Here is a 72,089-nt window from a genome sequence, read left to right as displayed (position 1 = left end):
GTCGCCTAATTGGAACCCCAATGCGCATTGCAGATATCATCAAGGTAGGGGCCATTCTACTGAAAGCTGTTGGAAGCTTAAGGAAACTATCCAAGACCTGATTGACAGTAACAAGCTGTCGTTGCCTCCTGCCAGTAAGAAACCGAGTATTAACAATGCACCTCTAACTCACACATTGGCTATCTCCGATGAAGAAGGCGAAGTGACCCCTCATCTCTCATTAAGCCTGTCAAAACAACCAACGTCGAAGAGACCTTTTTCGATGTCGAAGATAATCTTCCAGAACCAGCAAATGAGGTAGAGATACGAATACTCACACTATATCTAAAGGAGACATCGCAACTGTTACATGAAACTCTCAAAATTCTGAATGAACTTCGCAAGGAATATGATGAAGAACCTAAGAGAGAATTCACACCAGTAAAAACGACTTATAAGGCAAAATACTTTCCCTTACAAGTCACCGAAAGACCCAAGAAGAGCAATAAAGTTTGTACTCCAATTGGGATCCCGTATGCACAAATGTTTAAAATGCTCTCCGAGAGTGGCAAGGTCAAACCTCTTGAACCGAGACCATTTGAATCATTAAAAAGAACAGATAGATATTACTGTCAATACCATCAGTCAGGAGGACACACCATACAAAACTGCTTCAAATTCAAGGATTTGGTGCAGAAAATGATTGATAGAAAGGAATTAGTCCAAGTTCAACAAGAAGAGGATATAAATATTAATGGAGTATAGGACAGTGATGAAGAAGATGTCTATCTAAAAGACATGGTAGGACCTTCACCTTCCATATCATACACTACGGACGACATTTGGGCTGAAGAAGATTCATCAATAGATGTCCTCACAAGATCCGGGAGAATACAACCTCCTGTTTCAACACAACCTATGCCTACTGTACAACAAGTTCCCATACCTATCATCGAAGACAATGACGTTAAACAATTCCAGAAGACAAAAGTTGAGATGAATGTATGGAAGATTTTAGCAACATCTCGAGAACATAGGTTGGCTGTGATGAATGCTTTGGATAAAATCGGGATAGATTCTGACACCACTCCTGAGGGACTAGCTAACTTCCTCACGAGTGACCTCCCTAGTCCAATTAATCTAATCACCTTCTCTGATAAAGATTTACCCCCGGAAGGTGACAAACACTACAAAGTGTTAAACCTTACGGTAGTCTGTAAAAGGATGAATGTTCCCATGACTCTTGTAGACAATGGATCGGCTATTAATGTCTGTCCACTTAGGACTGCGAGGATGCTCGGTATAAAGGATGAGGATTTAACTCCGTCCACACAAGGAATAAGAGCTTACGATAATACTCGACGTCAAGCTCTTGGCAAAATAACCCTAAATGTGACGGCAGGAGCAATAGAACATGCTACTACTTTTCAAGTGATAGACATCAAAGCCTCATTCAATCTGTTGTTAGGACGCCCTTGGCTCCACGATCTAAAGGCCGTCCCTTCATCTCTCCACCAACAAGTGAAAGCTATAGTTGGAGGAATTCCCATCACCATTGATGCTTCGCCAATGAGGATCAAATCAATAGAGAATCCAATCATCAACGTGGAGCACGACGAAGATGATGAAGACCTATGGGGCTTTAACGAATAAGTCTCCTTAATCCAAGAGGATGAAAGGACATCTCTTTGCCACGACCCCCATTCAAACATGATTATCAACACTATGCTAAAGAAACAAGGACACTTCCCTGGGATGACCTTAGGAAATAAGAAGGGGATAGAAAAATCGATAGAGTCACCTGGCCTCCCTAAACTAGATACTTTCGGACTTGGTTTCGAACCGACTCGGAAAGATCTCAAGCGATCCCAGGACAAATTGAAAGCACGTAGGGACGCTCGCATTCAAAAGAAAGCAATTCCAATGGATGAGTACCCTCTTACGCTTAATGGTCAGTTTATAAAAGAAGGAGAGGACTATCCATGCCATGAATTTCCCGAACCATTTGTTGTAAATGGCATACGACAACCAGGATTCAAGATTTTCTTGGATTGCTACTTCATTGACGAAATCCCAACTCCTATCCATAAGGAGAAAGCACCCCCATGCTTTGACTTTAACGTCATGGGATTACTGTTTGGGCGAGAAAAGAATGAGCCAGTTTATGAGGAAGATAACTCCTCACTCATTCAAACGGTCCTACAAAGCGAAAACTTCGACCCCTCAAAGCTAATTACTCCAGCTGAAGGATCACTGCAAGGGTGGCGCAAGACTATCCAGGTGATTACTCCGAGTGGGGGGAAGATATCGATCACGACAGGACAAGGGCCAATGTTTAAAGAATCGTCAGAGTCAGAGTCTGAGTTAGAGTCTTTCCCTTTAGAATCTTTTAATTCTTTAGCTATAACGCCTCCCCTTCCTATTTCTTCTCCTAGGATAGTTAGTGATCCAGTCCCTGAGGACATATCACTCTTTGATGTAATGATCTCAGAGTATAATAATATTGCTCATTCTCCTTACTTCTCGTGTTCTTCCCTAACCCAAGATGACGAACATTGCTTAGCTAACGATGAAAAAGATAAAGAATTTATTAAAGCAATGGAAACACTTGAAAAGAAAACACCAGTAATTGAAGAGACTGAAACAGTTGACATCTCAAATGATTCAACTCATAAAAGAGAAGTTAAAATCGGACTAACATTGAATAAACAAGAAAGAACCGATTTAATTAACTTGCTTAAAGAATTTATCGATGTATTTGCTTGGTCATATGAAGATATGCCAGGCATTAACAGAGAAATATCTCAACACACTATACCATCAATCCCAGGAATGAAACCTGTAAAACAAAAGTTACGTCGAATGAAACCCGACGTAGCACTTAAGATAAAAGAAGAAGTTCAAAAACAAATAACTGCAGGTTTCATCAAGGTATCCAAATACCTCGAATGGATCGCTAACGTCGTCCCAGTTCCAAAGAAAGACGGAAGGGTAAGGATGTGTGTCGACTATCGAGATCTAAATAAGGCAAGTCCAAAGGACGACTTCCCTTTGCCACACATCGATATTATGGTAAACAACACAGCAAATCACACGCTTCTCTCATTCATGGACGGATACGCAGGGTACAATCAGATTCTCATGGCAGAAGAAGACATGAAGAAGACAACTTTCATCACACCATGGGGCACTTACTGTTACACGGTAATGCCATTTGGGTTAAAAAACGCAGGTGCTACTTACCAACGTGCAGCAACTGCCTTGCTCCATGACATGATGCACAAAGAAGTTGAAGTATATGTCGACGACATGATTGTGAAATCAAAGGACCGTCCAGGCCATCAAGTAGCCTTAAGGAAATTTTTCGAAAGGCTAAGAAAATACAATATGAGGTTGAATCCATCAAAATGTGCTTTTGGAGTCACCTCAGGCAAGCTCTTGGGGTACGTCATAAGCTCTAGAGGAATAGAGATAGATCCAACCAAGATTAAAGCAATCATGTCAATGCCACCGCCCAAAACCGAGAAACAGATTCGAGGATTCATTGGCCGGTTGCAATACATAAGTAGGTTCATATCAAAATTAACAACGATATGTGAACCAATCTTCAAAAAGCTCAAGAAGAATGTACCAGTAATATGGGATGACGAGTGTCAAAAAGCCTTTGACCGGATCAAAGCCTATCTCGCAAATCCTCCCGTATTAGCGCCAGCACTTCCTGGAATACCTCTTAGGTTATATTTGACGGTTACCAAAGAGACAATGGGAGCCATGCTAGCACAAGAGGTAGAAAACAAAGAGAATTCAATCTATTACTTAAGTAAGAAGATGCTCGAATACGAAACACGCTGTACACCACTCGAGAAATTGTGCCTCGCTTTGGTGTGGGCCACGACTAAGTTGAGACATTACATGTTGGTGCATACCGTTTTCGTAGTATCTCGATTGGATCCACTCAAATACTTGTTCGAGAAATCAACACTCAATGGACGTATTTCAAGATGGATAGTCAACTTAGCCTAGTTCGATGTGCGGTTTATGCCACAAAAAGATATTAAAGGATTTGTGGTGTCAGACTTTCTGGCAGATTTTCCAATAGAAGACTCGACACTAATACAGGACAATGAATTTCCAGATGAAAATTTGATGTTCACCGAAGATGATATTTGGACCTTGTATTTTGATGGAGCCTCAAACAAAAAGGGATGTGGTGTCGGAGTGCTACTAGTGTCACCTAAAGAAGAACACGTCCCAATCTCAATAAAGCTTGATTTTGACGTTACCAACAATGCTGCTGAATATGAAGCATGTGTGGTAGGCCTTGAAACAACCCTGGCATTGGGAGTAAAGAAGTTAAGGATATTCGGAGATTCTTCTCTAATCATCAATCAAATATCTAAAAGGTGGAAACTCTTACCAAACTTATCTGGAAACTCTTACCGGTCAGTTAGAGAAGGTAGAATACACATATCTACCTAGAGAAGAAAATCAATTTGCTGATGCCTTGGCAAGATTAGCCTCAATGGTTAGGATTCCCACGGATATCGAGAAAATGCCTCTAACTATCGAAAAAAGGCACAAACCAGCATATATACAGGCTATAGAAGACGATGACCCAGTCCAAGACGAAGATGAAGAACAAGAAGAAGAACCATGGTACACAGACATTCTCAACTATGTCACCAATGGAGAATACCCTCCTCATGCTGACAAAAGAGCAAAACGAGCCTTGAGACTTTTGGCTTCTCAATATGTACTCATAGACAACGAGCTACATAAAAGGGTACCTAAAGGTCGAGCTCTCCTATGTGTAGGGAAAGTGGATGCACAAAGAATAATGAGAATGGTCCACGAAGGAATCTGTGGAACTCATATAAATGGCAAAATGTTAGTCCAGAAAATAATGCGAGAAGGGTATTATTGGACCACCATGAATAGGGACTGCCATCAATATGTGAAAAGATGCCCTAAGTGTCAAATTTACGCCAATTTACAGCACGTTCCTCCATCTTTTCTATACACCTACACATCACCATGGCCATTCTCTACATGGGGAATTGACATAATTGGCAAGATCGCTCCTCCAGGGACAGGAGGCCATGAGTTTATTCTAGTAGCAATTGATTACTTTACGAAGTGCATTGAAGCACAATCATATGCTAAACTCACCGCAAAGAAAAAACGTTTTAGATCCAAGGGGAAAGTTTAGACCTAATTGGTCTAGCCCCTACATTGTCAAAACAATCCTGTCAGGTGGTGCAGCAAAATTAACTGACATGGATGGCAATGAATTCTCAAACATGACCAATCTTGACCAACTTAAAAAATACTACCCATAATTACTTGAGTAGGACACTCAAGAGAGCTACGTTCGGCCTGATTCCTTAGGAAAGGATACGTAGGCAACCCATTACGGGTGCAGCCACTTTATTTTTCGACATCTCCGCGTTCCAGAATCAACAAAAAGTCAACAAAATTCAGAAAAGCAACTGGCGTCACAGAACAGAGTCTAGCGCCACCAAAAGCCATTAGCGCCAGACGGTGGAATTGGCGCCTGGCGCCAGACCTCAATAGCTAGCGCCAATCTGCAATTACTGACGCCAATTCAGTCTTAAAAATCTGGGCGAATTTCGGTGTTTTTCGTAAAATTTTCGACTTCCGTACTCGAAAGGTTTCCGAAAATTAATTTTTTTTTTCGGTTTTTCATTGCTTTAATAAAATAAATTTAAAGTAACAATTTAATTGAAAGCTGAAATTTCATTAATGAAATAAAATTGCATTGTTAATGGAATAAAAATAAGGCTAAAATAAATTAACTTTAAATAAAAATTAAGAATCTAATAAATCTAAAGCTAAGCAATGTTCTAGTCTTTCTTCTCCTTCTTTGCTCTTTTCCAATTCTTTTCCGCCTCCTCCTCTTCATCCATTACTTTAGCTAGTAGGCATCCTTTAGAGGACCTACATTCAATTTTAGAATAGATTGTTTCTCCTTCAGCTAGCACCCCATGCTTCTTTTCCACCCAAGCCTTCTTATTTGTAGCTCTCCTTTTCCCCTTGTCTTTAGTAGTATTCTTCTTCTTAGGCATTATAGGTGTCTTGAACTCAATTCTTGCACCTAAGCGTTCCTTGGCCGGTGTCACCCTGTCACCTAGACGATTCTTCACATCGGTTCTACCCTGATCAATTGAAGACTTCTTCAGCAACCACTTCTTTACATCATTAGGTAAAGAAGGGGGAACCTTTTGGGTAATCACTTCCCATAAAGGTCTAGCGCTCCAGTAAGTGTCAAATTTATCTACTTCTTGAGATATGGGATACTCATAGGGAGGACAAAGATCCCCGGAAGGAATATTTTGAAGCAAGCCATATTGTGTTTTTACTCTGAAGGGGTAATAATATGTCATGCGAGACAAGCTTCGAAGACGGCAGATTGGTTGCTTGTTAACACCAACCATCCTTTTTATTTTCCACCATGGGATGACCCACTTGATAGCGAAATCACGTGATTCAAAAACTTTCTTCCACCCATGGCGCCCGATTTTAGGGATGCGCTTCTTTCTTCTCACAAAGCAAGTGGGCGTATAACTTTCAATGTCGTCCGGAGGGCTAATTAATCCTAGCCTTTCCATTAGCCACATCTAAAAAAAAAATCCGATGCAAATAAATTAATATTACAATACAAAAATATATTTTTGATTTCTGTAATTAAAAATATTATTTTTCTACCTGTAATAAAATTGGAGAACCGCGAAGAGGTGCTTTTAGGTCCCTTTTCAACTCATCTAGACTAATCATAGTCTCTCCAACTATCAATGGCATTGGATTTCTCCCTGATCCAATTTGTTCTAGCACAGTGGTTATAATTGATTGACCCTCATTAATTTTACCACTACTAAGACAATATTGATTAAGCATGCAAAATAAAAACGCCCTTCTTCTATATATGTGAAAAGATTCACAAAGCGGTTTATCAAAATAATAGCGTGCGAATTCTTTTAAGTTCACTACGTTGCCATCTACTATTTTTGATAGATCCCTTTCCTTCAAGTTAAAGAAGCGCTCAAAATCCTTATAGTAATATGCATCTACCCTAGGGATTACTACCAGGTGTATTGCAGGGAAGCCTAAAATAGCACCAAATTCCTCTGGCAAAGGGCTAATTTCATCATACCCTATTCTAAAACAATGTGTATCAATGTTCCAATATTCTAAAGCGGTATGTATGAAGTCTATGTCTAGATCTACCCCTTTAATGCCATATATTCCCCCCAAGTGAAATAAATCCAATTCTTTTCTTTCTCTAGCATTGAGAGATCGACACCATTCATGAGAATATTGGGTGAAGGTTTTAGTGGCTAAAGACATGATTATTATTTTTTTTCTAAAGAGAAGAATAATTTTTTCGCTGGAATTATGTGAAGAATCGGCTGAGCAGTGGGCTATTTATGCACAAATTACGAGGATTTTCAATCTGAATGAAACACGGAGTCAGCGTCAATTGGCTTCACCCACCCAGAATTGGCATCACCCATCAGCTTTTGGCGCCACACGCTAGAAATAGCGCCTGACGCCACGCTCCACAGGCTGGCGCCAGCTGCCGCCAAGTTAGCAGGACAGCCGCGCGTGCTCAGTTTGCGTTTTGATATTAAATTGGAGTCGGTTAATGACTTTATGGCCCCGTTTTAATTTCTTCTAAATATCTGTCTATCCTTTTCTTAATTAATTAAATATAGAAATTATTTTTAGTTAATTTTTCCTTTTTTGGATTTTATATTAAAATTCAAAAATCAGCCTTTCTCTCCGTTTTATTTTTCCTTTTTATTTTTTATTTTGGGGGAGAGAGTCGGATAATACCCTTCATCAATAATGAAAATGACGGAATTTTTGCGCAAAATTGTTATCACATCTGCACACACTAACATAATAATAGATAGTAATAGATTTACAGTATAAAGTGTCTAAATAACAAGTCAAAGGCAAAGTTCTATAAAAAGTCAAAATAAAATGCATATACATAAATAAACTATGGCGCCGGAGGACGTAGGCCCATCATGCCATAAAACTGCGCCGTCCGAGGAGTCACCTCTCCAGCAGCTCCGGCCTCAGCACCAGCTCCAGTCAAGGTCAACCTGAGGCTGAGACCGCGGAGGCTGCTGCGATGACGAGCCAACCTCGTCCATCCCACCACCTCTGAAAGCCGAGGTAGCCTCTCCTACCGGTGCAGCAGGAGCACCCTCAGAAGAAGACCCTGAGCCCTCAGCAACGTCGGCTCGAGCAGCCTCGGAACGACCACCTCTACCTCCTGACGAAGTACGACGACGTCTTGAGCTAGACCTCGCCGGCTCTCTCCGCCCCTCAGGCCTCGTACGGGTGTGAGAAGCAATCGGCTGCCCTTGCAAAAAAAAAAAGAATTAAATCAGAAACAAGGTGAAAACTAAAGCATGGTGCAGAAATAATAAGTAAAGAAAAGTTACCTCTCGGACAGCGTCGTCTCGACGACAGGTAGCTGCGTTCCTCATCCGGACGAGTTGGCTTCGGAAGGCATCTATGCATTGTGCCATAGCCGAAACCACTTCGCGTGAGAACTGTAAAGGAAAGTTAAGTCAGTAAAAATGCATGATAACTAAATACAAGATTCTGAATTAGAACTAGACTTACCCTGGTCTGGTGATGAGGAATCGACCGCTCCACGAAGCGCTCGCCCTCAGGAGCCGGAGAAATCATCTCCTCGATCGGCCCGTACATCCCCTGGTAGTGGATGGACATACGGGGTGGCACAAACTCAGTGGGACCATCCTGCTAAGACAGAAAGAAATCAGTAAGGTATTACTTGGGGGCTACTTAGCGAAAAATAAAAAGCTAAGGATCTTACCCTCACATCCTCGGCCGGCACAGGGGCTGGAGCTAACAAAGGAAGTAGCTCCTCAGCATAACTCCGCCCAAGGATCACATGGGACCGCCAAAGAGAACCAGGTTCTTCAGCCATGCTCGACAACTCTCTCTCGTCGAACATGTGGCGTGGTGGAGGAGCAGGAACGAAAAAAGCATCGGAAGAGTGCTGTCTGGCGACTCTCTCTCCTAAGTACGCAACCGCTCCGTAGGTCCCCAGAAAGTAGCGGCGCTCAGCAGAGTACGGTGCAGCTAATCCAGGGACTGTCCAATCGCCCCATGGTCGGTATGCTACCTCAAGTCCCTAAAAAAATACCAATCGGGTAAGAACATGTCTAAAATGTCGCAGAAGAGCAAGATAAGCATCAAAATTCGTACTGAGATGATCCGACTCCGGACACATGCAGTAGACAGGTCCACATGGTGGCCGCCCCAAGAGGCGCTCACCGGATACCCCCTCGGCGATGGTCTCGCCGGCGCAATGGAAGGAAAGTACTCATAGAACCAGATCTACAAAAAAGCTAAAGCATGAGTAAATGCTGCCTAACATATAGGGCTAAACTTTATAGGGAATAATGTTTACCTCTATGACTTTCCAGAAAGCAGACAGAGCAACATTCGTCCTAAAGGACCGGTGGCGACACGAGTCCCTCAGTGCGCGAACGAAGTCAGTATAGGCCAAGCTGGCCCAGTCATAAGTCCCGATCCGCCGGAGATCGCGAACAGCAGGGAGATAGTAAAGCAACGCCCTACTACCCCTGTCAGGGGAGAATGTCCCTGACAACAACATCAGCACAAAGATGCGCACCCGCTGCTCTTGGGTAGTCGCATCGTCATCAAGAGCCGCTGCCAGCGTCGAGCGGCGAATCCCTCTAGCACTGAACTGGGTCATAAGTCCTCAACCTCTGGAGAAAAGACGTCGATACCGCCGTCAAATGGCAGCGGCACAGAAGAGAACTCCAGTCATGTGATGAGACTGAAGTCTGTAGGAGTGACTATCATCTCACCCCATGGAAAATGAAAGGTGTTGGTAGTGTCCCAAAAGAACTCCACCAGAGCGCGTACTACGTGGTGACCCCCGCTAGAGGCGACCATAGCCTCGGAGGTCTCGAACAGGGCAACCAATGCGCAAGACTCCCATAGGAGTCTCGTCTCTCGATCTCTGGCGATATGCATCCTATACAATTCGCCTAGACCATCACAGCCAGAGCCGTGATGCCGTGTCCTCCCAGGCTCGGTTCCCCGTCTCACCCTCTCAGAAATGTGGTGGACATGGGCAAAGAACAAGGTCTGCTCATCCCACTCTGGGAGCTGACCAAGCAAAGTGGACGGTGTAGTGTCGTCTTCCACGGGCTCATGCTCCCGTCTAGTGTTTCGGGACCGTGAACCTGAGCCACGTTGTCTAGCCATGCTACATTGTGCAAAATCATCATAAATTAAGGTTGTATAGTATCTAAATGTTTGCCTACCCGCATGATACTATGTTCGCAAAAACAGAGTACGTAGTACTAAAACAGAGCACAAATTCAAATTGAGCATGACAGCATTTTTTTCAAGCAATCAAACAATTTCTTGCAACACTATGGTGATTATTGTGACAAATTGAACAAGAATTGCTAGCAAAAACATCAAGAACAAGTCACATTGTTTTTCACGACCTAAGGAGGTCCAATAATGGCGGATTGCTTCACCAAATTGAGTCAAACAAGTCTCAAATTACTCCTAAGGCAATATACAAACATAAACAAGCAATTTCATGGCATAAAAGTTGATAAACAAAGCAAATTGAGCATCATAAGTTTTGAATTTTCATGAAATTCGTGAATGAACATGCCAAAAATTCATAAAAACCGGTGTGAGTTGGAGGAAAACTTACATAGATCGGGAATATGGATGAGAAGAGCTTTGATTTGCAACAAATTTGAGCAAATTCGGTTGAGAAACGAAAGAGCAACGATCAATTGAAGTTTCGAATTCTTTCGAGCAGCGTTCGCAACAAACTAGAGCACGAAATGAACTGAAAACGGGAATTTAAAGTGATTCCCGTGCTGGCGCTAGTCCCTAGGCATTGGCGTCACATTCTATGCTTGGCGCCAGACGCCAATTTCAGCGTATGGCGCTAATGCCGTAAGGCTGGTGCTGATCGATTTCCAGCGACGCCAAAGCAGCCAGCCACCTTCTGGGGTTGTGCTAGCCTTCTACAATATATTTTGGGTTCCTTGGTACGTTAGTTAGCCCCTCTAAGAAATTTGACATGATTAGGTAATCGGCTTGATTACATAAAGTGATCGACCTGATGAAAAGATCGTCTCACTAAGATTAAAGCGCCTAAGCATTGGCTCATTAGCAAAAAGCACCGACATATATGTTCATTAGCAAAAAGCACCGACATACAGGTTCAAGAGAAAAGAGCGCCGACATACAGGCATAGCACAAGCAAAGTTCAAGCGAACTTTTAAGGATCGACAAGCGTGGATCTTCGGTATTTTCCTTTGGGAAATTATCGCATCAAATGAGGATGACTTCAAGAGTAGATGTCTTTGACATCATTCCCTAGCTTGCGGAAAGTTGTCACAAACAACTGAAGGTAATTTCAGGGCGAAATTGTCTTTGATCATATTTCCTGAGGCATGGAAGATGATGATAATGCGGATGAGAATTATTTCAAGAGAAATAATTTTCGATGATGTTCCCTTGGACGTGGAATATTATCACAGCAGAGGAGGATAGTTTCAGGCAAAGCAATCTTCTAATTTGGAAGCAGTTACAAGGCGTAACGGTTTTCAAGCGGGATAGCATTCTCTAGTTTGCAGGGGGTCATAAAAACAACAACAACAGCAACAAATCGGTTACTTTCAGAGACGTGTGCTTGACGGTGCAAGATACGCGTTTCTTAACTCAGTTATCTGTTAAACTAATGTTAGTTTTGCAGGTATCGGCATTATAAGATTGATTTAGGATCGCAGAAGGTTCTGAATCATACTCCGTCCCTATCGATACTTTGACTTTCGTTTTCGACTTGGCCAGCCTACCAGATTTTTCAACTTTGCCGAGGAAAAAAGCCAAAGTATCGATAGGGACGGAGAATGATTCAGAACGTTCTGTGATCCTAAACCAATCTTATAACGCCGATACCTGCAAAACTAGCATTAGTTAAACAGATAGAAGAGTTAAGAAACGCGTATCTTGCACCGTCGAGCACACGTCTCTGAAAGTAACCGATTGCTGCTGTTGTTTTGACGACCTCCTGCAAGCTAGAGAATGTCGTCCCGCTTGAAAACCGCTACGCCTTGTAACTGCTTCCAATTAGAAGATTGCTTCGCCTGAAACTACCTTCTCCGCTGTGATAATATTCCACGTCCAAGGGAATATCATCGAAAATTATTTCTCTTGAAATAATTCTCATCCGCATTACGATCATCCTCCATGCCTCAGGAACTATGATCGAAGACAATTTCGCCCTGAAATTACCTTCAGTTGTTTATGACAACTTTCCGCAAGCTAGGGAATGATGTCGAAGACATCTTCTCTTGAAGTCATCCTCATTTGATGCGATAATTTTCCAAAGGAAAATACCGAAGATCCACGCCTGTTGATCCTTAAAAGTTCGCCTAAACTTTGCTTTTGCTATGCCTGTACGTCGGCGCTCTTTGCTCTTGAACCTGTATGTCGGTGCCTTTTGCTCTTGAACCTATATGTCGGTGCCTTTTGCTAATGAGCTAATATGTCGGTGCCTTTTGATAATGAGCCAATGCTTAGGCGCTTTAAGCTAAGTGAGATGATCTTTTCATCAGGTCGATCACTTTACATAATCAAGCCGATTACTTAATCATGTCAAATTACTTAGAGGAGCTAACTGGCGTACCAAGGAACCCAAAATATATCGCAGAAGGCTAGCACAACCTCAACAGGTGGCTGGCTACTTTGGCGTCGCTGAAAATCAATCAGCGCCAGCCCTACGGCATTAGCGCCATGCGCTGGTATTGGCGTCTGACGCCAAGCACAAAACGTGACGCCAATGTCTAGGGACTGGCGCCAGCACAGATTCTTCTTTAAATTCAGTTTTCCATTTTATTTCTTGCTCTGTTTGTCGCGAAACAGCCCGAGAGAAGTCCGAAAACTTCAATTGATTGTTGTTCACTCATTTCTCAACCGAATTCGCTCAAACTTGTTGCAAATCAAAGCTCTTCTCATCCATATTCCCGATCTATGTAAGTTTTCCTCCAACTCAAACCGGTTTTTATGAATTTTTGGCATGTTCATTCACGAATTTCATGAAAATTCGAAACTTATAATGCTAAATTTGCTTTGTTTATAGAGTTTTATGCCATGAAATTGCTTGTTTATGTTTGTATATTGCCTTGGGAGTAATTTGAGACTTGTTTGACTCAGTTTGGTGAAGAAATGAGCAATCCGCCATTGTTGGACCTCCTAAGGTCGTGAAAAACAATGTGACTCGTTCTTGATGTTTTTGCTAGAAATTCTTGTTCAATTTGTCACAATAATCACTATAGTGTTGCAAGAAATTGTTTGATTGCTTAAAAAAATGTTGTCATGCTCAATTTGAATTTGTGATCTGTTTTAGTACTACGTACTCTGTTTTTGCGAACATAGTATCATATGGCTAGGCAAACCTTTAGATACTATAGAACCTTAATTTATGATGATTTTGCACAATGTAGCATGGCTAGAAAACGAGGCTCAGGTTCACGGTCCCGAAACACTAGACGGGAGCATGAGCCCGTAGAGGACGACACTACACCGTCCACTTCGCTTGGTCGGTTCCCAGAGTGGGATGAGCAGACCTTGTTCTTTACCCCTATCCACCACATTTCCGAGAGGAGGAGACGGGGAACCGAGCCTTGGAGGACACGACATCACGGCTCTGGCTGCAATGGTCTAGGCGATTTGTATAGGATGCATATCGCCAGAGATCGAGAGACGAGACTCCTATGGGAGTCTTGCGGACTGGTTGCCTTGTTCGAGACCTCCGAGGCTATGGTTGCCTCCAGCGGGGGTCACCACGTAGTATGCGCTCTGGTGGAGTTCTTCTGGGACACCACCAACACTTTTCATTTTCCATGGGGCGAGATGATGGTCGAGGAACTGTTGGGGCCGATTGTTGTTCGGGCCCAAGCTGAGGTCGAGACGACTCAGTTAAGTGCTAGGGGGATTCGCCGCTCAACGCTGGCAGCGGCTCTTGATGACGATGCGACCACCCGAGAGCAGCGAGTGCACATCTTTGTGCTGATGTTGTTGTCAGGGACATTCTCCCCTGCGTACTTAGGAGAGAGAGTCGCCAGACAGCACTCTTCCGATGCTTTTGTCGTTCCTGCTCCTCCACCACGCCACATGTTCGACGAGAGAGAGTTGTCGAGCATGGCTGAAGAACCTGGTTCTCTTTGGCGGTCCCATGTGATCCTTGGGCGGAGTTATGCTGAGGAGCTACTTCCTTTGTTAGCTCCAGCCCCTGTGCCGGCCGAGGATGTGAGGGTAAGATCCTTAGCTTTTTATTTTTCGCTAAGTAGCCCCCAAGTAATACCTTACTGATTTCTTTCTGTCTTAGCAGGATGGTCCCACTGAGTTTGTGCCACCCCGTATGTCCATCCACTACCAGGGGATGTACGGGCCGATCGAGGAGATGATTTCTCCGGCTCCTGAGGGCAAGCGCTTCGTGGAGCGGTCGATTCCTCATCACCAGACCAGGGTAAGTCTAGTTCTAATTCAGAATCTTGTATTTAGTTATCATGCATTTTTACTGACTTAACTTTCCTTGACAGTTCTCACGCGAAGTGGTTTCGGCTATGGCACAATGCATAGATGCCTTCCGAAGCCAACTCGTCCGGATGAGGAACGCAGCTACCTGTCGTCGAGACGACGCTGTCCGAGAGGTAACTTTTCTTTACTTATTATTTCTGCACCATGCTTTAGTTTTCACCTTGTATCTGATTTCATTCTTTTTGCAGGGTCAGCCGATTTCTTCTCACACCCGTACGACGCCTGAGGGGCGGAGAGAGCCGGCCAGGTCTAGCTCGAGACGTCGTCGTACTTCGTCAGGAGGTAGAGGTGGTCGTTCCGAGGCTGCTCGAGCCGACGTTGCTGAGGGCTCATGGTCTTCTTCTGAGGGTGCTCCTGCTGCACCGGTAAGAGAGGCTACCTCGACTTTCAGAGGTGGTGGGATGGACGAGGTTGGCTCGTCATCGCAGCAGCCTCCGCGGTCTCAGCCTCAGGTTGTTCTTGACTGGAGCTGGTGCTGAGGCCGGAGCGGGTGGAGAGGTGACTCCTCGGACGGCGCAGTTTTATGGCATGATGGGCCTACGTCCTCCGGCGCCGTAGTTTATTTCTGTATATGCATTTTATTTTGACTTTTTATAGACTTTGCCTTTGACTTGTTATTTAGACACTTTGTACATTATGTTATTGTGAATTTATCTATTATTATGTTAGTGTATGTTAGTGTGTGCAAATGTGATAACAATTTTGCACAAAAATTCCGTCATTTTTATTATTGATGGAGGGTATTATCCGACTCTCTCCCCCAAAAAGAAAAAATAAAAAGGAGAAAATAAAACGGAGAAAAAGGCTGATTTTTGAAAATTAATTCAAAAAAAGAAATAAAAATAAAAATTAACTAAAAATAACTGTTATATTTAATTAATAAATAGAAAAATATTTAGAAAAATAAAAACGGGGCCATAAAGTCATTAACCGACTCCAATTTAATATCAAAACGCAAACTGAGCACGCGCGGCCGTTCTGCTAACTTGGCGCCAGCTGGCGCCAGCCTGTGGTGCGTGGCGCCAGGCGCTACACCTAGCGTGTGGCGCCAAAAACAGATGGGTGACGCCAATTTCGGGTGTGTGACGCCAATTGACGCTGACTCCGTATTTCATTCAGATTGAAATTCCTCGTAATTTGTGCATAAATAGCCCCCTACTCAGCCAATTCTTCACATAATTCCAGCGAAAAAAATTATTCTTCTCTTTGGAAAAAATAATAATCATGTCTTTAGCCACTAAAACCTTCACCTAATATTCTCATGAATGGTGTCGATCTCTTAATGCTAGAGAAAGAAAAGAATTGGATTTATTTCACTTGGGGGGAATATATGGCATTTAAGGGGTAGATCTAGACATAGACTTCATACATACCGCTTTAGAATATTGGAACATTGATACACATTGTTTTAGAATAGGGTATGATGAAATTAGCCCTTTGCTAGAGGAATTTGGTGCTATTTTAGGCTTCCCTGCAATAGACCTGGTAGTAATCCCTAGAGTAGATGCATATTACTATAAGGATTTTGAGCGCTTCTTTAACTTGAAGGAAAGGGATTTATCAAAAATAGTAGATGGCAATGTAGTGAACTTAAAAGAATTCGCACGCTATTATTTTGATAAACCGCTTTCTGAATCTTTTCACATATATAGAAGAAGGGAGTTTTTATTCTGCATGCTTAATCAATATTGTCTTAGTAGTGGTAAAATTAACGATGGTCAATCAATTATAACCACTGTGCTAGAACAAATTGAATCAGGGAGAAATCCAATGCCATTGATAGTTGGAGAGACTATGATTAGTCTAGATGAATTGAAAAGGGACCCAAAAGCACCTCTTCGCGGTTCTCCAATTTTATTACAGGTAGAAAAATAATATTTTTAAATACAGAAATCAAAAAAAATATTTTTGTATTGTAATATTAATTTATTTGCATTGAATTTTTTTTTTTTACAGATGTGGTTAATGGAGAGGATAGGATTAATTAGCCCTCCGGACGACATTGAAAATTATACGCCCACTTTCTTTGTGAGAAGAAAGAAGCGCATCCCTAAAATTGGGCGCCATGGGTGGAAGAAAGTCTTTGAATCACGTGATTTCGCTATCAAGTGGGTCATCCCATGGTGGAAAATAAAAAGGATGGTTGGTTTTAACAAGAAACCTTTCTGCCGTCTTCCAAGCTCGTCTCGCGTGACATATTATTACCCCTTCAGAGTAAAAAGACAATATGGCTTGATTCAAAATATTCCTTCCAGGGATCTTCGCCCTCCCTATGAGTATCCCGTATCTCAAGAAGTGGATAAATTTGACACTTACTAGAGCGCTAGACCTTTATGGGAAGTGATTACCCAAAAGGTTCCCCCTTCTTTACCTAATGATGTAAAGAAGTGGTTGCTGAAGAAGTCTTCAATTGATCAGGGTAGAACCGATGTGAAGAATCGTCTAGGTGACAGGGTGACACCGGCCAAGGAACGCTTAGGTGCAAGAATTGAGTTCAAGACACCTACAATGCCTAAGAAGAAGAATACTACTAAACACAAGGGGAAAAGGAAAGCTACAGACAAGAAGGCTTGGGTGGAAAAGAAGCATGGGGTGCTAGCTGAAGGAGAAACAATCTATTCTAAAATTGAATGTAGGTCCTCTAAAGGATGCCTACTAGCTAAAGTAATGGATGAAGAGGAGGAGGCGGAAAAGAATTGGAAAAGAGCAAAGAAGGAGAAGAAAGACTAGAACATTGCTTAGCTTTAGATTTATTAGATTCTTAATTTTTATTTAAAGTTAATTTATTTCAGCCTTATTTGAATTCCATTAACAATGCAATTTTGTTTTATTAATGAAATTTCAGCTTTCAATTAAATTTTACTTTAAATTTATTTTATTAAAGCAATGAAAAAACCGAAAAGAAATTAATTTTCCAGAAATTCTTCGAGTACGGAAGTCGAAAATTTTCCGAAAAACACCGAAATTCGCCCAGATTTTATGACTGAATTGGCGTCAGTAACTGCAGATTGGCGCCAGCTATTGAGGTCTGGCGCCAGGCGCCAATACCATCGTCTGGCGCTAATGGATTTTGGCTGGCGCCAGACTTTGTTCTGTGACGCCAGTTGCTTTTCCGACTTTTATTGACTTTTTGTTGATTCTGGAACGCGGAGATGTCGAAAAACAAAGTGGCCGCACCCGTAATGGGTTGCCTACGTATCCTTTCCTAAGGAATCAGGCCGAACGTAGCTCTCTTGAGTGTCCTACTCAAGTAACTATGGGTAGTATTTTTTAAGTTGGTCAAGATTGGTCATGTTTGAGAATTCATTGCCATCCATGTCAGTTAATTTTGCTGCACCACCTGACAGGATTGTTTTGACAATGTAGGGGCCAGACCAATTAGGTCTAAACTTTCCCCTTGGATCTAAAACATTTTTCCTTAGCGCTTTTAATACCAAATCTCCTACTTTGATATTTCTCGCCTTGACCTTCTTATTAAATTGTCTAGCCATACGAGTTTGATAGCACTGGGTGTGATGTAGAGCTTCTAGTCGTTTTTTGTCGAGTAGAATCAATTCTTCATATCGTGCCCTAGTCCATTCGACTTCATCGAATTTACTCTCTAGCACAATACGTAGAGATGGTATTTCTAGTTCGACAGGTTGTACGGCATCCATTCCATATACCAAAGAAAATGGTGTATTTCCTGTTGACGTACGGATTGACGTGCGATAACCCTACAATGCAAAGTGAAGCTTGTCAGGCCAATCCTTATAATTTTCTGTCATTTTCTCGATGATAGTCTTTAAATTCTTATTAGCTGCCTCGACTGCTCCGTTTGCTTGAGGTCTATAAGGAGACGAATGATGATGTTGGATACCATATTTATTTAGCAAATCTTCACATTCGGCTTGAAAGTGAGTTCCATTGTCACTTATCATTTCATGTGGAACTCCATATCGACAAATGATATTCCTCTCGATAAAAAGTGCTACATGTTTTGCGGTAAGTTTAGCATATGATTGCGCTTCAACCCAATTCGTAAAGTAATCAATTGCTACTAGAATAAATTCATGCCCTCCTGTCCCTGGGGAGTGATCTTACCGATTATGTTAATTCCCCATGTAGAGAATGGCCAAGGTGACGTGTAGGTGTAGAGCAAAGATGGAGGAACGTGTTGTAAATTAGCGTAAATTTGACACTTAGGGCATCTTTTCACATATTGATGGCAGTCCCTATTCATGGTAGTCCAATAATACCCTTCTCGCATTATTTTCTGGACTAACATTTTGCCATTTATATGAGTTCCACAGATTCCTTCGTGGACCATTCTCATTATTCTTTGTGCATCCACCTTCCCTACACATAGGAGAGCTCGATCTTTAGGTACCCTTTTATGTAGCTCGTTGTCTATGAGTACATATTGAGAAGCCAAAAGTCTCAAGGCTCGTTTTGCTCTTTTGTCAGCATGAGGAGGGTATTCTCCCTTGGTGACATAGTTGAGAATGTATGTGTACCATGGTTCTTCTTCTTGTTCTTCATCTTCATCTTGGACTGGGTCATCGTCTTCTATAGCCTGTATATATGCCGGTTTGTGCCTTTTTTCGATAGTTAGAGGCATTTGCTCGATATTCGTGGGAATCCTAACCATTGAGGCTAATCTTGCCAAGGAATCAACAAATTGGTTTTCTTCTCTAGGTAGATATGTGTATTCTACCTTCTCTAACTAATCGGTAAGAGTTTCCAGATAAGTTTGGTAAGGGGCTAGGCTTTCGCTCCTTACTTTCCACCTTTTAGATATTTGATTGATGATTAGAGAGGAATCTCCGAATATCCTTAACTTATTTACTCCCAATGGCAGGGCTGTTTCAAGGCCTACCACGCATGCTTCATATTCAGCAACATTGTTGGTAACGTCGAAATCAAGCTTTATTGAGATTGGGACGTGTTCTTCTTTAGGTGATACTAGTAGCACTCCGACACCACATCCGTTTTGGTTTGAGGCTCCGTCGAAATACAAGGTCCAAGTATCATCTTCGGTGACCATCAAATCTTCATCTGGAAATTCATTGTCCTGTATTGGTGTCGAGTCTTCTATTGGAAAATCTGCCAAAAAGTCTGACACCACAGATCCTTTAATAGCTTTTTGTGGCATAAACCGCACATCAAACTGGGCTAAGTTGACTATCCATATTGAAATACGTCCATTGAGCGTTGATTTCTCGAATAAGTATTTGAGTGGATCTAATCGAGATACCACAAAAACGGTATGCACTAACATGTAATGTCTCAACTTAGTTGTGGCCCATACCAAAGCGAGGCACAATTTCTCGAGTGGTGTATAGCATGTTTTGTATTCGAGCATCTTCTTACTTAAGTAATAGATTATATTCTCTTTGTTTTCTACCTCTTGTGCTAGCATGGCTCCCATTGTCTCCTTGGTAACCGTCAAATATAACCTAAGAGGTATTCCGGGAAGTGTTGGCGCTAATACGGGAGGATTTGCGAGATAGGCTTTGATTAGGTCAAAGGCTTCTTAACATTCGTCATCCCATATTACTGGTACATTCTTCTTGAGCTTTTTGAAGATTGGTTCACATATCGTTGTTAGTTTTGATATGAACCTGCTTATGTATTGCAACCGGCCAATGAATCCTCGAATCTGTTTCTCGGTCTTGGGCGGTGGAATCAACATGATTGCTTTAATCTTGGTTGGATCTATCTCTATTCCTCTAGAGCTTATGGCGTACCCCAAGAGCTTGCCTGAGGTGACTCCAAAAGCACATTTTGATGGATTTAACCTCATATTGTATTTTCTTAGCCTTTCGAAAAATTTCCTTAAGGCTACTTGATGGCCTGGACGGTCCTTTGATTTCACAATCATGTCGTCGACATATACTTCAACTTCTTTGTGCATCATGTCATGGAGCAAGGCAGTTGCTGCACGTTGGTAAGTAGCACCTGCGTTTTTCAACCCAAATGGAATTACCGTGTAACAGTAAGTGCCCCATGGTGTGATAAAAGTTGTCTTCTCCATGTCTTCTTCCGCCATGAGAATCTGATTTTACCCTGCGTATCCGTCCATGAATGAGAGAAGCGCGTGATTTGCTGTGTTGTCTACCAGAATATCGATGTGTGGCAAAGGGAAGTCGTCCTTTTGACTTGCCTTATTTAGATCTCGATAGTCGACACACATCCTTACCCTTCCGTCTTTCTTTGGAATTGGGACGACGTTGGCGACCCATTCGGGGTCCAAGACTCCCTTAATCAAGGTCAAGACATGTGTTTTGGTGTGTGTATTGAGTGTAAGTGACATGCTTGGACTCTTGTGTAAGACCATGGGACTTAGTGCCTAAACTCGAATATTAATTCAATTAAGCATTATTGCCAGCAAAACTAACCGAATTAAGCAGGAAACTGATTAATTAGACATTAGGTGATGACTCGACAAATAATCCGAACTGTCGGCCAAGCGACAGGACTGGCGTCACAATATAGTGGTTGGCGCCAGACTTTTTATTAAATTTCTAGCGCTACACATCATACAGTGGCGCTACAGCTCAAATTTTGGCACCAATATTGGAGCCTCGGTCTAGGACTGTTTTCGATATTATTAGTCAATTGGGGTATGCCTAAAGTCGTACTAGGTCAATTCCGATTAAAAGAAGAAAAAACTTTATTGACTCGAATTAATTAATTAATTAATTAATTAGGCAAAGTTCTTTAAGTCATTAATTATAATCTCAACACAAATCAACAAACGGTTAAGAAGAGCATATGATATATATGCACAACAAATAATGCACAATTAGGCAAGTAGGCACAATATGATGCAATGTGTTCGCAACCTAATCATGGCTCTAGTTCTCTAAAGTTCGGGATATGGTTTAGTCAAATAGGGTCCATGGTTAATCGTCCAGATGCACCGCGTAGAAGCCTAACCGTGAAGGGTTAACGCGTGTGGATAGAACACCGCGAGTTTTTAGAAAAAAACTCACCTCCATGGTTTGGTGAATTCAACCTCTCAGATGTACCCTTTGTTGCCAGGAGCATTCAATCAGGTAGATAGAGCATGAATTCCCAGAGGGTTATGTCCATATGTAGAACAGATATAGGTTTCAGAAAAATGAGAAAAAATTCAATCAGGAAGTAGGATCGAGCAAACAATACGAAAAACCGGTCGAAATTAGAACGCATATTTCTGGCTCGGTATTGGGGGAAATTGGCGCCAGCAAACAGAGACTGGCGCCAACTTTTAACTATAGCGCCTGACGCCAATACTAGCGTCTGGCGCTACGGCAAAAAGTGTGGCGCCAAGCTCTGGCCCCTGACGCTACTTCCCACATGCCTCAGCAGCTTTCTGTGCTCAATAAAATCATCCAGTTTCGCGCGGTGTTATTTCAGTCCTAGTTGTGAAAGACATTTCTCAAATTTCCTATGTGTAAAATCCTATGTTTTTGACTCATTACGGATGGTCTTTCCAATGAGAACCTTTTTATGCATATGACAATAATGTTAATCAAAATTACGCACATGAAATACTTAGAACTTTTCGAGTCTCATCCACTCATTCTAAATCATTTCCGAAACAAATTCAGGAATTAAAATAGAAATCCTCCCCAGTGGAGTCGCCAAAAACTGTAGGGAATAATTTCAAGCCTTTAAAAATCCCACTAGCTTGAACCCCACTGTGATCATACACTAAAGTACGGTGGCGTCCAAAAGGGAAGAAGATAGAGCAAAAGAGTCGCCAACAAGTTTTTAAGGAACTTGTAAACCGTTCATAGGATGAATGTTACACCCCTTAACGATCCAAGAGATCGTCAACTCCATAAGGTTATGAACCAAATAAGGGTTCATGGATGATGGTACAAATCCAACCTAAAAGAGATTGAACCTGCTCTAATAATAGGCCTCTACTTTATTCTGATCGTATTCATGTGCGCTTTCTGACTAACATGCAATCAATAGGATTAACCCTAAACCTGTTTAATCTATGTTGGTTGAATTTAATGCACAAATAAACTATTATTGGCGATCACTTGAATTTATAATCACAATTAACCCTAACAAGATTATTAATTATCTTATTAACCGTGGTTACAAATAAAAATTCCCTTTAAGCATGCAAAAAAGGTGATCAAGCAATAAAGAATATAAAATAATACGCATATCAAGCAACATAAATAAATAATCAACATCATGAATAATAATAATATCAATCATAATCAATAATCATGTTAAAGCATAACAAGATCCTAGGCATGATACTAACAAGATTAATAACAAACCCTAGCATGTCACTAAGAAATAAAAATCAAAGCTTTGGCCCTAACATGATACTAACAATCATAAATATTAGGAAGAATATAGGAAGCATCGTACTTTTAATCATACTTAATATTAAAGATACCCTAGACATGATACTAGGAATCAAAATAACGATCTAAGCATGATTTCTACATCATAATATCAATTAATCAATTAAAGTACTTACTTGGATGCCTCGTACCTCTTTCTAATAACAAAATACACGCGTTAGTAACTTCAAGGAAAATAATAATCAAAGCAATTAAATTAAATAATTGAAAGAGAGATTTGGGACCAAACCCTCAGAAATTAAAACCTTTCACGTCTAGGGCGAAGGCAACTTCGAATATGGCTAGGCGTTTCTGAATCTTGTGAATGCGAAATTTTGTATGAAAAAGCAAGGTTTAGAAAAGAATACTAAAGGATTAATGTTATTGAAAATTGATGAATGAATGATGTAGATGATGAATGAAGAGAATTAATGAATGGTAATTGATGAATAATATTGTGAATGAAGAGAGTTGATTATTGGTAATTGATGATGAAAACGGAGTTTTTGATACGATATTTATAGAGAAAATCATCCAAAAAAGATAATTTATCAAAACAGAGTTTGAAGACCACAAAACAACCTTGGCGCCAGCCTTGGCTCATTGGCGTCAGGACCAGTGGCTAGCGCAAGGCGCCAATAGCTAACGTCTGGCGCCAATCCTGATTCCAGGCGCCAAGGCCTGGGGTTGGACGCCAAATTAGATTTCAACGCGTTTTCGAAAATCCGATAAATTTCCCGTACTGGAAGATAAAATAATATAATTTCAGTCGAAAATGCTATTTGATCTTGATTAAAACTCTGAAGAATCCTAATTGAATTAAGAATGATAAGACCTTCTAGAATGTTCTAGAAGACCAAAACCATTCCTAATTACGTTAGGAATGATAAATCATATTAGGCCCTCCCCTAGATCATTGGGTCGTACTTAAAGCTCAAACCGGGCCCAGTTTAGTAAATTAGCCATAACTTCCTCAATATTCATCGGAATTGGGCTTATAATATATCGTTGGAAAGGTCTTTGCAAACCCCATCCAACTACACCACTACCGGACCCATATCATGGACCAACCAAACTGGATTGGCTGTTTTCTTAAAATAAAGTTTTCAAAAACAGAGAGAAGAGAAAAGAAAAGAAACTTTCCGCAACACCAGACCTTTCCACACTTTCGTTTCATTCGATTATAATTCTACGTGAAAGGTACTCATCACCGGGTTTGGTTTTGGGGAGGCACAAATGGGTGTCTACAGTGACGAATGCCGTCTTTGCTCGATCGTCGGGGTGCATGAAGATCTGATGATACCCCGAGAATGCGTCCATGAAACTAAGCAAGGCATGTCCACTTGTCGAGTCAACTAGCTGATCGATCCTCTGCAAGGGATAGAAATCCTTCGGACAAGCCTTATTTAGGTCCGTGAAGTAAACGCACATTCTCCAGGTGCCATTGGCCTTCTGAACCATCACCACATTTGCCAGCCATTCTGGATATTGGCAAGGCTCGATGAAGCCTACGTCCAGCAACTTTTTTACCTCGGCTGCGATGTCTTGGTTCTTATTAGCGGAGTAATTCCGCTTCTTTTGCTTAATTGGCCGACACGTTGGGTCAACATTAAGCTTATGGGAGATGAGGTCTGGACTTATCCCGGGCATATCAGCTGCCGAGAAAGCAAACACATCTCTGTTGTCTCGAAGGAGCTGAATAAGTTCACAACGGGTGTTCGGATTGAGGTTCATCCCGATTGTTACACATTTCTCAGAGTCTCCTTCGGTCAGCTCAACCGTTTCGGTCTGCTGGTCCATGTCCATTGCTGATGGGCTGGACTCCTCACAATCTGGCCTGCTTTCTATGTCAGCGGGTGTCCCAGACTTCTTCGGCTGGCTCCCTGAGTGTTTCGGCTCAGATGAAGAGCTAGCCTTTTCCTTTTTTGGCCCTTTTTCTCTAGGCACAGAACCTTGGGCCGAAGCACTTAGACCCTTCGGCTTTTTTGTGTTCGGCCCTCTTTCTTTTTCTTTCTCCTCCTCATCCTCATCGTCGTCATCTGGGCGACTAGTGGATGGCTTGAGGTAGTTGCACCTTCGGGCGTCCTTTTGGCTGCCCTGGATCCTTTCGGGGAAGCTGGCGTCTGAGATGTAAATCATCAGCTGATGATAGGTTGAGACGACCCCTTGGATCTCATGAATTATGGGTCTCCCCAAAATCACGTTGTACACTGAAGGAGCGTCAATGACCAAAAATTCAGTCATGACGTTCCTGGCTGCCTCATCGCAGCCAATGGTGACAGGAAGTGTCACCTTCCCGTCTGGATAAGTTGAAGCCCCGTTGAATCCGGATACCAGGTAGGGTACCGGCGTAAGGTGCTTGGGCTTCAACTTAATTTGATTGTAGGCCTTTCGGAACAGGATGTTTGCTCCACTGCCACCATCAACAAGAACCTTGCTGACGTCGTGGTTGGCCACCGTGGCGATGATCACCAGCGGGTCCTCATGAGGGAATGTTACCCCCCGGCAGTCGGCGGCTGTGAACGTCATGTTCAGCACCGGCAATTGGGGAGGCTGAATGTCAGCGTTGTTCACCTGGTGGGTCAGAGCCCTGAGGTGTCGCTTGTGCTCCCTCCGAGAACATATTCCTCCCGAGATAACATTGATTGGAGAGAATTTTCCCTCCGCATTTTTGTTGTTCTTCCGGGGGAAGTCAAGGTCCTGCCGAGAGTCCTTTGCTGACTTCTCGGCCTCCTTTTTCTCGTGGTGATCCGCGATGTATTTTTTCAAGTATCCCTTCCGGACCATGTCCTCGATCTGGTCCTTCAGCTGGATACATTCCTCGGTGTTATGTCCCGGTGATTCATGGAACTCGCACCACTGATTTTTTTTTTTTCGCTGATACCACTCTGGGAGTGGTCTCGGCTTTCTGAAACTCTGCTCCTCCTTCGTCACACTGTAAATTTTGGCGCGTGGAAGAGAGAGTGGAGTGTAGGACTCATATCTGCCTGCGAATGGGGCAGATTTTTCCTTCCTCGGCTCGTTGGCCGAAGATTTCTCCGAGGCTTTCGCCTTTCCTTTCGTCTTCTGGCCTTGGCCTTCGGACGGTTGTTTTTGTTTCCCACTCCCAGATTGGGGTTGGGCTTTTGTTTTATTCCACTCCTCGGCTCGGATGAATTTATCCGAGGCGTTCAGAGCTTCCTCCAAGGTCTGCGGGGTGTGCATGACCATGAAGTCTAGGAACTTCCCGGGCTGAAGGCCATTCTGCATTGCAAAAACAGCTAGCCCTTGGTCCAGCTGAGAGACGCTGGATGACTCGTTGCTGAAACGGGTCAGGTAGTGCCGGAGACTCTCGGTCTCCCCTTGCTGCAGGCTCATGAGCTCAGCAGTGGTTTTCTCTCGGCGGTTTGCCGTGGAGAATTTGCTCTTAAACTTGGTGGACAGGTCGTCCCACCCTGTTATAGAGCCCTCCTTTACTCCCTTGGAGATCCACGCTTGCACGACCCCCTTAGGAGTGGTGGGAAAGTATTTGCACCAGGTCGCTTCGGACCTTGGGCAGAGATGCATGTGCCCCTCGTAGGAGGCGATATGGTCCTTCAGATCCGAAGTCCCATAGTATGTGATGTGCGACGGTATTTTAACCGTGGGCACATGCTCTTCCAGAATCCATTGCTCGAATGGGGAACTGGTGGGTAGCATAACGACCTTGCCTTTGTTCTTGGCCGAAGGGACCGCGCTCCGCCCTCCTAGGGAGGTAGGAGTGGTTTTCGTCCCTGGCTGGGAAGTCTGGGCCTTGGCTACAGGGAACGAGAGGCGGCTGTGCACACTCGGCTCCCTGCCGCCGAGTCGGTCGAGTACGCTTCGGTGGACAGTCTCAGGTTGCTCTCGGCGAGCAGATTCTGGCCGAGAGGCTGAGCTGCTGCTCTTGTGCGTTTCTGGCCGAGAGGTCGAGGATCCTTTGAAAAATTGAGGGTTCTTTTTCCTCTCTCTTTTAGTTCTCCAAGTATCCTCTTCCCACTCTTCCAGCTCCCGGAAGGAGGGAGGCTTCCCCCCATCACGGTCTAGCTTCCTCCGCTGATGCCTGGTATGCGGAGGAGTTCGAGCACGAGGTGGAGGCATATTTTGTGCCCTCATTGCCTCCATGAGCACCGCCAGCGCTCTCGCCACTTCCTCCGAACTGGGCCCCGTCAAAGGGGTCCTCGGCTGAGTGTGAGAGTGAGAGTGGATGGTCAAATGTTGGCTTTGGGGCACTGAATGAGTCCTATGATCGGACTGACCTCTGTTAGACCGAGGTGGACTCGGTTTATGATGAGAGTTGTGAATTACGGGAAAAAGGGAATCCTCCCGGTATGATCCTCCCCCCGAACTGGCACCCTTGGAAGAGTTCCGGTCCGGTGAGGGTGATGGTGTAGGAGTTTTAGGCCTTTCGTCTGCTCCTTGACGAAGGCTTTGCTCTTGCGGTTCTTAGTCATTGCTACTAAGATGATTGCAAGATGATTTTGATTGGCTTAAAGATTTTTGAAAGTCATCCCCACAGACGGCGCCAAATTGTTTCGGATGAAAACAATGGGACCCTGCCGAAGGTCCGATGAAGTGGACGAAGACTGGTCCGGTCCAATGGATACTGGGCCGAAGGTTTCCTGAACAGCAAACACACGTAAACTGGCCTTGGTGCCGGATAATTAGGTCGTTGGACTAACTACCCTCAACCAAACAATATTTATAAACCTACACCTACACTAAACAAGTTTAGTGGTAAGTAGAGGGTCGAACCACGGAGACGACATAAACACTATCAACACCACCACCAATTAAGCTAGGTCAAAGAGATAGGATGGATAGAACAATAAACAAAAATGAGATTTATATTAAGTTAAACTAACACCAAGGGAGAGGGTCAAACATGACAATGATCTTCAATAAAGTTAGGCAATGGAAATGAGTTTACATGCAAACCAAATATCTCATATAAGGCAATACCAACAATACCATCTAACCACCTATCGGGGTCAAAGGCTTTCCCAACTTAACACATGCTCATACTATCGTCATAAGCTGTGAAAGTTAAGGTTTTTGCATAGAATCGATCACCTAATGGATATCCCTAAGTTACACTATCGTCATAACTTAGTTCAATCCACCCAATTACAACACATGATTGGCCATTCACATGGAGTAATTAGTAAAACATGGTTACAAGGTATATTTAATCACATATAACCAACATTTGTCTAGCCTAATACATTCAAGATTCACCACATGCTATCACCAATCCCTTAGTAAAGGGAATTACTCACTAATCATGAACAACTAACACAAAACCCAACAAGAAGAACAAAGAGAAGCAATTAAACTAAACAACTACTCTAATCAAGCAAGAAATTAAGAAAGAACAATAAATGAGATAGAGTTTAGAATGCTCATTGAAGTATTGAAAAGGAATCCAAAACAATGTCACTTTGCATCTTCATCTTCTTCAATCCACCATTGAAGCTCTTCACTTTCTCTCTCTAAAATACCCTAAATTACTCTTAATCTACATTGTAAAGTATAAAAACAAAGATTAAAACTAAATCTAAGCCTAATTTATGTGAAGATTGATGGAGAGATGTTAGGGTTTAACCCCTCAAAGAGGAGAGAGAAAACCCCAAAGAAACCCACCACCAAAACTTCTCAAAAAGAGGAGAGGAAGAAGCGTTTAAAAGACCCGTAGCTGCTCGTGCGCGCCCGCGATATTTGCCTGCGCGCCCGCGCACTGGGATTGGCCTGACAGCGACATTTATTTTCAAACGGCCATAACTTCTGTTCTAGGAGGCTTCTGTGGGCGTGAAACCTACCGTTGGAAAGCTCTTTAAGTCTAGTTTCCAATGCAACTTGAATCACCTCAATCCAATTTGTAGATCAAAAGTTATGGCTAAAAGAGTGAACAAAGGTTAGTTTCGGAGTTCAGGCCCTTGAGCGCCCGCGCCTATCTTAGGAGCGCCCGCGCCTATCTTAGGCGCGCCCGCGCCTAAGCCGCGCCCAAATCGCGCCTACATTCTGCCTCCTTCAATATTTTCAACCCCAATGTTAGGCACGCCCGCGCTTGGTTTGGCGCGCCCACGCCATTCTGAAAGCACGACCCGCGCTGTCCGTATGGCCTTGCTTGCTTGCTCCTTAACTTCCTTTGTAGCTCTTCAAATGAACTCCAATTCTCCAAGCTCTTCATTCTATTAAAATCAACTCCAAAAGCCTACAAAACACGAGGAAAAGCACAAAAACATAATAAAGGGAGAAACGGAGCAAAAGGGGTACAAACAAGGGACAAACGTAGAAAAATACCGCAATTAGAGGATCTAAATAGTGGCATAAATGCCACTTATCAAATTCCCCCACACTTGCCTCTTGCTTGTCCTCAAGCAAGAACAAAAGCAGAAACAAAAAGAAAGAAAAAGGATCTAATAACACTAAAAGGAGAGGGGTGAAAAAGAATATACACTAACTCACTTTCGTAGGAATCACGGTTGTTTTTAGCGTAAACAACAAGCCATTTAAACCTCAAAGTCGCCTTTGAGGACGAGTGTGCTCTCGTAAGGGTTTCCAAAGAGTTTAACCCATAACTCTACACATAAAGCAACACAAACAAGGCAATGCATAGACAAATAAAATAAACACAAAAACAAGACGTTCTTGGTGGACTTTTTGGAACGAAACAAGCACCAATGAATGCACAACTTTCTAAACAAATAAGGGTATGCACGTTCCAAGATGTTTAGGGTTGAAAGAAACATAGACTAAGCTAAGCATAGAGAACTAAGAGCCGTACAATTCACCTTTCATCCCAAACTAGCTAGCCGCGTTCTCTCCACTAGCTTCAAGTCAACCATTAGGTGGGCTTCTCATGGTTCCTCGAAGGAACCGGAAAAAGATAAAGAAATGAAAACGATGAGAAGGTTATCCCGACGTCTTGGCTATGCACTCTCTCTCTATAAGCTTGACAACTATCTTCCTCCATCGATAAAGACTAAACTCTATAGGGTCTAAAGGTCTTTTATTGGTTGTAAGGGTATGCTTGGGGTGTAAGGTGGGAAAAATTTTGAAAAAATTTAAAAATTTGGTGGTATTCCCCCACACTTATTCAATAAACACACACTAACAAGACTAAGAAACAGGACTCCCCCACACTTGAACGGAGCATTGTCCTCAATGCTCAAACACGAGGGATATGATTTTTTTATTTTTTTTTTTTTTTTTTTTTTTTTGGTCCTTACCTTATTTGAGTAAGGACGGATTTTCATAAGCATTTGCTCTTATTTCACTGAATAGAAACACAGTTTACTCACTTGCTTGACCAAAGAACTACAACTTTCTCATTTGCGTTCAAAATCAACACAAAACAATTCTCAAACCAACATGCTTCACATAAACAAAAGGTTTAGGGGAACAAAAGGTCATTCGGTTTGTAATGTGGCTCAAAATCAAGAAAGGGAAATAGGCTCAAAGGGTTAGCAAGAGGGGCAAATTTAAAAGAAAACCAATTTTGTAACAAAACAAAAAGAAGGATAAGAAAATGAAAAATGCCTATTTCCTCCCTTAAAGGGTTCGGTCACGATCTCGGGTAGATAGAAGTCAAACTCTGGATTGAAAAATGCATAACCAAGGATCCAAATATGCCACTCAACAAAGTTGATGAAGGCTAGAACAAATAAACCTCACACGGGATTTGTATAGCAATTACCGACCTAAGGGTTCATATCCACCATGGAGAGCGACACCGTCTTACCACAACCATGGATTAAGGCTACAAGTATCCCAAAGTTCTTAAAACCGCTACCTTAGCATTAAAATATGTTTAACTCAACCCAAAACACTCTCAAACCGTGCATACCATTACCAATTAGGAAGGAAAACATTCAAGGACACAAGTTCAAAGTAGTAAGACCAAAACAAGAACGGATCAAAATACATATGCAAACTTGCCTTGTTTTCAAAGGAAAAGACGCTATACAAACAAATATTCACAAAACGAGAACAACTTGAGAATGTATATACAAATTGCGCTAGAAGAGAGCATGATCAACGACAAAGCCATGCATACCAAAAGTCAAGTCAATAAGGCACTCATGGCCATCCAAATATAGAATAACCAAAGTCAAAAATAAACCTTGGTATGTATGGGGGGTAAATCAAGCAATCAAGAGACCAAGAAAGGGAAGAAGGAAACAACAAAACCACAAACATGTATCTTTCAAACCACATGCAAATAAGAAGGTAAAGCAATAAAAAAAAAAATGGAAAGAGTGAACCAAATGATAGGTGGGTGTGAAACCCGCAAATGAACTCATTTTCATCATTTCCATCTAATTACTCTTCTTTGGTGCTTCAACTTCCAATCACAAGCATTCCTTGGTTTGTTTCTTCTTATGGTTCCCGATCCAAGGTCATGAGAAAAAGTATAGACATCAAGTAACTATATACAAAGAGAAACAAGAGGAAAACAAAATTAAAAGAAATAAGGAAAAGTAAAAGCAATAAAAACACGGGTTACTTCCCGAGAAAGTCTTGTTTAAGGTCCAATATTGACCTTATTAGTAAATAACCGGACAAAGAACGCAAAAGCTTGTCATATGCATCGGAAAATATTTCATGAAAAAGAGCATAAGTGATGCTCATATGACAAGCAAGCACAAAGTTGAAAGAAACTCTATGCTTGAGGGGAGGGGGAAAAGAAAAATCAAAAGAATCAAAAGAAAAATCAAAAGAAAAATTAAAATAAGAAAAAGAAAAAGAGGGAACAAACTCATTTAGTTGCATTTTGGAAGGTGAAAGCTCATCATTGAAATCAAAAGTAAGGCCATGGTGGTATAGAGAGGCAAGGGGCTCCTCAATTGGTTTATTTTTGAGAAAATATGGTAGTGAGATGGGAAAAGAAGGAATATTGCTAAACTTCCTTGAAAAAGGGATGTAAGTTGAAGGGGTTTGAATTGGGATCGCACTCACCACCTCAATTACACCACCTAGCATTGAATCACAAGCTTTCTCTTCCAACTCATCTTCAATACCCTCAAAGATTTTCGATGTATTCTCAATCACCAATTGGGATATTTCACTCTCAACAAGAGCATGATCATCATTGCTAACATTCCCCAAGTCACCATGAATGAACATCGGTATCTCATCATCACCTAAACCAAAATTTTCTCTAAGCAACCTCAAATGAATGTTTAATTGCATCAATTTTGTATCGTCAATGGGTTGCGAAGAGTTTTGAGGCTCAAATTGGGTGGAGGGGTTGGTATTCACGAAGTCATGAAAAATCTCACCATCCATACTCCCTCCATCACTTTCAAAATCATCATCCTCAATCACATTCTCAAATTCCAAATGAGTTGTCTCACTCTCTTGATTACCCTTAGGCTCACTCAAATGGGAGGAGGGAGAAGAAGGAAAGGCATCCTCTTGGGATGAGGCTAGTTGGGAAATTTTACTTTCCATCATTTTAATCCAAGCTTCCCTTTCATTCCTCTCTTCATCTTGTTTTCTCATAAACTCCTTAAGCATCTCCATACACTCTTCTTCCTTCGATCTCCCCACTGAATTACCCTCACAAAAAGGCTCATTAGACACATAAGGGAACTCATTAGGAATCGTGTATGAAAAAGGAAAGGAAGATGAAGAATTATGCATTTGAGAATTTTGGGTGTGTGAAGCATCATTGGAATTCATGCACATAATTGATGAACATTGAAAAATATCATGAACATTATCAACATTGGGATGCATCTCATTACAATTAGCATACAAAAGGGAAGGGTTGCCATCATGCATCAAGGGATCATCATGGGGAACATAAGAATCATCATTAGAGTTTATGCAAGAGTTAGAAAAATCACGACAATTATCATAATTATCTTGCTCATTGCTATCCCGAGCAAACCACAAATAGAAATCCCAAGCCTCATCCGAAGATGTGGCTCGAAATTCACCATTAAATATGTTTTCAACCACCCCCCTAGTGTACTCATTCAAACCCCAATAAATTATCTCACAAGACTCCCTTAAAGTACAACCAAGGTAATTAGAGAAGTCTTCAAACCTATTAAAGTATACCCAAAAGGGCTCATATTCAAATTGAGGCAAAGAAGGACATGACATTTTATTTTGGACAAATTGATCCATGACTCAATGAGGCAAAACAAATAGCAACCAAATAAGAAAGCTCAAATATTTTTGGAATTTCCCCTTTTTGTTTCCTTTTTTTTTTTAAACAAAAAAATAAACAAAAAGAAAAGAAAATATTCGCAAAGACCTAGACTCAATAAGGTAATACAACAATAATGGAAGCCGTCCCCGGCAACGGCGCCATTTTGGTGCCGGATAATTAGGTCGTTGGACTAACTACCCTCAACCAAACAATATTTATAAACCTACACCTACACTAAACAAGTTTAGTGGTAAGTAGAGGGTCGAACCACGGAGACGACATAAACACTATCAACACCACCACCAATTAAGCTAGGTCAAAGAGATAGGATGGATAGAACAATAAACAAAAATGAGATTTATATTAAGTTAAACTAACACCAAGGGAGAGGGTCAAACATGACAATGATCTTCAATAAAGTTAGGCAATGGAAATGAGTTTACATGCAAACCAAATATCTCATATAAGGCAATACCAACAATACCATCTAACCACCTATCGGGGTCAAAGGCTTTCCCAACTTAACACATGCTCATACTATCGTCATAAGCTGTGAAAGTTAAGGTTTTTGCATAGAATCGATCACCTAATGGATATCCCTAAGTTACACTATCGTCATAACTTAGTTCAATCCACCCAATTACAACACATGATTGGCCATTCACATGGAGTAATTAGTAAAACATGGTTACAAGGTATATTTAATCACATATAACCAACATTTGTCTAGCCTAATACATTCAAGATTCACCACATGCTATCACCAATCCCTTAGTAAAGGGAATTACTCACTAATCATGAACAACTAACACAAAACCCAACAAGAAGAACAAAGAGAAGCAATTAAACTAAACAACTACTCTAATCAAGCAAGAAATTAAGAAAGAACAATAAATGAGATAGAGTTTAGAATGCTCATTGAAGTATTGAAAAGGAATCCAAAACAATGTCACTTTGCATCTTCATCTTCTTCAATCCACCATTGAAGCTCTTCACTTTCTCTCTCTAAAATACCCTAAATTACTCTTAATCTACATTGTAAAGTATAAAAACAAAGATTAAAACTAAATCTAAGCCTAATTTATGTGAAGATTGATGGAGAGATGTTAGGGTTTAACCCCTCAAAGAGGAGAGAGAAAACCCCAAAGAAACCCACCACCAAAACTTCTCAAAAAGAGGAGAGGAAGAAGCGTTTAAAAGACCCGTAGCTGCTCGTGCGCGCCCGCGATATTTGCCTGCGCGCCCGCGCACTGGGATTGGCCTGACAGCGACATTTATTTTCAAACGGCCATAACTTCTGTTCTAGGAGGCTTCTGTGGGCGTGCAACCTACCGTTGGAAAGCTCTTTAAGTCTAGTTTCCAATGCAACTTGAATCACCTCAATCCAATTTGTAGATCAAAAGTTATGGCTAAAAGAGTGAACAAAGGTTAGTTTCGGAGTTCAGGCCCTTGAGCGCCCGCGCCTATCTTAGGCGCGCCCGCGCCTAAGCCGCGCCTACATTCTGCCTCCTTCAATATTTTCAACCCCAATGTTAGGCACGCCCGCGCTTGGTTTGGCGCGCCCACGCCATTCTGAAAGCACGACCCGCGCTGTCCGTATGGCCTTGCTTGCTTGCTCCTTAACTTCCTTTGTAGCTCTTCAAATGAACTCCAATTCTCCAAGCTCTTCATTCTATTAAAATCAACTCCAAAAGCCTACAAAACACGAGGAAAAGCACAAAAACATAATAAAGGGAGAAACGGAGCAAAAGGGGTACAAACAAGGGACAAACGTAGAAAAATACCGCAATTAGAGGATCTAAATAGTGGCATAAATGCCACTTATCAGGCCTCGGGGGTGGATCCGAGGAAGACCCCTCCGATGCCGAAGTCAAACAGTGTATTTAGAGAGGAAGCTATGCCAGAGATTTAATGCTTGAGGCTTTTGTGTATATCATAAATGAATGAATTGAAGGCTTATATACCTTTGCATATGAGGAGAGGAGAGTAATTGGGCCCTTAAATAGTCATGGGCTGACCATGGCAATTCGGACCAAAGGACTCCTGGCTGACTTGGCTTGATTGGAGGCTCGGGCCTTGACTTTGGAATATTGGATCATTTAATGACCAGGCCCAATGAGACAATTGGACCAAAATAAATGACTAGGCCCAATTAGATAAATTGGACCCAAACATATATTGTTCCAGGTTTTGAACGCAAATCACTGAATAAACTACAAAGTATTTCTAGTGATTTATGAAAGTAAACAAATCATACTTAGCTGCTCACAAATCTTCTTATAAAAATTGAAAGAGAAGGTATTATGTCAATCTGGACTGACCAATGTTTCGTCAGTCTAGCGGGTTTCTGATATCCTCTATTAGTTGAATGATATCCTCTATTAGCTAAATGATATCCTCTACTGACTTAATGATATCCTCTATTGGTTAGATGATATCCTCTATTGGCTATATGAAATCATGGCTAGAAAATATCTTATAGCCATTAGAGGATATCATCCAGCCATTAGAGGATATGTAGTATTTGATGGAGGATTTGTAGTATTTAATAGAGGATATGTACAACTTATTGGAGGATATGTGTTATAACATTTCAGTTTGTAGAAGATATCATATACTTCCTCTGTTCTTTTTTACTTGACCTATTTCTTTTATCACGCTTGCCAATGCAAAACTTTAACGGTTAATAACTTTAATACTCCATAATTAAAAAATAAAAGTTATATATTATGATAGTACTTATTGATGAGACGAATTCAAAATGATCCAACATAAATATGTTTTTCCTTACATATTATTCACAAAACACGGTCAAAGAAGGGGTGGTGAATAATGTAAAAGTCAAAGCGGGTCAAGTAAAAAAGAACGGAGGAAGTAACCAATATAAGATATCATCAAGCATATACATGATATCATGGAACCAATAGAGAAAATCATTGAACAAACAAATGATACCATATGTAGGCGAGATGATATCATATGCATACACAGTAGATGATATCATCTAGGATGATATCATGGAACTAGTAGAGGGTACCATAGATTCAATAGAGGACGTATTTTCATAGATACAATAAATGATATCATAAAACCAATAGAGGATATCATTCAGCCTACAAATGATATTTTCATAGATATAATAAATGATATCATAAAACCAATAGAGGATATCATTCAGCCTACAAATGATATATATATATATATATATATACATATATATAAATATAAATATATATACATATATATATATATATATATATATATATATATATATATATATATATATATATATATATATATATATATATATATATATACATACGGGGTGGTTCCACTGAAAACAAGGCTTAAGCTGAAAACAACAAATCTCAACCATTCAATATTAGCACAAAAGATCAGACGGTTTAAAAGCCCTAAGATCTTTCCAACCTTACATATAAACAATCTATTCATTTTAAGGTCACTACATACTAAAAATAAGGTAACTTTATCTAAATTGACAACATTTCCATAAAGTCATTGTATATAAAAATAAAGTCACTATATATAAAAATAACGTAACTATATTAATTTTGACGATATGTACAAAAAAGTCATTATATACAAAAATAAGGTAATTATATCAAATGTGGCAACATTTATATAAAGGTCACTATGTACAAAAATAAGATAACTATATCAACTTTGAGTTTTTGACTCCATTTACATAAAGGTCACTATGTACAGAAATAAGGTAATTATATCGACTTTGAATTTTTTACTCCATTTACATAAAGGTCACTATATACAAAAAGGTCACTATATATAAAAATAAGGTAACTACATCAATGTTGACAATATTTACATAAAGATTGTTATATACACAGTAGCTCTGCATTCCCACAGGCCACAACAACCACCACCAGCCACCTTCATTCAATCATTCGCCTAGCCAGCCATGTAGGTTATCCACCTCGCACCCTTCAAATCCACAACCAACCTCCGTCATTTCACATGATCAGTTATCACAATAACCACCGCAACATTTGCAGTCACATCTCCATCGGATGCCCACATAGCAGCCACCAATTGCTCCACCAATTCGCCACCAAAGCCTGACTCCACGTCTCCAACATCAACAATTTTACATCCAATAATCAACAATTCAGCCACATGAAGATAAAATTCCACTATTTTTCAGAAATTTTAAACACACACTAGCACATGTAGATTCAACTAAAGAATTACTGATATGCATATAAATTATATGCAAAAATTACAAAATTAAACAATGACACCAGAGTTTCGAACAAAAATCACTCATAAAACCTAATTAATAAAATCAATCAGAATTAAACAAAGTACGGTTCAAAACTACAACTATGAAAATGAAACTGTAGCTGAAACTCAAAAATTCAAATCAAACCGATAATTTCCGAAAAAAAAAAGGCAAAATTATAAATCAAGCAAAAATCAGAAACAAAAAAGTTAAAAAAATCACACAAATCCTAAACGAAAAACTTAAGAATCACTCAAAAACGATAGTATGAAGAAATTATGGAATAAAAAAACTCAAAAAACAACTACTATGAAGATAATTACAAAAATAAAAAAACAAAAAAGTAAAAAAAAATTACACAAATCAAAAACGAAAAACTAAAAAAAAATCACTAATTGGAGGATAAAATTTCAGGTTCAATCTACTAAATTTCAGAAAGCATTAAGCTAAATTAAGTACCTCGGATCCAAAAAATAAAAAGTACCTCAGATCAAGCAAGCGATATTACTCAAGTAAAACAAAAATTTATCGAATAACTCATATGATAGTAGATGTAAAGCTGAGAAATTGACGAAAAATCAAAGTAATTGAAGGCAGATGTGGAAAAGTAGCATGAATTTTGCAGAAGAATTGGGAAATTAGGAGAGAGATCGAAATGAAGAGAGAGAAAATAGAGGAAAGAGAAAAGAACATGGAAATGAAGGAGGAGAGAGAAACTATAGACTTTTGGGTGAAAATTGAGTTGAAAAAATCTCATCTGTTAAGATTTGATGAGTAAGTGTAGATTATAATCTAACGGCCTCGATTGTCCGTTTTTCAGTTTTCAACCGTATGTTTGTTTTCACGTGATCCACAATTTATATATATATATATATGTATATATATGTATATATGTATATATACATATATGTATATGTATATATATATATGTATATGTATGTATGTATGTATATACATATATACATATACATATATACATACATACATACATACATACATACATATATATATACATACATATATATATATATATATATATATATATATATATATATACTAGTTTAAGTCCCGTGCAATGCACGGTTTTTACTTAGCATATTTATAAATTATAATGTTAATTTAACAATAATTAAAAATAATAAAAATCAATATTTTTAATTGAACAATACTTGATTTTCTTTTCCATTGAATTTTATATTATATTGATATCAAAAGTTATTTTAAAAAAAGAAGCAATATTTAATGATTATAGGGTTTTATATAAGATTAAAATGTTATGTTAATTATAACCCGTGAAATGTACTTATGTACCCCCTATATCCCTATTTTGTTGGCATGTTTTGATTGGCACAATGTTTTATAGCATACTTTGACGGTATAATGTTTTATACAAATTTAATTGAATTTTTTTTTGTGACAATTAATAATCAAGGTTTTTTAATTTTTATTTTATAGTTATTGAATTGTAGTGTTATTTTTATAAATAAATCAACAATTCTAAAAAAAAAATAGAAATAATAAATAAAAGGAAATGTAACAATCCCGGTTGGAGCAAAAAATCTTTCAAAGGAAAAAAAATATATGATGTAGAATGATATGAACTATGGAAAACTGGAGTTTTACATTATTCCAATATTCCTTATATTACCTTATATGTAGTATATGTTTGTTTGATATAGAAAAATACCTATTATAAAATATTATATGTCAAAATATTTTCATTGATTGAATGCATATAGAATATACTTTATATTTAGTTGTCAAATTGAAAGTTAAATATTATAGGATATTATAAAATAATGTTCATAAATATTGTTAAAAAAAGGAAAGTAAAAGTGGCGGGAATTTTTTTAATCAAAACATGACAAATGTCATATCAGATTCGCCTTTAGTATTATGTTATATATATATATATATATATATATATATATATATATATATATATATATAGCGGGTGAAATGTGAGCCATCAGATTGAGTGCGATCAGTGATTGAGATTGGTTCTTAGTTTCTATTATTCACCTTAGTTCTTACATGATCTTAATTTTTCTACTTACAAAGTTGCTCAGGTATTATATATATTTTTTTTAAAAAAAAAAATTTCTTGTAATTTGTTTGTTGTATTTTGGGATTTGATTGATTTGGATTTTATTGTTGGTTTTGGTTTATATTTTGATGGATGATATCATCGAACTTATAAATGATATCATAGAACCAATAAAAGATATCATCCAGCCTATAGATAATATCATGAATCCTATATAATAAAAGATATCATTGAACTAATAGAAGACATCATGGAACTAATATAGTATATAAACTAGACAATGGATGATATCATCCAACTTATAGATGATAGCATCTAGCTTATTATAGATGATGATATAATTATTTAATTTTATAAAAATAATTACAGGGTCAGCAATGGCGGAACCACCATTGAAGGTCCCGTACTAAGCTCATGGGTATGACATAACATACTCATTTCTCAACCAAAATACATGCATTTGTTATCAAAACACTCACAATTCAACATACGATCACATAGGACAATCAATTACAATAATTATACATCACACAAGAAAGCCCTAAATCGAAATTTTTTGGACAATTTTCAAAAAATCCGAGAATCTCAAGCAATTATCAAGCAATTCAAGCATAAATCATGGACAATTATAATCAACAATCTTTATTTTCTCTATTGTCTCCATCACCTACTTCAATTCAAGCATAAACCAAGGACAAATAAAAATGGAGGAATTTAGCAGAAAGTTGAGAAGAGAGAAAATAAGGGTGGGTTAAAGGTGAGGGAAGAGAGAGAAAGTGAAGCAGGATTGAGTGGGAGTATAGTTGGTGGTGGTGAGTGGAATGGATTGGCGAAATATTTGGTCAGGCTGCACTGACTCTATAATTTGTAAAACAGAAAACGTTAGATATGAATATCTAAAATTGAGCAAGCCGATTTCTATATTAATTCTTTCAGTGACATTCCCATTACCCTCTCCACACCCGATCTACACGTAAATTGACCGATATCAACTCTCGTGATGACCCACACCACAATTACAAAGATCAAACTCATTTAGCCATTACCCATTCCAACAAAAGAAAGAAGAAAAACAAAGAAAATACATACAAAATGAAGAAGAACAAAGTACTAGTAACAGGTGCATCAGGTTTCTTAGGCGGCAAACTCTGCCACGCCTTACTCAACGATGGCTACTCAGTCCGAGCTTTCGTCCGCCATTCCAGCAACCTCTCTTCCCTTCCCTCCACCTCTTCATCTGCCCACTTTGATCTTTCCTTCGGCGATACAACCGACATCGTCTCCCTCATTAACGCCGTCTCCGGTTGCGACATCGTCATCCACTCCGCCGCTCTCGTTGAGCCTTGGCTTCCTGATCCTTCTCGATTCTTCACTGTATTTTACACTCTCATTCAATTGTTTTCAATTTGAATTTTTTTAATTGATGATTGTGTTTTTGATTTTTGACTTCTAATTGATTATTATTTTGTTTTTTGTAGGTTAATGTTGGTGGATTGAAGAATGTGATTCAAGCTTGTAAAGAAAGTGAATCGGTTCAGAAGATTATCTATACTTCGTCGTTTTTTGCTCTTGGACCTACTGATGGTGGTGTCATTGCTGATGAGAATCAGGTGAATCATATACAAAGTATTTTAATAACTTGATTGAATATATAATGTTGACAATTTTGTAATTAATTCTAAAAATTAGGAAGATAGCGTTTTTAAATTGGAATTTAGTTGATGAATTTATATATATAGTCGCAAATTAATCTGATATGTCCCTATATTTTAATTATTGCAATGTAGGTTGAATTTAAATTTTGGAATTGTGTTACTATGGACTATATATCAAATATATGTATGTTACTTGAATGGAATCAATTTGTTACAAATATAGTGTTTTTGAGAAAATTCAATTTATGAGTAAATTCTGCGAAAATTTTGATGTTTTGTTGTATATGTGAATTTTGCTTAAAAGCTATGTAATCTTGGGTTTTAAGCAAAAGAGAAATTGTTTATTTAATTTGTAGGTACACCATGAGAAGTTCTTTTGTACAGAATATGAGAGGTCGAAGGTAGCGGCTGATAAGATAGCATTACAAGCTGCATCAGAGGGGGTTCCAATTGTTGCAGTCTATCCAGGAGTTATCTATGGTTCTGGCAAGCTTACGGCTGGAAATGTTGTAGCTAAATTGGTGAGTGAGAAAAGTTAAAGATGTTGAAATGATGAAATGTTTACATGTGATTTATATTTTGACTATCACTTCATCACTAGATTTTTGTGTATGCTAATGCATCATTGATCGTCTTGGATTTAGGTTTTGCAACTGCTAGTTATTGCTCTTATATTCTAGTGACTGCAGTAATGTGTGACCATTTGTATAGTTTCAATGCTTCACTGTTTTACCAACTCTTGTTGGAGTTATCCTCAGTTTGTGAGCTGATAAATTTGCCTAAACAATGGGGGTGATACATGAATATTGGCTATTTGGCTAGGAATTTGGATAAGTTTTACTTTCTGAGTGTGTGTGTATGATTGTGTGCAGGTAGAGGAAGAGGGGGGGGGGGGGGCGTTGAATATTCTCTAGTATATATTTTGTGCATATCTTTTGTGTAATTATGTTAATCATAGATTCTCATATATCCTAGGTTGTAACCCCTGTATATATTGTTTAATGAGAATATCGGAGATTTACACAAACTTACATGAAAGATATGCACAGAATATATATTAGAGAATATGATCATATTCTCTATCATATATCATCTAATTACTTCTAAAAGTTCTAATGGTTGAGCAAGTAAAAACTGTTGATCATGGTTTCGGGGTGTGGTGCCAAATGTATCAGCGTATCATATGAAAGTTAGCAGTTGTACTTTGAGTTTTTTTTTTTTTTTGTTTTTTTTAAAAAATCTTCTATTTCATTCGTGCATGAACATCAACAAACCTTATATGTTTCAACTTATTTCGAACAAATTTCTTGCCAGTTCTTAAATTCTGACAGGCATAAAATGTGATTGCACATTGATTTTTATGCCAACCTGCTATGCGTAATTGGATACAATCGTATATATTGTATGTTCTGTAATGTCTGCCTTGTAGGCCGCTGAATTTAGGGGTGTTCACGAACCAAGGTTACTTGTGAACTACTCAATGCTTAGCTTGGAAAAAAATGGCTCAAGCAAGGCTGGAGATCTTCACTAGTCAATCCTAAGCTATCCTATTGTATACAATAGCTATATTGGTATTAATCAATATACCAATCTTAATATTAGTGCTTTAAGATTTTTTAATTTTTTTTAATAACGCTTCAATGTTATATACTTATTTTTGGTTCAGATTGCTTGGAAGCAATTTAGCAGTTGTAGATCCTAAGCCTGTGTCTATCAATATCACTGTGTTTTATGACAACCTACTGAACGTAAATGATACAGAAACAAAAACTTTCATAGTTGGGAAATAATGACAGTTGTAGTAGTTACATAAATGTTGATCATTTAGCTTGTGTTATGGACATTCGGAATTTCATCTCTGATAATATTTCTCACTTATGGATAGTAAAGAGGACAGTAATTCCTTATACTTCGATATCGATAACCAAATTTGTGAGAATGACAACGGTCCATCTTTTTAGAGTGTTGAATTATTGGAATTCATGTTATCTGAACTCTAGATCTAAGAGTGGCAATACTTATAACGCTCATTCCATGGATTATACTGAAGATAATTGAAATTATCACATTAATATTCACATTGACAACTATCTTCATTCTCCAATCCGTAACGACAGTTGGGTCCTAAGTAGTTGTGACAATTACTGTGTAATTGAATACAATCATATAAGTAGCTCTGAAAACGTGTCCTTTTGGGAGTTTGATGAGGAACCATGGCTGTAATGATGCTCATTGTTACACACTTACACCATATGTTGGTCTGTTAGTGAGATTTTACTATTACAAGATTGTTGATGGAATTGGCTTTCTATTTTGGATATCCCAAGTCTTTATTTTATAGTAGCATCTAGCAACTGACTTATCATTTGTACCGGGAAAATGTCGTGATTGAATTATTTTTAAAATTGGTGTCTTGAAAGTTTGGCCACACACAATATGGAAGATTGGAATTGATTGAAATCATTTATCTTATTTACAATATGAAATGTAATTCAAGTACTGCATGAGCTGCTGCCTGTTAGGTATCTTATGTCAAACAATTGAGAATGCTTTTTTTTTTTGCTGGGGTTGGTGCTTGCTCTAACCTTCATCTTCGCTGGTACATATTGTATTATGGTTTCTCCCTTCATCAACTTACGGAACTTTTTCTTCTTTTTTATTTATTTATTTTTGTATTTTCTCCGGTCAGCTAATTGAACGCTTTAATTGGCGGCTACCTGGATATATTGGGCCTGGACATGACAAATATTCTTTTTGTCATGTTGATGATGTGGTAGAGGGACACATAGCAGCTATGGAAAAAGGTCGTCCTGGTGAACGATATTTACTAACCGGAGAGAACGCATCATTCAAGTATGTATTTGATGCTGCAGCTATCCTTACCAACACGAGTAAGCCCCGTTTGAGTCTTCCCATGTGGATGATAGAGGCTTATGGATGGATCTCGGTACTTATATCACGGATTACTGGAAATTTGCCATTGCTCAGTCCCCCGGTATTTTACCTATCCCAGACTCTCAGTAGTTGGTTAACTTCTCTCCATCTGTTTGGTAAATTTAAATGCATAACCTATGATGATCAGGTCACTTCTAAGTTTATCTAGAAGAGTGTCAGTTTTAGATAAAGACATATACAGTGCATGCTCATAAAATGAATATTATTTATGGGTCTGACTTAATTTGGTGCTGCTTATCTTCGTGAAGTCACTGTATTGTAGTTTATGAGATAGCAGTTATACAAATGCTCTGCTATCTCGGTCTAGTTTCATTCTTTATTTCCCTGCCTTATATTCCCCTTTTTTAAAAAAAAAAAATTATTTTGCCTGAAAATTCTACACCTTTTGACGTTTGAGAGGTTAAAATTTGGAGCAGACAGTAGTTGTGCTGCGGCATCAATGGGCGTATTCATGTGGGAAAGCAAAGAAAGAGCTTGGTTACAACCCAAGAAGCTTGAAGGAAGGCCTAGAAGAGATGCTCCCGTGGTTGAAGGATTCAGGCTATATAAAATACTGATCTGTAACATTCATCCAAACTCTCTTGTAATTGGCTAATTGCCATGCTTTTGTACTAATCCACTAGTGCTTAATGCATTAAACCCTTTTGAGTGTGTTGTTGCCTGACTCTTTTCTGTAAATATAACTTGAGCCCGGTGCTTTTTTTATTTTTTTATTTTATTATTATTACTAATTTTTTTACATAAGAAGAAAGAAAACATTAGTAAACCATTCTCTTTCTCTAAAAATTCTATAGTAGCTAGTCATCCATAAAAATGACTACCAAGTACTCCGTATTTGTTGTGAAATAAAGGGAGACGTGAAAGGAGAGAGAATTAATGCGTGTGTGTTTATTCCGTATATATATAAAGATACAATGCTAGGGTTTGGCTTGAGAATAATAACCCTAGATCTAGAATTCCGGAGAGTACAAGAGTATATGGACATACACAAATATTTCATAACACTCCTCCTTGGATGTCTATTATTGAAAAGTGTGCCTCGTCAAAACCTTAATAGGAAAAACCCTATAGGATGAAAACCTAATTAAGAAAAAAGAGTACAACATTCTTCGTAATACGCTCGGGATGATGCCTCATTAAAAACCAATGCCTCATTCACCACCGTCTCGCAATCATTCTCAAACTCCACCAAGTCGTGTCCCCTTTCAGCAGCAAGCTTCATCCCTACGAGAATTGCTCTTGTTTCTGCCAGCTTTGGCTCCAATTTTTCCCCTAACTTAACAAAAGCACACCATAAGGTCCACCCTTCAGCATCACGCGCAACCACACCCACACCCACACCAATGCCAAGCTCACTAAGCAGACCTACATCAATATTAATCTTCACCCGACCTGCAGCAAGAGGATTCCAGTAGCCACGGCTCCTAGGGACAGTTCCCTCCACATGCTTCTCCCCGCTTTCCCCGTCTCCTTCATAAGTTGCTGCACATGACTAATAACTCCCATAGTGTAGCCGTCGCTCGAAGTGCGCCTATGTTAAAGCATGTGTAAATATGCTTGGCACCCATAGGAAGTGGGAATTGACATTACGATTAGGGACAAAGCAAAGCAGGGAGTCGCCATCAAGTTTTTTAAGGAGCTTGTAAACCGTTCACGGATCATTTAAGGCAACCATGAATAAAGGGACAACGAAAGGCAACAACGATTGGCCCGTGAAGGTTACACCCCATTCATAATCCATGAGATTACTAACTCCATATGGTTCGGAACCACGAAAGGAGGATCGGGGATGATGGTACAAAGTGAGTCATGGAGTCACATTCGCCCGTATTGGCCTCTACTCGATTCTTATAGGGAAAAGTATTCCGACAATCTCAAAGGCATGCAAACAAAGATTTAATTTGCTCCAAACTATTACTTCCTCCGTTCTTTTTACTTGACCCGCTTTGACTTTTATACTATTCACCACTCCTCCTTTGACCGTCTTTTGTGAATAATTTGTAAGGAAAAACATGTTCATGTTGAATTGGAAAATTTTGAATTCGTCTCAAGAAGTACTATCATAATATATAACTTTTATAATTTTTATTTATGGAGAATTAAAGTTATTAATCGTTGAAGTTTTGCATTGGAATGCATGATAAAAGAAATAGGTCAAGTAACACTAGTAGAAAAAAAGCATTAGGCACCCCCCATATGGCACCGGTTCAGGCTAAACCGGTGCCCAAAACCGGTCCAGAAATGGGCGGGATTTTAGAAGAAGAGAAAAGGCACCGGTTTGGCCTGAACCGGTGCCAAAAACTAAAAGGGCACCGGTTTGAACCGGTGCCAATTGAACCGCTCCTCAATTAATAAAAAAACCGGTTCAGCATTATTATAATTAAAAAAAAAAAAAAACCCCTCCCATATATAACCCCCCCCAAACCCTACACTCATCTCGCCGCTTCTCCCTCCTCTTCTCTCCTTCTCTTTCTCTCTCCTCTTCTCCTCCTCTTTCGCTCATCATTCACCACTCATCTCCTCCTCTTTCGCTCATCATTCACCAGATTTTCTCATCTCCTCCTTCCCTTTCTCATCTCCTCCTCCTTGTACCACGTCTCCTTTTCCTTCTTCTTCAAGCCCACCACGAAGACCACCACGAACACCACCACGGAGACCACCACGAGCACATGCAACACCACGAACCGGTTTGATTTTGATTTATTTTTTTCGATTTTGATTTTAATACATTTTGTTTTCGATTTTGATTGTAATACATTTTGTTTTCGATTTTAATTTTTTGTTTTTCGATTTCTGGGTTTTCTTTTTTCCGCTTTCAATTTTGATTTTTTTTTTCGATTTTTGTTTATTCGATTTTAATATGTTTTGTTTTCGATTTTGATATTTTATTTTTCGATTTCTGTAATTTTTTTTTCTTATGTTTGATTTTGAATTTTTTTTCGATTTTTGTTTTTATTTATTCGATTTTAATATATTTTGTTTTCGATTTTGTAATTTTTGTTTTTCGATTTCTAGGTTTTTTAATTTTTATTTTTTATCTGGGTTTTTTTTTTATTTCTGGGCATTTTTTGATTTAATTTTTTTTCGATTTAATTTTTTTGCGATTTCAATTTTTTTTTCTGGGTTTGAATCTTAATTTTTTTTTCTAGGTTTGAATCTTAATTTTTTTCTGGGTTTGAATTTCAATTTTTTTCTGGGTTTGAATCTTAATTTTCGTAATTTTAGTTTACAGTGAGTTTATTAATGTCGGTGTTTTAATTGATGCAGGTGAAGAATCAAGGTGTTGCTTTTGGAATTTTGATTTCAATGTTGTAGTTTTTTTATTCTTTGATGTGTAATTTTTTTTTCTTTAATGTTATAATTTTTTTTTTCTGGATTTTGATGTTGTAATTTATTTTATTTTTTTGTATTGTAAAATAACAATTTAATCATCAATATATTTCGTATTATTCAAGCTTGATATATGTTTCTGATTATATTTCTTATTTAATGATCAATTTTGATCAATATTCATTTCATTTAAGTGGATAAAATATTATGTGTGTATGTAGATAAAGCAAACTAAAAAAAATTTAAAAAAAATACATGAATTGGCACCGGTTAACCGGTGCCAATTGACTTTAATTCCCAAAAAAAAAAAAAAAAAAAAAAAACAGAAGTTATGGCACCAGTTAACCGGTGCCTATTTGACCCTATGGCACCGGTTTTGAACCGGTGCTAAAAATTGGGTTTTTGGCACCCCCCAAATTGGCACCAGTTCAAACCGGTTACTTAGGCCGGGTTTGAACCGGTGCCAAATTTGTTTTTTCACGTAGTGTAAAAAAGAGCAGAGGAAGTATTAAGCTAAATTGGTTGAATATTAATGCAACATATAATTCTTAAATATCGTGATCACTTCAATTAACAACAAGATTAAAGAGAAACCTAAACCGGTCGTCCAAATTATCTTATTAGTCGTAATTTTCAATTACATATTCCCTTTAACATGCAATATGGCGATCATATAAAAATAATAGAGTAAACATTAATATTGAAAGCAATTTAACCATAATAACGTTAGTCAAATCAAATAATAATAATAACCCTAATCATGATACTAGCAATAATAAAATAAAATAAGTAATTAAATTAATTAATTACTCACATTCCGCGCGTTCCTTTAAATCGCTACATCATGAATAAATTGTTAGTAACTTCAATAAAAAATAAATCAAATGAAAATTAAATTAAATAAATGTAGAGTTGATTTGGTCCAAACTCTCAGCCAATTATACCTTTCACACCTTGGTTTAAGGACGGAACCTCGGATTCAGTATGGACTCCTTGGAGTACTTAAGGAAATAATGGTGTAATTAAAAAAAAGGTTTAAGGCTTAGAATATGAGAAAAAGAGATAAGAGAATGATTTTTGGTGTAAAAGAGAGAAAGAGAGAAGGATTTGGTGCCCCGCACTGCAGAAAGAAGGGTCCTATTTATATATAAAATGAGCAGAGGGAACACACGCAACCCTAAAAAGATAAAAACCCTTTCAAATAACACCGCGACATGCCAAAATGCGCCGTGACATGGCAAAATCATGTCGCAACACGTCAAGGATTCCTGTGACGCGGGGAAAATTGGTGTGACGCGGGACAGATTTAACCTACAGAGGATAAAAGCTCGTGAATAATTACGCGGAGAAAACACGGAAAATTCCCATGTCACGGTATGTGTACCGTGACACGGTATAGATTGCCGCAACGCGGCAAAGTCCACCGTGGAATGGTACAGTATACCGTGTCACAGTGAAATAAGCACGCGTGAAAATGCGGAAATGACGCGGGAAAAGCACCGTGTCACGGTATATGTACCGTGACACGGTACAGATTGTCGTAACGCGTACTATATGCCATGCCACGTTAGATATTGCCGCGTCGCGACAATTTTGCTGCTGCGCGGAAATTCCAGATTTTTACGCGTTTTTAAAATTATCCTAACTTTTGATCCGTAACACGGAATAAGGTATATAATATATCATTGGAAATCGTATCAAGTCTATTTTCCATCCCAATTAGAATTAGGTCAAAATAATTTGTTGATTTTAAGATATGGCGGTTTTAGTAGAAGGGTGTCGGTTTTGGGCCGAGTTTAGTGTTTTGCTCATATCTTCTTCGTTTTAAATCGGAATTGGGCTTATGATATATGGTTGGAAATATTATTTAGAGGTCTATCCAACAAAATAATAATTGGATCAAAATTATTAGTCCACAAAATCAGTTTATCTCGGCTTTGTGATGTGGTCACGAAAAGAGGAAAACAAGCTATGGTTTAGGGAAATGAGCTAGGAAATGGATTGTTTATGAAATGTATTGGATAGAAACATGGATTTATGCACTCCAAAGATTAAATACTCAACCTGACCAATAATGACGGTGAAGGTTGTTCATCATCGGGTTTGGTTTTGGGGAGATATTTTTAGGTGGCTACGGAAGCCCCCACTTTGACTGAGTTTGTAGAAATGCCAGTTTCGAAAACTATAGTAAAAGTATTCGATAGGAACGGAGAATAATTTAAGATGTTCTGCGATCCTTAATCACTCTGTATAAGCCGATACCTCCAGAAAAATGTTAGTTCCACAAATAAAAAAGTAAAAAGATATAATGCGTATCTGATACCAATGTATCGTTGACAAATGAGTTTGGTAGCTTGCTATGCTTGAAGGAACCCACTGGATGACGTTTTGTTGAAACACTTTCCATGCCTGAGGATAGTCGACTAATGAGTTTGGTAACTTTCTATGCTTGAAGAAATCTACCGGATGGTACTTTCCATGCTTGAGGAAAGTTGACATATGAATTGATGGTTTTCAATGCTTGAAGATACCCCCGATAATAATTTCGATGCTTGAGGAAAGTCGACAGATGATTTTGGCAGTTTTCTATGCTTGAGATAATTTCCATGCTTGAGGAAAGTCGACAGATGATGTAATTGCTAACTTCTTCGCATTGAGAGATGACAACGACCGACAATTTTCCATATTTGAGGAAAAACTTGTCTAACAAGATTGCAAGTCTCTCTGTATCGAGAACCTTGCGCCATGAAATGATGTTGGTTCGATTGTCCCCGAACGTGGGCTGTAGTTGGTTCGATTATGCCCGAACGTGGGCTGTAAATTGTTCGCTTGTCCCCGAACGTGGGCTGTAAATGGTTTGTTTTTCCTCGAATGTGGGTTATTGATGGTATGCTTGTCCTCGGACGTGGGCTATAATTGAGACCTGCAAAATAAAATTTTCCAAGGGACTCGTATAGATTGTGATTGACTTGACCAAGTTTGACTAGTCACGACATGACATGTGTATAACTTATGATTGTGTGTGTGTGTGTGTGTGTGTGCAGACACAAGCAACCAAAAATGCAAAAGCAAAAATTTTCCGTCATATGGTTTGAAATGCTTGTGTTGAAAATAATGTATGCATGATGCATGTCCTTAGGCTAAGAGGCTAAGGACAATTACATCAGGTGACACGATAGATGAATGAACTTAGGTCATGGTGCTAAGCATCATATGTGGTGTAAAAAATTGATTATGAACGTCACTTAGGTATGGAGGCTAAGCACGCATATAGATGAAGTGATTATTGCATAATGAACGTTGCTTAGGTCAAGGAGCTAAGTACGATATGCTTTGTATGATTACAAATCATTGATATATAAATGTTGTTCAGCACATTATGCGATTCGTGAAACAATGAATATTGTTCAGGTCAGGAAGCTAAGCAAGTATATAACGTTTCTTCTAATGATGTTGTCTTGAATGAGGATAAAGCATGCGCGGTAGGGAAACAAGATTTCACGATAAAGGGTTCCTAAGGGAAAGATGATATGGCTATGTATGTGGGCAAGAAGTATGTGAAAGTCATATTAAGGTGAGGAGGCAAAGGCTATGGTGAGAGAAATAGATGTGAGAAGAGTCGAGATGGTGACCCTTTAGGCTAGGTAGGCTAAATTATGTGGGTTCAAGCCCCCCAAGTCTAGCTCCTGATGGATAGGGTCATAAGGATAAGCATTGGATATTCTTTGACTTGGTCATGCATATGAATGTGGTCGCACCTCAATGTGAGGTTGCCTACGTGTCCGTTAGTTATCAGGCCGAACGTAGCTCTAACCGAACTTTGCACAATTGTACATACACCTCAAAGAGATCTTTCAAGGGTTGTAATGTGGTTAAGCTGATGGTTTAAGGAAGAAAGAGGTAAAAGGATCAAGACTCAAGCGAAGCCCCCAAGATGTGCAATTATGTGTTGGACTTTACAAGTTTTATTTTTCATATATTTTTTTATTTGAATTTTTTTTTGAATCAATGTAGGCAATCTCAGATCATGCGGTCCATCACTCCCTCAACATTCATGTTTCTCAGGCACGGTAGCAAGCACTCGATGAGAGACGCAATTTGAGACGTGTTCATATCGAAGACATTGGAACACTTGCCTTTAGACTTTTTTTTTACTTTTTTTTTACTTATTCTTTTCTTTTTTATTTGAACTTGCTTTCTGAATGTTACACAATTTGCACACCTTCCCATCCCAGGGTTTGGTGAATGTGGGTTGAATAAATGAGGCCAACTGTTAAACGAGGCTCAAAGTGGTTGATGAAAAAATGGATATGTGATTGAAAATGGTTTAAGGGGAATGACAAGAATGCAAAGGTGCCTCAAGTCGTCGGTGTACCTTGTGTTTAGTTCGGTAATTGATTTTTTTTCATAAGAAAGACATGAACGAGATATAAAGGAACAATGCTCATTTTATTGATGGGAATGGTGAATTAACAAACACAATAGAGTCTACAAAAAAAAACCCATGCTAGACATGAATGGGAGAAAGGGAAACGAAAAAATAAGAAAAGAATGAAATCTTGCACAAAGGGCTCGCCGTGTGCCTTGTCTTCATTACTTCTTGCCACTTGGAGGGACAGGAAGTTTGTTGGCATCTACAAAGTCTTTAATGGCATCCTTCAGATTCTAACATTGCTCGGCAGTGTGGCCTCTTCCTTGATGGTACTTGCAATGAGCATTGGGATTCCATTTGGCGCTCCTTTCTTCAGGTTTTGGCTCTAGAAATGGCCCAATAAGTGTGATCAAGCCTTAAACGTAAAGGTGATCAAAGGCCGCATCATAAGTTATTCCTAAAGGAGTGTAAGTTCTTTTTTCCTGGCGCAATGAAGCATCAAGAGCTAACACTTCATTGAGATCAACTTGGCTTATATTGTTGGTAGTATTTTTGTGCTTAGAAGATGTAGAAGAAGGATGGTCGTTTTTCTTGTTTTTCCAAGTGTTATTATTGTTACTACCAGCAGTCTTTATTAGCTCATCCTCGATATTGATGCCGATGTCATATACAGCTTCGAAAGTGTTCAGTGGAAGAAATTTGAGATGTTCCCTATACTTGTGAGTCGGATTTTGAATAAAGAGGCGAACCATCTCTCTTTCTTTGGGAGGATTTACCAAGAGTGAAGCCGTTTCCCTCCACCTGTTCAGATAAGCGGTGAAGCCTTCATTCTCTTTCTGTTTGAGAATAGAGAGTTCACGTTCAGAAGTTTTAGTTTGAATGTTACACTTGTAACGATTCATGAAACCGTCGGTGACATCTTGCCAAGTCACAGTACGCTTGGCATCTAGGGAATAAAACCATTAAGAGCCATGGTTGCAGAGAATGCCTTCAAATGGAATATTGGATCGTCAATAGGCTTGAACTTTGGAATATCAACAGTGAAGAACTTTTCAGGGAGCCTGTCTTTCACATCCAAAGGAGTGGGAGGATGTTCCACATAAGTGAAATCCTCTTAAATCTTACTCATTTGTTCCTTCAATTTGTCAAGGGTAGAAACAGTGACCTTGTTTTGTTCCATGGTAGTGACCCTAGTGGTAAGGGTTTGCATCATGGAAGACAGTGCCTCGATGGATTTGTTGATGTTCTCAATATCTTCCATAGTGGACATTAAAAGGTGATAAGTAATGTGGAGATGGCGAAGTTCTCTTTAAACACCTCTTGGATGTAAGAGATTGTTGTGGTAATGACTCAATCCTTATTAACCTACCCCTGCTCCTTGACCAAGTACTGTGAAATAAAACAATTTGTTTAATTGTTTGAATCATTGCTCAACATAGGAAAGGAAGGGAAAAAATAGACATTTGAAAACAGGTGAGAAAAACTCCACTCATTTTTTTATATTATGACAAAAAAAAAAGGTGCATGAACGTAGTATACGATCATAAACGACATGGTGCACGACTCGAGTCAGAACATAAAGAAAGTGTGTGGAATATACTTGACTCGTGAGTGATTAAGTGATGTTATAAGACTCGTGGTATAATCGTATGGCTAGACATGTGAACAGTAACCAAAATGACTGACACGCGGACCAAATTAGCACGGAAGACCAAAATAGGGGTTGATTGAAGTTAAACTTGGGCACCGTGTCGGGGCGCAACTGTCGTGACACGGCAAAGTTGCACCATGGCGCGGTACAGGCCGCCGTGTCACGGTACTAATTGCCGTGAAGCGACGTTTTTTGCCGTGTCATGGTAATTAGTTCCAGGTGTTTATGTGATTTTACCAGTTTTTTTTTTTTTGTTTTTTTATGTCAATTTTGAGATTGTGCTAATTACTAAGTGAGTATGGTCCATTGGCAATTGTTAGTCATAAAATAATCCACTATAGACAAAGAAAGATCGTTAAGGTTAAGATCAAAACGACCAAATATGCACAAATAGGACACGTAGGCACAATGATGCAAAGAATAGTTCGCAACCTAAGGTCCAGTTCTATGTTCCACTATGGTCAGGTTTTATTTGGTGTCAAAAGGGTACCATGGTTAAGAGTTTGGACACGTTAGCAAGGCAGCCTCCCTTGAGGGTGTATGCCAACGGGCGGCTCCGCGAGTTCGTGATGAAATCGAGCTCGACTCCATGGTTTGGATGGATTTAAAATCTCGGATGAATCCTTATTGTCATGAGCGTTTTTGGGTTGATAGAGCTTAAATCCCCCGGGGCTAAGACGTATGTAGAACACACACGTTTTTTCGGAAAAATCGAAGGAACTGATTGTGAGAAGAGAAATAAAGCCACTGGAAGGATTTCAGGACTGCCGCGACACGGTATAATACACCGTGTCACGGTGCTGGACACCGCGTCACGGTGCCCTGCGCCATGACACGGAAGCTCTGTCGTGGCGCGGCAGTTAGGAAATCTGATTGGTGCCCCTATTTTCTTCGTTCACGACCAGGTTATCTAATTTTTACTACGAGACAGACGTGAAATACGACGTTAAAACGTGTATGCATATGTAAAAATGCCAATTTAATCACAAGAATATTTTCAAGAATCTTTCAAGTCTCATCCACTCATCTTAATCAAATACCGATCACTCAAATCGATAAATAACCAAGAATCCTCCCCAATTGACACTACTTCAAAAGTGACATTAGGTGACACTAAATGGTAACACTTTCAAAGTTATAAAATTGTTTGATATATAAGTAACACCCATGTAACATTTTCATATTAGGTAACATTGGTTGTAACACTTTGATATAAGGTAACACTCGGTTGTAACACTTTAATTTTATGTAGCATTTAGGTGTAACACTTTGATTTTAGGTAGCATTTGGTTGGTAACACTTTAACATTAGCACTAGTAAAATAGTAAAAATAATAATAATATAATAATAATAAAGTAAAAAGGGCACTGTGGGAACCCTATATGTTGAATCAACAACGCCGTAGTTTGTACCCACTTCTCTCGCTCACCTCCATTGAAGCGTACTCCAAATTCTCCATTAATGACACATCTGAGCTTTCTCTTCTCCATTAAAGGAGCTTCTTAGGTAATACGTAGTATATTATTTCTATTTATTTTGTTTATTCTTCAATTATCAATTTCACAATTTAGGGTTTATTGTTAATTTAATTATCAAATAATAATTTTGGGGGTTTTCTAAATTAAATTATCGAATTATATAGTGTATAATTACTGAACTTACAAAGATTATACCAAACAATTTTGTCAATTTCTATGAGTGAGAAGAATTTCATGTGATTTATTGGTATTTACTTCTATTGACTGAACAAATGGAAGATTCATCTGCAACTACAAACAAGTGGAATTAGACTTATTTTGACAATTTTAAGGTTCAATGTTATTAGGCATTGTTAATATCTTCAATTCTTTTCCTTTGATATGAGTTGATTTATTAATTTTAGGATGGTTTTTTTTCTTGCTGACATGGGGTTGTTTGGGCATTTTTTTTATTGTTAGATAGCAAATTAAATTACTGGAATTTGGTATTGATTGAATGCGGGTATCCAAGGTGGAAAGTGGGGTGGTAATTGTAGTTTGCGGGTTTTGAAATTTGAATTGGTAATGTATGGTTGGGGCACCCGGGTGTACGCATGGTGCACCCGAAAAAAACATAAGGTATATTTAAAAGAACCTGGGCAAAAAAAGAACATTATATATATTTATAAAGAACATGAGCATAATATGTTCTTTAAGTTTGATGATTATGTTTTTTGAGTTTGAACTATATATTCTTTATATTATACAATATATTCTTTAATGCATGTACATTAAAAAAAAAAAAACCAACCAATCACTCGAGTAACCAGAAAAAAGAACATGTTCTTTAATGTATTATCATGTTCTTTTTGTAAAGACTTTATGTTCTTTGGCTAGAGGTAATCAAAGTTAGAACGGCCCGACCCGATTTTGCACGTGTTTTGGGCAGAATTTTTTTCGCCCCCAAAATCGGGTCGGGCCCTGCCCTTAAATTTAATTTTTTGGGCGGGTTTGGGAATGCATTTTAGTTGATTTTTTTACTCGACCCGAAAAGCCCGCACGGCCGGACAATTTTGGGCACAAAAACTTCAGCCCAAAATTTGGCCCGACCCGAGAAGTGAGCTGATTTTTTAATCTTGGCCCGGCCCACCCAATGATCGCCTACATCTTTGTCAAACACGAACATGTTCTTTTTTGTCAAATATAATGTTTTTTTTCAAACACGTTCAACACCTAAATAACCATGAAAAATAATATGTTCTTTTTGTAAAGACTTTATATTATTTGTAATGTCATTTTCTTGTCAAACACAAACATGTTCTTTTGTCAAACATAGGTATGTTCTTTTTCTAACACTAGCATGTTCTTTTTTTTGCCCATGTTCTTTTTTTTGCCCATGTTCTTTAAAATATGTCTAATGTTTTTTCCGGATGCACCATGCGCATGGTGCACCCGGGTGTATAATACTATTTTTATTGAATTGGATGAGTTTGGATATAGTCAATGAAATGTAGAGCCATGCAAAATCCATTTGTATTTTGCTACTCTTTTACTTGAATCCTTCTTTTCACCAATATAACCATGTGTGTAATTTATTATAGTGGTCTAGTGTCCTTGTTTGTCTGTTTTTTATACATACATTGCATGATGAATTTTTTAGCTGATGTGGGTGATGATTTAGTGATCTTAATCGACAATTTACAACATACTGTACTTGCATGAAAATTGCTAAATTTATAGCTTTACCCTTCAATTCTAGTCTTGGGAAATATATGGAAGGTCTAGTAAATAATTTTGGGTCTTGTATCATACTGAAATATATATATATATATATATATATATATATATATATATATATATATATATATATATATATATATATATATATATATATATATATATATATTGGGCACCACCTACGTTAATTTTAGTTTTATTCTGAGTATGATCCCTATTCAACTTTTCACAAAAATTTTCAACTCACAAGCATTGTTATTTTACACTAATGTGTTAATCTTTCTTAATAGATGAACTTATGTGGTTCAGATGTTCAAAAATTGTTATTTAATTCTTAGTTTCTTACAAGAGATGCTGCTACTGCAGTTTGATGACGAGGTTACTTTAATTAATTCAGGTGTATATTCCATTTGGCTATATATTAGAGCTGGCTTTTTCCTCAAAATGTCTACAATTTACGTGATGCTATGTAAGAGGGCAGATAGTTTGTGCGATTGAATAATCAAATATGAACTGAATCCCCTTTTTTATTGACTAAAAAAGAACTAAAACTCCTGCCACAATAGGTACTTCTATTTTCTTTCTTAGCCTGTTCTTTCCTGTGCATTGGTACCTCTATTATGTTAGATAAGCAAGATAAACATGATCATGTTCATGATGATCTCTTTCTTTCATGTGGGTGGGTGTGTGTGTTTTTTTTCTATCATGTTCAAGTTAATGCCTGCACATAGTATTAAAATAGCTTGCAATTTTTTTATGCAATATGCATCTGATAATTTACTAGAGCACATGTTGGAGTCACTTAGCTACACTTTGATTTTTCTTTTTGTAAATTATTCTCTTTGGAGCAATTCTGTAACCCCCATGGGAGTATTTTACAGGCCCTAGTCTCTATGTAGGGTCAAGAGCTAATTGATGTGCTGAGGTACTTGGAGGATCCATACAGCTCATGCATATTGGTTTCCATTTCTTCTGTTCTTGACAAAGATACTAAGGTAGAGTACAGTAATTAAATTTTCGCTGAACATATGTATATATATTCTAGAAGAATTAGTTTGGTTCATTTTGTTGGAGACGTGCAGTGCAACAAATTTGCAACTTTTCTTTCAAAACTATGATAAAGAATCTGGTGTGAGATTTCTGTTCAATAAAATAAACTACACCATGGCACCGTGCTTCCCTGGTCCATTAGCATTCTTCCAGATTAGCTAGGATTAAATGGATCAAGAAGGATTGGATCGACTTAGATAAAAGTTCTTTTTTTTTTTCCGGGATCAAAAAGTTTGGAGCTGTTGTTCGTTGTTACTGCTGCTACTGTCACTATCACTGTTACTGCTGTCTGTTCCTGTTACTGTTGCCACTTTTGTCGGTTGGTTTTAATCTGCTGCATTTACTGCTAGCTGCTGTCACTGCTTCTGTTGTTAGTACTGCGTGCGCTGCTGTCTGTTTGCTACAACGCTAACTATATTTTAGAATTTGGTTGTCTAGAGACCGAAGTTGACTTTACTTTTGTTTTGATTATTAGATTATTTAGCTCGAAGAAAAAATTCGTGTTCATAGATGTTTATTGTAAAGATTATGAAATTATTTTAATTCAGATTGTTTTCCAATTGTATATGTTAAGTTTACATTTGTAGTTGTTGTACATGTTAATATTATTTTTATATTTAAAAAAATTAAAAAGTTGTATATCAAATAATCATATAGTATTTTTAATAATAATAATAATAATAATAATAATAAAATGATAATGATAATAATCTAATATATATAAATAAAGTAGGTATTTTTGGAGAGCATTGGATGTGCCACATAAGAAAAGGTATATTTTCGACCAATTAAAAATTAGATTTCTATTTTATTTTAGAATTAAAAAAATCACTCGCCACCTGAACAAAAGTGACGAATGAAATTTTAAATTTTTGCAAATGTATATGAAAATTCGTGCATCGCACGCCACATAAGCAAAAGTAATATTTCGACCAATGAAAAATTAGATTTATATAATAATTTAGAATTTAAATTTTCAGTCGCCATTTAAGAAAAAATTAACAAATAGAAATTAAAAAATATGTTTTGATTTAATGATTTTATCTAACTATCTGATGAATGAGATAATAATTATTTAATTTATAAATTCAAGTTCTATATACGTAAAATTTGAATAAGAATAAAACTTATAATGCAAGAAAAAAATTAAGAGATCACCAAAAAAATATTTATATACAAAATGTATATAAAAATTCGTGCATCGCACGTCACATAAGCAAAAGTAATATTTCGACCAATGAAAAATTAGATTTATATATTAATTTTGAATTTTATTTTTCAGACGCCATATAAGAAAAAATTAACAAATGAAATTTGAGAATTGAAAACAAAAAATAGTAATTTAAGATTTAAATTATGAAAAAAAACAAAAATTATATTTTATATTATCTTTTACATTAGGATTTATATTATTTTAACAAATAATTAGAAATTAAAAAATATATTTTGATTTAATGATTTTATCTAACTATCCGATGAATGAGATAATATTTATTTCAATTTATAAATTCAAGTTTTATATACGTAAAATTTGAATAAGAATAATTTAAAACTTAACAAAATATTTTACCTTAAAAAAATACTCCATATACAAAATGAAATATTTAAAAACCGTACATCGCACGGGCTTACTAGCATAGATTACAAAATTGAGGATTAATCCCTTTTTTCTTTAAAAAAACAGACCTTTGAAGATCTAGGGCTTAAATGGGCCTAAAAGAAGAAGAAAAAAGGTAAGACAACTAATGTCAAACTCTTAACAAATGCGTTGAAGCTGGGCATTTTATTCGATTTTTAGCTCTTAGACAAAAAAATATACAAAATGATATATTTAAAAACCGTGCATCGTACGGGCTTACATCTAGTAATAATAATAATAACAATAATAATGATAATGGTAATGATAATAATAATAATAATAATAATGATAATAATGATGATGATGATGATGATAAAATGATAATAAAAACAATAGTGAGTGACTAGTGTCTGTGTCTTATTAAGAGCGAAGTCTTATTAAGAGGCTTAGCTTTACCGACATGAAATGAATCTCTTTCCGCTCTCTCAGTTGGTTAGCTGGTGTCATTGTCCTTCTGCTTCCTATCACCGAGACTTTCTGCACGAGCCCAAAGGGCACTACTTTGTATTGAATTGGCTAAGCCGTAGGCTAGTAAGAGCAAGGAGCTAGAGTTAGCAAACTGGCATACTTCAATCAGTCTAAGCCAGCAAAGTCTAGCAACCTATTCGATTCCTTCACTAACTTTAATTGGGATAATGCCTGTAAGCTTCTTCTTTGATAGCTAGATATGACTCCGGTAGTTTCTCTACTGAAATCCCTAAGTCAGGTTGTTCATGTGGGGTTAATTACCCTTTTGAGTTAGAGCTGCCAGGCAGAAGCTCTTTATACCAAAATCTGCGTGCTCACAGTAGCATAAAGTGTCTCGTCCTCTACTGTAGAGGTAGGAGCATTCTATATGTAGGATTGGGAATCAATTTCCAGCTAATTTAGGTAACTTCCCAGCGATGCATGACTCCGGTAGTCAGATTCATGCTGGTGATTTACTCATTGGTATTAAAAAGCGTCTTCTATATGATGATTATCAATTTTCGGGTGTTTGTATCTCCCATAAATTTTTTAATTTTAGAATTAAAGATCCTGATGCTTTCAACTAATATGTCGGAGTGTGAAATATGTGTTGATAAAAAAGACGTGTTGATTATTTATTCATTGGTTCAAATGATAATGATTCAAATTCAGAGACAATATCAATTACATAGTTGTAGATATGAGTTATATTGTATGAGTGATATAGAATTAATAAATAGTTTCCATCATTATATTTCGGAATGGTGGGAGTTGGAAGGTCTCCTTATTGATTGCTCTAATTCTTATGAATCTATACCAATCTGTGGAGTATTAGATAAAATGAAAAGAATCTTTAATAATGATGATAATCTCTATCGACTTTTTGCGTCATTAATTAAGATTCCTATCCGTTATGAAGGGGGTAGAAGTAGCTCCAATATTGATAGTATTTCGAAACTTCCGTACCTCAGCTATATACTATTTGATATTTATATGGATAATATCGATCGGTTTATAAAAGATTGCTATCTTGTTTTTAAATATGCGCGCTTTCGAAGTTATATGGTTATAGGTTTCAATTCAATAGATGAAAAAATAACATTTATGTATGAAAAGGAATCAATATTTAAAAAGTACTTGTTATCAAAACCATTTACGACGCTTCTTTTAAGGGATTCGTTTCCTGTTCCTTTTATGAAAGAATGGTATATATATGTTAAAAGTAACGGAGGGTGTGAAATAAGACATCGATTGAATGGTCCAAAGATCCACATTCAGAAGTCGTCATATAAACCAATTCGAACTAAAAAAAGAGTCCCTTATTCGTGGGAGTCTAAAGATAAAAAAGAATAAGGGCTAGCAGTATGGCAGAGAGTTGGAATTCATTCGAATGATAAGATCTCAAACAATAAGGAACGAGGAAGATCAATGCCTTTGAATTGTTCGCGGGAATATCTGCCGTTTAACAGTATCGGGTATTCTGATATGTGACAGCTCTTTAACATTGGTTTAAACGCTCTCTAGGAGAGCAATATCCTTTAATTGTTCGGAGAGAAAGACGTTGTTTAGCAGGTTTAAGGTAGTTCGATACTCGATCGTTTCTTACCTTAGGGTTGAACCTTCTTATTTTCATTGAACCGGATAAAGGAGATCCTTGATCGACCCTAGCAAACCCCAATTAACGATATGCTTGACTGGAGTAAGGGATCCCTTAAAAGGGGCACATACGTGTTTAGTATAAAGAAAGTAAGGAACAACTATCTTCTTAGTGTAAGTTAGTGTCGTTAAATACAGATTTTATCAAACTAATGAAACAAAACCAGCTATCTCCCGTTGCTATTCCTAAATCCGACCTCGATCAAACTCCTATTACCGAAGCTAACGAGTGGAACGAGCATAAGGATAAGGTTTACCAGCATGGCAGAGTTTCGTAGCCAAGTTAAAGACGTGCCAACTTTTCAAACTCTTTCTTAAGCGATGGTTCTGCTTTCACTGTATGAGCAATATAAGAGCATATAAACGATAGGGCAAGATAGAAACAATAGCAACATGAAGCTCTTAGCCGGTCTATCAAACGTCCCTTGTTATTAGGATTTAGCAACAGGAAGAGGAGATGGTTCATTAATACTAGTTTAGTTAAATAATTATGTTGTTAGCTCCGGTCGAGCTCTTCCTCCAATAACAAAAGGAATAACTGGTTATGATATTCTTAAATCGGGGTATAAAGAACATAATTGGCGTAGATTAGTAATTAGAAACTAGATTCTCCTATATGCATCTTATTATTGGTATGGTGTATTGGAATTAGCTAAAGGAGCTATAAGAGGAATGTAGCTATAGAGAAACAGTAGCTGCAGTAAGAATAGAGCTATAAAACAATAGTTAAAGCACCTATTAAGACAGGAATAAGAAGTAGCGAAAACGAGTCTAGAACAAATAAGAAGATAAGAGCAACCGATCTTCTTTCTTTAGCAGGCACTCTATAGGGGATTTTATCAGCACTCTCAAGGGTCAGGGTTAGGGGTATGATAATCAGTATGATAGGGAACAATAGAACAACAAAGGGTTTGGTTAACTAGTTTTCTCTTTAACAGCAAGAACTACAATCAAGTATACTCTTTCAGTCGAAGTAGTTCTTAATCGTCCGAGCTCTTTTATAGAGAGCTCTCACTCAAGCCAAGCAGATCCGGCAGGTAGCAACATGTCAGTGGTATCGGAAGAGCTGCATTAATTAGTATGTTAGTTCATTACTTCCTTAGTCCTAATGGGTTCAGTCGCAGCATTTCTCTGCTGGATGTTTAGCCTCTAGATAGGCCTGTAACTGTAGTTAGGAAGTCTCCTGTATGATTCCTTGAAACATTTGATTCCATTAAATCAATTGATCCTATCAGTACTAAAAAGATCAGACACCGAAATAAAAAGTATCCAACCTATATCCCATCTGGGAAATCTAAAAGTCAAAATAGGAAACCCTTCCTGGTAGCTGATACGGAGACAATTTCATTAGATAAAGAGAAAGGTGCAAGAGTCCACAGTACCTTAAGGATCTTGTAAGAAGGTAAGTTCCGATTTTCATTTAGCTTCCATTTCGTGAGTCTCACAAGAGGGTCCGCATGCCAAAAAAGACATAGTGCCTACTACGCCCCTAAATAAAGGATAAGGAAATTGGACACGAGTGAGAGCTAGACTGACTCTTGGCCCAATGCTCGTGGGCGATGAAGACTGACGACCCCTTCTGCCTAACTATCTCTTTGCAAGAATTAGATCTTCGAGAATGCGCTGCAAGCCTAGGATTCGTATCATCTAGCGTATAATCCCAATTGGCTGAATTGGCTCTGGATTCTATTAGGTTAGAAAAATAATTCCCATTCCCGGTCCAATCAAAGTACTACTAACTTTTCAGCAGATTCAATAGCTGTGGTTTCATGAAATGAAAAGATACCTTCTAAGGAAGGGAAGGAAGAACGACATGCATTTATGGTAAAACATATATAAGTAGGATCAATCCCCCTCTTAAGGTTAGACTTTGTTCGCTTAGCCTCATCTTCGTTTGGAAGGCAAGTAGACGAACTAAACTGGAAACCACTGGGAGGGTTGCAAAGCTTTACGTGTGTCAACGAAGTGATTAACTTGCTAGAAGCACAACCGAACCCGCAAGCACGATGGACCGCTGACAATCATATAATATATGATTTCACTCTTTTTATTTCATTTATTGCGAGCTTAGCTGAGCATGGAGCTGGTCTGTGGGAGAGTAAGATTCTCTCTCCTTCTTTCTTTCGAACTTTGCTCTTAAGTCTTTTTTTAACCGGAATTTTGAACGAAGGGCGTAAAGACGAGTTCCAAGAGTCGTCTAAGCACATCCATTCTCTTAGGGCTTAGGGGATGCCAAAAGCTAGCCTCACTCTCATATCTCTTTACCTTTCTACCACGGTCGAAGGAATGTGTCCCTAGGCAGCAGGTAAGTTAATCGGAAAATTGATCAAGGGCTTCTCCTACAAAGACGATCGCGAATAGGGCTCCCCTGCAACCTAATTCCTTCCCTCTCACTCGAGTCTTAATCTCAAAGAAAGGGAATTGACCCTAATACGGCTTCGAAGACTATTAGACATGGACTGCTAGCGGAGTGGAAAAAAGGACTTGTTACATCCTCAAAGAGTGAAAAGTACCTCAACGAATAGAAAAAAAAGTAAAGACAAGAGGAAATCCAGTCTAGCCGCAATAAACTACATGAAAGCAAGCAGAGGAAGCGGGGAAGTACTTGAGAGAATGGAGGGCAGGGACCCCTAATCGAAAGCAAGGTGCGTAGAGGGAATCTGGATATACTGATTAACCTACCTTTGGAGAGCTGCGAATCCTTAGATTTCTACCAACTAGACTAAAAGATAGAATGAAGATAGTGCTTGACTTACATACGTTATTTCCTAAAAGAAGGGTATACCAATCAACAACACGGGAGAGGTCAAAGACTAATTTACGAGTTTACCTGGATGAACCATTTGAACTAGTCAATTTTGAACGAGAAACCACCCTCGTGGGTGATTGGCCATATGAGGGTCCAAAGAAGTATATCCTCTTTTCTAAGCTAGAAAGCTAGTTCACAATAAAGCAGAGGGGTAGCTAATGGAAAGCTACAAAGCAGGGGAAGGAGCTAGACCACCACTTTCTGGCCTAAAATCTCAAGTTACCTGCTCTCAAGGAATGGGACTACTGGTACCAAAACTTCACCTTGATTAGTTGAAATTTTCACTCCCTTTGTTTCCTCTTGCAACTTCTATACCAAGAAAATCTCTCATCTTTCCCAGATCCTTGATTGTGAGTGCCTCATCCAAATGCTTCTTCAAGAATAGTTGGAATTGGAGTCCTTGCATTGTGATCTACATCTTCTTCACAGTGCAGTTGTGGCAACATCTGTATACAGTGAGGAAGCTTGTTAAACTCTTATGAACTTTGCTTAAAAGGAAATATATGCTCCTTAAACTCTACATCTCTTGACACAAAGATCTTCCTTGTCTCTAAATCCATTAATCTTTAAGCTTTTTGTCCACCAGGGTAACCTAAAAGGACACATCTCACACCCTGTTCTGTGAGTGTTAACTGCATAACAAAGGAACAAAGGCATCCCACCACCCTAAGGTGATCATAATCAGGAAACTTCTTCATCAATCTTCCATAGGGGGTCTTTCATTTGAGCACAGAGGATGGAAGTCAATTTATGATGTGAGTTGCTACTAGAACACACTCTCCTCATAAATTCTTAATCTGTTGTAGTTTAGAAGATGCCCTGATGTATTTACTTCTGAAGTTGAGTGGGCCATTAAATGTGGCAGAAGATATAAGCCTCAACATCAGATTTATTTTATGTTTTTTTTAATTTGTAGCTCTCTCTCTTCTGTCATGTGTTTTATAATGTATTATATGTGTTTTAAAATGCTGGCTATGATTAACACTTCTTCTTTCGGCTTCCTTGATACACTTGCTTCGTTTTGAAGGAGGGGAAACTAGAAAATGGCTAAGAGAAGTACTTCTCTTTGGAGCTTGTTTTTGTCCCCAAGGGTTAGAGTTGCAGCTTCTGCTTCACCTGGGTTGTCTCCTCAATACGGACTGGAACTTATATACTTCAATAGTTTGCTAACCACTCAGAGCTATTTTGCAGTTAAGGATATAAGCTAGTTGGTTCTTTGTCTCATATGGCTCTTTGATTAGGACTTTAGGGGGAAGGGTAAAGACTGCCCAATGGGCTCATTCCTAGTAAATGGAGGGTTGTAATAGCTTAAGTGAAGCTTTTGGAAAGAATGCGTTTTTGAGTTTGGTTGATTTGTCTATGTGTGTGTAAGTTGAACGGCTTGAGTTCGTTCGACTAATGGGGGGGGTGCCATAATTGGTAGCCCGTTAGTCTCTCTTGCTGGCCAAAAAGAAGCTAAAAGCGGAGTCTTTGTCTTCGCTTCCCTAGTCTGACTGATTCATCCGTTAAAAGAAGAAGTCATAAAACACGAGGAACTATTTAAGTAGGCCTTAGTTAAGGCATCCTTCGACAGGTGATCGACCAACAATGATATAAAAAAGAATGAAGATAGATATAGCGTTAAGGAGATAACAGCTCGGGAAGCAACAAGGGATAAGAGGAGATAGGTTTTTGCTTCTAGATCTACGGCGAGCAATTACCTTTGCTTGTATGTTCACAAGTAGTTTTACCAAAGCGAAAACGACTAGAAAAGGGTTTCCTGTTTAGAATGTTTTTTCAATTTGTAGCTCTCTCTCTTCTGTCATGTGTTCTCTCTCTTCTGTCATGTGTTTTTACAAAATTTTTATATGCCTATATGAGAAGTGAAACATCACTTTATCTGCAATATGATTAAATTAAGGTACTTTACTAGTAGTTACTCGACATCCTTCTGCCTTCAATGCCATAACAACATTTTCTGAGTCAGGCTGCATGAAAAAACAACCATACATGTGTTCTCTCTCTTCTGTCATGTGTTCTCTCTCTTCTGTCATGTGTTTTATAATGTGTTATATGTGTTTTAAAAAGCCGGCTATGATTCCTTAGCTTAGTGCAAGGTTGAAAAGAATGCTTTGTATTCCAAGTGGGGTTCCATAGCGCAGAAGGAGCAAAGTCTTAACTACCACGCACGCTACTACTAGACTACTAGCACTCTACGAGTAGATTAGTTGAGTGACTAGTGTCTTATTAAGAGGCTAGTGTCTTAATGATTATATTATTATTGTTCTTAATAATAATAATATTCTTAATAATAATAATAATAAGAATAATAATAACCACAACAATAATAATAAAAAAAAAGTGTTACAGTAGTTTGTAAAAAGTGATACATAATGTCGAATAAAGTGCTACTATGTACCAATAGATGAGTAAAAAATGTTACCTAATTATAAAAAAATGTGTTATATTAGTTCACAAAAGTGATACATAATGTTGGATAAAGTGTTACCATATAATATAAAAATGTTACTAAAGACAAATAAATGTTACATAAGAAATATAAGGTAACACTTTAAAATGATACTAATAATGTAAAAAAGTGTTACATAAGAAGGTTTATAGTACCACTTTCAAAAATGTTACCATACATCACCCAAAGTGCTACATAAGATCTTAGGTAACATGGGCGGATGTATCACCCACTAAAGTGTTACCTATAGTCTATAATAACACTTTTACTACTTTAGGTAACACTTTTTGGATGTTACTTGAAGTAAGTTATGTACTAGTGTGAGTCACCAAATTGTAGGCGTCGTTCGAAGTGTGCCTACGTTAAAGCATGTGTGAATATGCTTGGAACTCATAGGAAGTGGAAATTGACACTACGATTAGGGACAAAGCAAAGCAGGAAGCTGCCAACAAGTTTTTAAGGAACTTGTAAATCGTTCACGGATCATTTAAGGCAACCACGAATAAAGGGACAACGAAAGACAACAACGATGGACCCATGAAGGTTACACCCCATTCATAATCCATGAGATTACTAACTCCATATGGTTCGTAACCACGAAAGGAGGATCGGGGATGATGGTACGAAGTGAGTCATGGAGTCACATTCGCCCGTATTGGCCTCTACTCGATTCTTATAGTGAAAAATATTCCTGCAATCTCAAAGGCATGCAAATAAAGATCCAATTTGATCCAAACTATTATTAAGCTAAATTGGTTGAATATTAATGCAACATATAGTTCTAAAATATCATGATCACTTCAATTGACAACAAGATTAAAGAGGAACCTAAACCGCTCGTCCAAATTATCTTATTAGTCGTGAATTTCAATTACATATTCCCTTTAACATGCAATATGGTGATCATACAAAAAATAGAGTAAAACATTAATATTGAAAGCAATTTAACCATGATAACGTTAGTCAAATCAAATAATAATAATAACCCTAATCATGATACTAGCAATACTAAAATAAAATAAGTAATTAAATTAATTAATTACTCACATTCCGCGCGTTCCTTTAAATCGCTACATCATGAATAAATTGTTAGTAACTTCAATAAAAAATAAATCAAATGAAAATTAAATTAAATAAATGTAGAGTTGATTTGGTCCAAACCCTCAGTCAATTATACCTTTCACGCCTTGGTTTAAGGACGGAACCTCGGATTAAGTGTGGACTCCTTAGAGTACTTAAGGGAAGAATGATGTAATTAAGAATATAGGTTTAAGGCTTAGAATATGTGAGAGAGAGAGAGAGAAGATAATGATTTTGGTGTAAAAGAGAGGAAGAGAGAAGGATTTGGTGCCCCGAACTACAGAAAGGAGGGCCCTATTTATAGTAAAAATGAGTAGAGAGAAAACACGGAACCCTAAAAAGATAAAAACCCTAAAAATAACATCGTGATACGGCAAAATGCAACGTGACACGGCAAAAGCATGCCGCGACACGACAAGGATTCCCGTGACGCGGGGAAAATTGGTGTGACGCGGGACAAATTTAACCTACAGAAGATAAAAGCGCGTGAAGAATTACGCGGAGAAAACACGGAAAAATACCATGTCACGGTATGTGTACCGCGATACAGTACAGATTGCCGCGACGTGGCAAAGTCCACCGTGGCACGGTACAGTATACCGTGCACGGTGAAATATGCATGCGTGAAAATGCGGAAATGACGGGGGAAAAGCAGCGTGTCACGGTATATGTGCCACGACAAGGTACAAATTGCCGTGACGCGGTACTATATGCCGTGCCACGTCAGATATTGTCGCGTCGCGACAATTTTGCTGTTGTGCGGCAATTCCAACTTTTTATGCGTTTTTAAAATCATCATAAATTTTGATCCGTAACTCAAAATAAGGCATATAATATATCATTGGAAAGCTTATCAAGTTTACTTTCCTAAATGTAGGGAATATTTCAATCATTACCCCAAACTTGAACCTCACTGTGATCATACACTAAAGTACGGTGGCGTCCAAAAGGAAAGAAGCTAGAGCAAAAGAGTCGCCAACAAGTTTTAGGAACTTGTAAACCGTTTACAGGGTGAAGGGTACACCCTTTAACGATCCATGAGATCGTTAACTCTAATAGGTCTGGAACCAAGACTGGAAGTTCGGGGGTGAAGGTACAAATCCAATCTAAAAGAGAAAGAACCTGCCCTAATAATAGGTCTCTACTTTATTCTGCTCGTATTCATGTGTGCTTTTTGACTAACATGCAATCATTAGGTTCACCCTAAACCTGTTTATCTATGTTGGTTGAATATTAATTCACAAATTAATCTATTATTGGCAATCACTTGAATTATAATCAAATTTCCCTAAACAAGATTATTAATTATCTTATTAAGCGTATTACAAGTACCAATTCCCTTTAAGCATGCATAAAAGGTGTGATCAAGCAATAACAATAAATATAATCAAGCAACATAATAATCATAATCATAATAATCATAAATCATAATCATGTTAAAGCATAATAATAGCAATATCCTAGGCATGATACTAACAAGATTAATAACAAACCCTAACATGTCACTAAACATTAAAAATCAAAGCTTTAACCCTAACATGATACTAACATGATATTAGGAAAGAAAGTAGGAAGCATCATAGAAATCATAATTGATATAAGAAAATCACCCTAAATATGATATACTAGAAAGCAATAAAACATCCTAACATGATTTCTATATCTTAATATCAGTAAAGCAAATTAAAGCACTTACTTGGATGCCTCGTACCTCTTTCTAATAACAAAATACATACGTTAGTAACTTCAAGGAAAATATTAAACTCAAAGAATTAAATTAAAGATTAAGAAAGTTTAGACTAGATTTGGGACCAAACCCTCAGAAATATCAAACCTTTCACGTCTAGGACGAAGACAACTTCGAACTATGCTAGATATTTCTAGATCTTGTGAATGCAGAATTTTGTTTGTAAAAAGGGTGGTTTTGAAAGAGAGAGAGAAAATATCAAGAATTTCTTTATGAGAGTTGGTGATTAAAACCGGAGGTTTAAGGAGGCTATTTATAACGAAAATCAGCTGGAATATGATAAAAAAGAATCAGAGTTTTTAAAAGAATAAAACACGACGCTGTCGCCACGCACGCCCCTGTCGCTGAGACAGTTTTTTGCGAAATTTGTTTTTATTATATCTTTTGATCCAAAAGTCCAAATATGGAATATAATATGTCGTTGGAAATATCTTGAAGTCTAATTTCCAAACCAATTGGAATCAGATTAAAATCATTTGTAGATAAAAAGATATAGCAGAAATAGTGGAAGGGTGTCAGTTTTGGATAGAGTTTCATATCTCATTCATATTTTTTTCGTTATAATATATCATTGGAAAGATAACTTCAAGATCTATCCAACCATATAAAATTTGGATAAAGATTATGAGGCACAAAAATAATATCTAAATATATTCCATCTCGTACAAAACAAGGATTCTCAAAAGGAGTAGTTTTATTCAATTTCAAACTCTTTGAAACATAATTATCAATCCTAACTTCATTAGGATTTAAAATAACCTTCTAGAGTATTCTAGAAGACTATAATCAATCCTAATAGCTTTAGGAATGATAATTAATAATATGCCCTCCTCTAGATATTGGGCCGCATATAAAGATCAAACCGGGCCCAATTTAGTATTTTGGCCATAACTTCCTCATTATTCATCGGAATTGGGCTGATAATATATCGTTGTAAAGGTCTTTTCAAGCCCATCTAACTATACTATTATTGGACCCTTTTCATGGACCAAACTAAACTAGAATTTATGTTTTTTCATAAATAGGGTTTTCGAAAACAGAAAGAGAGACTTTTAATAAAAATTAACCGCAACACTATACTTTTCACACTTTTGCTTTGTTCGATAATCAAATGACATGAAATGTATTCATCACTGGGTTTGGTTTTGGGGAGAAAAAATTGGGTGTCTAAACTAACCCAATTGTAATCAGGGCAAAAAAATTTGTAAATTTTAAGATATGGCCGTTTTAGTAGAAGGGTGTCGGTTTTGGGCCGAGGTTAGTGTTTTGCTCATATCTTCTTCGTTTTAAATCGGAATTGGGCTTATGATATATGGTTGGAAAGCTTATTTCAAGGCCTATCTGACGAAATAATAGTTGGATCAAAATTATTAGGCCACAAAATCAATTTCTCTCAGTTTTGTGATGTGGACACCAAAAGAGGAAAACAAGCTATGGTTTAGGGAAATGAGCTAGGAAATGTATTGGATAGAAACATGAATTTAAGAACTCCAAAGATTAAATAATTAACCCGACAAATAATGGTGGTGAAAGATTTTTCATCATCGGATTTGGTTTTGGGGAGACATTTTTAGGTGTCTACACCTAGCCTTCCACCACTCATTCAAAAACAGTCCATGGTTGCGGGCATTCCAAATAGACCAGCAGAGGGTCATCACCTCACTACGGTGCACACTATCCAGCTTGCAAAACATATTAAAGACCCAATCCATAAAGGATCACCACCTTTCTTCCACAATCCACGCAAAACCACTCTCGTCCCAAATGTTAACAACACGCGGATAACAGAGAAGGGCATGAGCAACATCCTCCTTTCCCTCACCGCAAACACCACACATCGCGTCAATGTCCTCAACATGAATATGCAACCCCTGTTTGGTAGGGAGATCTTCATGGCATGCGCTACAGGAGAAAACTTTAATCCTTGGCAGAATCGGCTCGCTCTAGACCAAATTCCAAGCCTTTCGAATAGCAGCATCATTCGAGCAGCTAGCTTCCTCATTTTCACCATCAAATATGAGTTTATAAGCTGATTTAACTGGGTAAATGCCATCTTTCTCTCCCTACCAGCACAAACAATCATTATGACTCTTCTCGCTAAAAGGGATGGATAAGATCCTCTCCTGTCAAAAGGTAAAAAGAGAGACTTGATTAACCTAACATCCCATCCCCCCTGATAGGCTAAAGTCGTATCACCTAATAAAAAATAGTACCTAAATCCTCTAACTAATGTAGATAGGGAAGTAGGGTCAAATCCTTAGAGAAACAAGTCTTTCTATTCCTAATTAATTAAAATAATCTAAACTATTAAGTAACCAAAATTGTTGTTATTAAAGGGGAATTAAACTACGAAGATTAAGAATAGGGAAAAATCAATAATGAAGAAGCCTAGGGTCACAGGTTCACCAATAATTAATATTCCGGGATAAAACATGACAATTAATAAATAACACCGCACATATAGCATGACTAACAGGCTCTCGCAATTTATTAATCAACATAGATCTAACAGGCTCTCGCAATTTACTAGACCTAAGTTCCTATTGAAAATAGCCTTTAATATCAAATTAACATATGCTCGATCCATTAATTTAATATTGCTA

The 72,089-nt window shown here is 38.2% G+C and overlaps 1 protein-coding gene across 2 annotated transcripts; it reads left to right on the top strand.

Annotated features, from left to right (window-relative positions):
* The first annotated feature begins 40,200 nt into the window (after positions 1-40,200).
* On the top strand, positions 40,201-44,769 carry LOC110709081 (putative dihydroflavonol 4-reductase). 2 transcript variants are annotated; one of them, XM_021887297.1, is made up of 5 exons: positions 40,201-40,826; positions 40,931-41,062; positions 41,464-41,628; positions 43,797-44,102; positions 44,462-44,572. In XM_021887297.1, exons 1-5 carry the CDS (start codon positions 40,545-40,547, stop codon positions 44,483-44,485), a joined length of 909 nt encoding a protein of 302 aa, XP_021742989.1. In that variant the 5' UTR covers positions 40,201-40,544; the 3' UTR covers positions 44,486-44,572. The 2 variants fall into 2 exon arrangements, with proteins under 2 accessions (XP_021742989.1, XP_021742988.1); XM_021887296.1 differs by having other exon boundaries at positions 40,203-40,826; positions 44,479-44,769.
* The last annotated feature ends 27,320 nt before the right edge of the window (positions 44,770-72,089 follow it).

This window comes from Chenopodium quinoa, unplaced genomic scaffold, assembly GCF_001683475.1.
Source record: "Chenopodium quinoa cultivar QQ74 unplaced genomic scaffold, ASM168347v1, whole genome shotgun sequence".
Classification (NCBI taxonomy): Eukaryota; Viridiplantae; Streptophyta; class Magnoliopsida; order Caryophyllales; family Amaranthaceae; genus Chenopodium; species Chenopodium quinoa.
The sequence above is the reverse complement of the archived record's forward strand: the minus strand, read 5'-3'. Positions and strand labels throughout refer to the sequence as shown.

What these genes read in the sequence shown, in the direction of transcription:
- LOC110709081 (XM_021887296.1), top strand. Translation starts at nt 40,545, where the DNA reads ATGAAGAAGAACAAAGTACTAGTAACAGGTGCATCAGGTTTCTTAGGC. An exon ending in ATCCTTCTCGATTCTTCACT is followed by an intron (nt 40,827 to 40,930) that starts GTATTTTACACT and finishes TGTTTTTTGTAG; the next exon opens with GTTAATGTTGGTGGATTGAA. An exon ending in GAAATGTTGTAGCTAAATTG is followed by an intron (nt 41,629 to 43,796) that starts GTGAGTGAGAAA and finishes TTCTCCGGTCAG; the next exon opens with CTAATTGAACGCTTTAATTG.